Source organism: Notamacropus eugenii, chromosome 2 (genome assembly GCF_028372415.1).
Source record: "Notamacropus eugenii isolate mMacEug1 chromosome 2, mMacEug1.pri_v2, whole genome shotgun sequence".
In the NCBI taxonomy this organism is placed as follows: domain Eukaryota; kingdom Metazoa; phylum Chordata; class Mammalia; order Diprotodontia; family Macropodidae; genus Notamacropus; species Notamacropus eugenii.
The window spans coordinates 489755726-489827814 of record NC_092873.1 but is presented as its reverse complement, the minus strand read 5'-3'; the positions used below and the strand labels follow the sequence as shown (position 1 = coordinate 489827814).

The 72089-nt window shown below is 39.5% G+C and overlaps 1 long non-coding RNA gene across 6 annotated transcripts; it reads left to right on the top strand.

The window, feature by feature from the left end:
* The first annotated feature begins 29214 nt into the window (after positions 1–29214).
* Positions 29215–51089, top strand: LOC140529865 (uncharacterized). 6 transcript variants are annotated; one of them, XR_011975709.1, is made up of 6 exons: positions 29215–29901; positions 31257–31351; positions 39600–39752; positions 43417–43546; positions 46220–46334; positions 50884–51089. It is a non-coding gene; the product is annotated as an uncharacterized lncRNA (long non-coding RNA). The 6 variants fall into 6 exon arrangements; XR_011975710.1 differs by lacking the exon at positions 43417–43546 and adding an exon at positions 42989–43034 and having other exon boundaries at positions 29217–29901; XR_011975706.1 differs by lacking the exon at positions 43417–43546 and adding an exon at positions 38518–38618 and having other exon boundaries at positions 29218–29901; positions 39603–39752.
* The last annotated feature ends 21000 nt before the right edge of the window (positions 51090–72089 follow it).

The following is a 72089-nucleotide window of genomic DNA, read 5'->3' as shown; positions in this document are numbered from 1 at the left end:
ACCCTGAAAAAGAGAGAAGGAAATGTACCACCCTCCTCTTCTTTGTAGAGAGAGGAGACTATGGGTGGGGAAGGCTGCATGCATGGGGAGACTAGGCTGGAGTTTGGCCAAGTTTTGTTAAACTTTGTTTCCTCTGTTTAAGTTTTTGTTACTAGGGTTGGTCCTCTGTGAAGAGAAATGGAATATACTTGAAAGTGAAAATGATATATTTTTAAAACCTGTAATTTTTTAAAAAGTTGAATAGTACTATACCATTTGATTTGTCTCTTTTGATCATGACTTGTTATTTCATTTGTGTAGGGAGCCCCCAGTGTAGAAACTCCCTCTATCAATGAAGATCTGCATTTTACTTAGACCTTATGTTGTCTTAGGGAGTTGCTGGGGGTCCCTGAGGTGATTTATGTGTGGTCACACAACTAAAAAATCTTAAGGACAGGACATGTACTCAGATCTTCCTAGCTCTAAGATCTTCAAACCAAGCTGTGTCTCAGTATTGGTTATCTCATCTTTAAAATGGGTATAATAATGGCACCTCATAGGTTTGGGAGATTCAAAGAGATTCTATGTAAAACACTTTGCGAATCTTAAATCACCATATAAAGGCTATCTCTCTATATGTCTGTCCATCTATCTATGTATCTATGTATCTATGTATCTATGTATCTATGTATCTATGTATCTATCTATCTATCTATCTATCTATCTATCTATCATCATCATCACTTGATAAAGGAGACAAAAGAGTACTACCAAATTATTTTTGAGTTACTATAACATCTTCATTCTATTTTGCAAATCTGTGGAGAGACAAAAAGAAAAGGTAGTAGAGGAAGGGAGAAAAGGGCCAGATAAACAAAGAGGAAGCAGAGAGGGGATGGGAGGCTATGGGGCAACCCCCTGCTATCTGGTCTCCAAGGCTTACCCATATCCCAGTAAACTACTACAAATCTATGCTGGGGTCTCATGTATCTCCAGGCCCCCACGGTGAAACCTCACTCACATTCTTCCCCAGGTTTTCCTTCCGCTGTATCTTTGACTTCTGTTATGGAAAAATACTGGTGGACAGCTAATCTGTGATCAAGGGTAGATGGGTGGGAGCCATAAAATGAGGTCCCCATGTCCCTCTCCTACCTGGGCCCTTCTCTCCTCTCCCAAATAATGAATGTTTATTTTAATAGTAGCTTTCTAGAGATAGAACTCCACCTTTGTTGTTTAACCCAGATTCATTTGGGGCCCAGTAGGAAGGAGGACAGTGTGATGAAACAGGGCCAGCAGTAGCCCCAAAGAGACATTTCAGAGTATTTCTACCACCTGGGAAACTTTGTGCTGTTGTATCTGGAATCAGGAAGATGCGAGTTTAAATCTGGCCTCAGAGGCTTATTAGATGGGAGACCCTGGACAAGTAACTTAACTTATTTACCTTAGTTTCCTCTTATTTTTTTTCAAACGAGGCTACTAATAGCACCCACTCCCCAAGGTTGTTGTGAGGACAGAGATCATATTTGTAAAATGCTTTGTAAACCTTAAAAAGTAACATACAAATGCTACTGATGATGGTGATGGTGAAGAAGAAATTCTGTAGCCTAAACCTTTTCCCTTTCTTCTTCTGTTGTGTCCCTGTCCTGCACCATCTTCTCTAGTATAGCTGTCTGGAGCATAAAACCGACTTTATTACCACATACAGAGATCCCAGAATACAATGTTCTCTATTTAGGTGGATAATCGCAGGCCCAGGCTTGTTACTCCAATTAGCTTGGCTCATCCAGCAGTTCCATTTCCTAGTTCCACTCACAGGACAATGAGGGAGCTGGTCCCCTTAAAAACCTTAGTCACTGAGGAAATCCAGTTTCTCATCTGCCTCAGTTCCAGGTCCACCCCTTGGCTCCAGTCAACATGACTCTCCTTACAGACAGCTGAACCCTGACTCAGTAGTTTCTCCGATTCTGCCCGGTGAATTTCTCCCCTATGTCTCCGTCTCAGGCACAACAGGTTCCCTGAGTCAGGTGTCGAGTACTTTCTGGTTTGGAGCCTCTCATAATTGCGTTCTTGTACTCTCCTTCTTCTAAAACGGAATGCTGTCTGACCTCAGTTTCTCTAGCAGTCTTAACGAGCCAAACAGCTCTGGAGGGGTTCTCATTTCCTCTTTTTCTCCCTATCCCTCACTTAGTTGACCTAAAGGAAAGGATAGGAACTGGACCCTTGATTTCATTGGTACAGGGAGTTCCAGGGTGAGGAAATTCTCTGAAATTTATAGTCTTTGAAAGAGTTTAAGTGACTTATCTGTGATCACATAGACAGTGTGTATTAAAGGCAAGATTTGAACCCAGGTTTTTCTGTCTCTGAGGCTAGTTCTGTATTGACTTCTGTATACTGTCTCTGCTTAACCTCTTGAAAAGAGTCAGGTTTATACATTTTGGGGCATAGTTGTATGGAATTTTTTTTTATAACGATGCTGAATTGTTAGAATAATTTTTCCTTTTTTCTTTTCCTTGTTGGCTGTGGGGGAGAAGGAGGTGGAAGCGGGAAGCAGAAAAAAAAAATGCTTCATAATAAAAAAAATTCAAGAAAAGATATGGATGTTGGATCTCTAACTTGGGGCAGCTAGGTGGCACAGTAGATAGTGTACCAGCTGTGGAGCCAGGAGGACCTGAGTTCAAATTCAACCTCAGACACTTACTAGCTGTGTGACCCTGGGCAAGTTACTTAACCCCAACTGCGTCCAAAAAAAGAAAAGATTCCTAACTTGATAGAATCATAGATAGGAAATTGGAAGCCACTATGTTCAAACTCCTTATTTGACAGAGGAATAAACTGAAGCTCCAAAAAGTGACTTTCTCAAGGAAATATAGGTAGAAACTATCCGAAGTAGGATCTGAGCCTAGTTCCTCCTGGTTCCAAGTTCAGGACTCCATCTCCTACACCATGTTGTCTCTCACCAAGGTGCCTTTTATGTAGTAACATAAATTCTGGTCAACTGTATCATCTCAGTAGCAATAGTCACATATATATCACCTCCCATTTACACTATATATCTGTGTGGAGTTGATTACATGTTGTCTCTCCCAATAGAATGTGAGGGTAGGGGCTGAGCTGTTGCCTTTCTTTGTATCCACAGCATTTAGCACAATGTCTGGTACGTAGTAAATGCGTAATTAAATGTTTGTTGACTATTGGCTTATGTAAAATCCAATCGTGTTTTGAATCTTATAATCACAGAGAGATTTGGAGTATTATAATCAATCCTTCCACAAGTATTTTATCAAGTGCCTACTATGTGCCAAGCACTGTGTCAGACTATGAGAATCTAAAGACATGCACAAAAAAAAAATCATTCTCTCATATTCTAATGGAGGAACAACATGTACATATATAAAACTAGACAGCTTCAATAGAAAATGAATTCAAGGGAGAGAAGGGACCAGAAAGTGGAGGGAGAGAATGGGTCAGAAGTGTCCTATATCAAAGGGAGTGATTAAGCTTCACCTTGAAGGAAGAGGAGAATTCTACCAGGAGGCATGGGGGCTAGCCAGTTCAAATGAAGAGAGATGGGAGATGGACTATGTTGTGAGAGGAACAGATTTTATTATGGGGAATAAGGATGAGTTCTGTTCATTTTAATTTTTTTGGTTTTGTGGCAGTCTTATGCGGAAGTTAAAATTGGACTTACCATGCACTTCAAGCCAGAAATTACTGCCTTTTCTTTCCTAATGAGCATCATAGAACACTTGAATATATTGTGAAGAAGATTGATGTGTCATAATGTCCCAGGTTTCCTCATTTCCCTTTGCCAATTTTTGGTGTGGAGGGTGGAGGTGGTTGTTACTATGGTGAAGTGAAGAGGGAGCATGACTAGGGTGTTTGTGTATGTGTTCACTCTTGGTTTCTGTCTCTCTCTCTCTTTCTATCTATTGCTGTCTCTCTGTATGCAGATATACATATTTTGACTATTAGTGTGTCGAAAGTTGAAGATGTGGATTGGTACATGTCTTAGGGAGAGGGAGAAATGCACTTAGTGTGACCTAGGAACTTCCTAAGGGCTTCATGAACTAAAAGTGGGTGGGCAGCTGACCTCATCGTATTGTAAGATCCCAGTATCCATATAGGTCATCAGTCCAAACTTATTCCTTGAGGGAGGATTTTATCCAAAGTATCCAAGATAGATGGTACTCTTGCTTGTTCCAAAAGACAGATATGAGAGGATGACTGTCTTTTCTCCCTCTCTCATTCCGGTTTGGAAAACCTGGTTGGGGTAGGCTGACACACAGTTCTCATGGATTACTTCTGCTCTAGGTTCAAGCCTAAGGCCAGAGACATTACCCTTTCTCTTGCAAAATAATAGGGATGGGGAAATTCCAGAGAACAGCGAAGCCCCTAAGAAAGAAAAGGCCTAAAGGCTATTGAACCAGGACTCTTCAAAGTTAACTTTCACCTCAAGGTCAACCCAATTGTACAGGATCGCAGGAGGAATGGAAATTCTATCCATTCCTAAATATAGATAGTAGGGGAAGAAGCCAAAAAAAAAAAAAAAAGAAAAGATGGCAAGGATAAAAAAAACAACAGGATATGTGGCTGGATCAGTTGAAGGATGCTAAGCCTCATAGTTTAGCAACTTTGGATAGATTCTTCTCTTTCCCTTCACAGATTCTAATCTTTCCCTACACTTTTCAGTTCAGCTTCAGAGGCTGGAGCTAGGAGCAATGAAGGCTGGTAGTTCAAAGGCAAGTATCATTTGGAGAGACCCAGAAATGGAATGAATATCCATGGAAATTAAAGGGTTCCCCCTCAATTGAGATATTTAAGTGAAGGCCTGAGGAATACTTGGTAGTTAGTTATATTTTAGAGGGGAGTCTTATTCAAAATCATCTGGCTTCTGAGGTCCTCCTGATTCTGAAGTTCTGACATGCTGACATTGTTTCTAAAGAAATTACAACAAGACCTAGCATTTATGTGAAGTCTTAAGGTTTGTCAAGCAATTTATAAATGTCATTTCATTTTATCCTTACTGCAACCTTGGAAGATAGGTGCTATTATTATCTGTAATTTATAGATGAGGAAACTGAAGTGAAGTACTTTCCCAGGATCATAAAGCCAGAAAGTTTCTGAGACTGGATGTGAATTCCAGAATTCCAGACTCTAGATCCAGTACTAGGTGTCACAGTGGATAGAGGAATGGGACCTGGAGTTAGAAAGATTGAGTTCAGATGTGATCACAGACACTCACTAGTTATGTGACCCTGGAAAAGTCACTTAACTTTTTCTGTTTCCTGATTTGTGAAATTAAGATAATGATAGCACCCAGATACCAAGGTTGTTGTAAGGATCAAATGAGAATATTTGTAAAACTCTTAGCATAGAGCCTAACACATTTGTGATTGTTATTCAGTCAGTTGTGCCCAACTTTTCATGACGTGTGGACCATAGCATGCCAGTGCTGTCCATGGGTCTTACTTGACAAAGATACCTGGAGTGGTTTGCCATTCCTTTCTCCAGTGGAATAAAGAAAACACAAGTTAAGGGACTTGCCCAGGGTCATACAGCTTGTAAGTGTTTGAAACCAAATTAGAACTCAGGTCTTACTGACTCTAGACCCAGTGCTCTATCCATTGAGCACCTCAGGTGCTGCCATCTGATACACAGCAGGTAATATTTAAATGTACCTAAAATAAATGAACACAGTAGGTACTATATACATGCTATTATTAATGGTAGTAGTAATAATAAAAATGATCAGTTCATTATTAAATTGATAATTTAAAAAAATTAATTCCAGAAAAGACATGGATTATACACCTCTAAACTGGTAGAATCATAGACAGGAACTTGGAAGTCATTGAGTCCAACTTTCTCATGATTTCAAGGCAAAATGATCAGCTCATGGCAGTAAGTATCTGAGACAGGATTTGAACACAGCTCTCTCTCCACTGTGCTACCTAGCTTCCTGTGAGATTTGCCAGATAATTCTTCATATGGTACAACTCTTGTCATCTCATTTCTCTACTGAAAAAATCCCAGTAGTTTCCTTATGCCTAATAGATAAAATCCAAACTCTTTAGCCTAGAATTAAAGGACTTCAAAGATCTGGTCTTTACTTTCCCTTCCAATTTTTTCTTCTACTTCTCTCCTGTTCATAAGCTACATTCCAAATGTGACTATTGATCATTTGTGCAGCAGGAAGATTGTTAGGTTTAGCATCAGAGAATTTAGGTTCAAATCTCACTTGTGTGACAACAAGTAAGTTAGATCATTTCTGTGGCGCTTACTTATCTATAAGGACTTATCTAGCATCCTTTCCATGACCTTGGCGAAGTGGTAGATGGTGGGAGTTGTAGTTCACATGAGATGGAAGGAGATGATACTTTGGCTGGGGTTGACCTCTGCTGAAGTCAGACATAAAACAATCTCAGCACCTTTTAGAATTAGGTGCTTTCTAAAATCAATCAATGGAGTTTAATCTTTCTCCTGAAGCTTCTAGCACTTAACCTGTGTTGGATGTATAATCCTTGACTTGACAGGCAGTTAGTCAATTCAACTGTGACAATGCCTTTGCTTACACACAGACGTAGTATAATTTTAAGTTGTCTGACTGTTGTTTTGCCCATTAGGAAAAAATGACCACTTGGGATAATTACATGAAATGTCAACTATAAATATCCAGGAACAAATGAACATAGTTGGTTGTTACTAATTTCAAATACTTGTAAATCAATTCTATGGCTATGTTTATTGTATCCTTAATAATATTTTTTTAAAAAAATTCTGCACATTTGATCTTAATCAAGAAAAGAATAAGGTATGCTACTGAAGAAAACGACATACTTCTGCTGGATGCATATTATTTTTAAAAAAGCAGAACCCTCTGAAATGTGTTTGCTAACTATGGTATAATACAAATTAGCCTGTGGGCACCAAGAGCCGCCATAGCCTGTCTGCTTGCCAGCCTTGCTTAGTCCCCAAGTATTAATGAGTAAGTACAAGGATTTGAACAATCAGCATTTCAGCATTTGCATGCAAACTCTCATGCTGTGTAATTATGCTCAGCGCTGGCACTCAAATTAATTAAAGCTGATTTCTCTGTGACTGCAAACTGGTCATATCCCCAGTTTCTTCTTCATATGAAGTCATCACTCTATATTCAACATGACACTTGTGTCCCTCGAATTCTTAGTAATGCTAATAGGCAACAATCAGAAATCAGGCCCTATTTAGAGAGCAGAAAGAAATGGAAGGGGGCTCTGTTTCCCCTACTCAACACTTGTATGTATCCCTCTCTCCCTTTGGCACAAAGGTCAAGACATGCATTCTCTCTCTCTTTCTCTTTTTCTTCCTCTCCTTTTCTTTCTCTCTTTTTAGTGAATGTGTTCTTGTGCTGTAATTATTGAGAATAAGAGAAATAAATCATTTATGTTGTTTCAGTGAATACCCTTCCCTTAGCTCTGTCTGACTAGGGATTACAGAAAATTTGTCAACCTAAAAAACTGTATTTGACACTAACATAAAATCTGAAGTGAGTTAGGTACAGGCAGGGGTGTATTCAGCAAGAGTCAATGATTAAATTTGTAGCATGAGGATCCACATCCCAGAAATCAACAAATGCTAGCTGCAAATGAGGGGGCCATTTATTGCTTTGTTCATTGTCTAGACTTGAGAATATGATCTTAATAATGCAGATTGAACTTAAAAGTGTGTCATTCATACATTCCCTCTCCCCCAAAGAGCCTGTTGTTAAACCTTGACAACACTGCCCCCCAAAGAGCCTACTGTTAAATGTTTACTAACTTACCACTGCTTGTCAGAAAAAGAGGGCTAGATTTGGAGTCAGAGGCCCTATGTCAAAATCTTGGCTCTATCACTTAAGTGTGTGACCTTGGGCAAGTCAGTGCAGTTCTATGGACCTCTGAGGATTATAGGATTATCATTTTAGAGCCAGAAGGTATCTGGTTCAATACACTTCATTTTATACATGTGGAAACTGAGGCCCATAGAGGTGAAGAGAGTTGCCCAAGGTCACACATATAGTAACAATGGAGTCTGGATTCTAATCCACTTTCTAGGATTCTAAATCTAGTGTTCTTTTCAGGCCACCATACTGCCTCAGTCTCCTCATTTATAAAATGAAGAGGTTGCATTAGATAATTCCTAAGCCCCATCGAGCTCTATATCTATCATCTTATAGTTACAGTGTTAATTTAAACAAAAAAGAATTTCACAGGTAAATTTTTTTTAAAACAAAGTGTTCACAATCAAAGAGCAGGGAGGGAAGGAAGGCAAGATGAGAAGACTGTGAGATTTGATTAAGACTTTTGGAATCCTCATCAAACAGGACTGAATTGAAATAGAGACACTTATTTGCCAGAGAGATACATAAACATTAACTTCTGCACGAGGAGCTTTTCCCTGGGTCTTTGTAAAGCCTTCTCCTCGGGTTTTTCAGTGCCTCTGACAGCTCCTTTGTAAAGTGATCCTCAGAGAAATTAAGATAGTGTAATTATTCTTTTCTCATGAACCTCCATCTCTGTGCCTAGGTGTCCCCCACAAACAAGATCAATGCCAAACCTGGGAGGTTTCCTGATCCAGAAATACTTGGTTGTCATTTATTCAGCCACAGCGTAAGCACCTATCTTCCAATTTTGCTTGTAACTTTGGCCATGTACTGAACCAAAGCAATTAGGGGTGGGTGTTATGGTCTTTGCATCATGGGATCACAGATTTAGAACTCAAAAAGAAGACAGGAGTGACCTAATCCAAACCTGGTCACACAGGCAGTAAATGGGTTTTCTTAAGTCTAGGGTCAAACAGGTCAGTTTCTCAAGTTCAATATCCTGGTAGACATCCGATACTTCAAAGAAAATTTAAGTCCTACCTCACCCCATAAGAGTTTGGGGCTGCAGTGATAAAAAGGAAAAAGGAGACTATTCCTTTGAACCTCCCTGGGCTGATGGAACCAAGAGTCAATCAGTAGCCCTTACCTTGGCAATAATGACTCTGGGTCCTCAAAGAACAGCAATCCTTCCCCTTTTTGGCTTCAGACCTTCTTTCAAGGTTCAAATGGTGAATCCAAGTGAGAAGAATGCCAGAGCACCAAGCCTCTGTACTAGGCTCCAAGGCAGATCATCAACCGAGACACACACACACACACACACACACACACACAATACAGTATCATTACACAGGGGCCTTCCCCAATGTCCTGTCATGAATTTCCCAAGAAGACAGGTGATTTTGGAATCAATCTAATTGCGAGATTTCTTTTTTTAAAGATAGGTGTGGCTATCTAATCAGCCAGTTCCACCTGTCCCTAAACCCACACAGCTTCCATTGCCTTCAGTATTTAGCTCAGGTGTCCAGTGACTTCATACGTTCATTACGCACACACAGGCACCTAAGAACTGGGCTGGCTGTGGGAACAGTATGGAACTAAGCAGTTCAGTCACCCTACTACACAATGCCTTTAGCTGCTAGCAAATACCTGTTTGCTGAATCAGGGATGGAGTGCCCTGAGCAGTTCCACCACTTTTATGTTTTCTTTTCTTCATTTTTTTAAGTCCTCCTTTCTTTTCCTTTCCATACCTGCCACCCTTCTACTTATGAAGACATTTTTTCTTGATCTTCTTAATAGTTAAAAATTAATGCTTGGAGGGCTCCTACATATCTATCAAGAATTCACTCACCCATTCATCCATCTACAACTGAAGACCAACTAGTTCAACCCCTTTATTTCACAGATGGGAAAAGTGAGACCCAGAGAGCATTAGGAATCAGAGTTTGAACTTGGGTCCCCTAATTTTAGAAATGGTATTCTTTCTACTATATTATGCAACCAAAGAAGTTTTTTTTAATGCATAGTTACTGAACTATTTAGGACAAATAGTCTCATGTCTTGGTTTCATATTTGGGTCCCACCACTTACTGCTCAGTATGACCTGAAACAAGTCACATCCCTTTTCTGGACCTCATTTTTTTCATCTGTAAAATAAGGGGGTTAACCAGACAGTTTCTAGAGTTATTCCAGCTCTAAATCTATGACTAGGCATGTTCATCATTTTGTGCCTGTAGTCCCTCACAATTTTATCAAAAGGAAAGAGGTATGATTCTTTAACCATTTTCTAGGACCAAGATTGGTCGGTATAGTTACTCAGAATTTGGTTTCATTCCCATGTTCTTTTTAGTTAGATTACTATAGCGATTGTGAAAATTATTTTCTTGATTCTTATTACTTACTCCTTGATCAGATCATATAAGTCTTCCTTTGTTTTTATTTCTTATATTTGTCACTTCTTATAGCATTAAATATTTGGATACATTCATATACCACAAGTCGTTTCACCACTTCCTGGTGGAAGGACACCTGTTTTGTTTTCAATTTTTTGCATCCATAAACACAGTTGTTATGAATGTTTTGGTATACATGGTACCTTTGGGTCACAGAATCAAAGTCTAGTGGGGAAGAGAAAGAGCAAGAAAGGACCCTGGATGGGCCCAAGTTCAACCCCCTCCTTTTAACTAATGAGGACATTTAGGCCCAGAGGGGCTTATTTATTATTATTTCTTTTTCATTTGGTTTTATTATTAGTGGAGCCTAAAAACTAGTGACTAGTCCAAAGTATAGAAATAAGGAATTAAATAACAAAATCAGAAATTTAAATCTCTGTCCTCTAGCACCAAACATAGGATTCTTTCTTCTGAATCAAATTGTCTTTGACTTCCTTGGGATACATTCCCAGTGGGCCAAAGCTTATTTATGTTTCAATTTCTTTCCAAAAGTCTGGAGAATAATAAGAGATTGTTTTGTAGGTCCTCAAGGTAAAGGGCTTTTTTTTCATCACCCACAATGCCAGAAGAAAGCTAAGTACCCAACAGTCGCTCAATAAAAGTTTGTTGTTGTTGCATGAAGTGACTGAGTGTATATCTGCTAGCATGTATCTGAGGGAATGGCATGTGGATAATCCGATTCAATCCCACAATTGTATATTAATGTGCCAGACATTGTGCTAGGAACTGGGGATAAAATGACAAAAATGAAACAGTTCCTGCTCTCAGGGAGTTTTCATTCACCTGGTGGGATTCAGTACACACATGTCAGTGAAAACAAGTATATGGTCATAGGATCATAGATTTGGGGATGGAAGAAACCTTAGAGAACAACGAGTCCAACTCTTACCTGTATAAGGAAGAAACAGGCCCTGAGAGGTTAAGTGACTTGCCCAGTTAAATGTTTCTAAGGCCAATTTAAGCCCAAGTCTTCCTGACTCCAAGTCCAACAGCCTATTCACTATGCCATACCACCTTTCAGAAGAGAGAGAGAGAGAGAGAGAGAGAGAGAGAGAGAGAGAGAGAGAGACAGAGACAGAGACAGAGAGAGACAGAGACAGAGACAGAGAGAGAGAGAGAGAGAGAGAGAGAGACAGAGAGAGACAGAGAGAGAGAGAGAGAGAGAGAAAGAGAGAGAGACAGAGAGAGAGAGAGAAAGAGACAGACAGATAGACAGAGAGAGAGAGAGAGAGAGACAGAGAGAGAGAGAGAGAGACAGAGAGAGAAAGAGAGAGAGAGACAGAGACAGAGACAGAGAAAGAGACAGAGGGCATGAACAACTAGGGGTGGGTGAATTAGGAAAGACTTCCTTTCTATAATGTGGTGCTAAAGCCTTGCTGCATTTTAAAGGAAGCTGTTGTTCAGTCGTTTTAGTTATGTCCAACTCTTTGTGACCCCCTCTATTTGGGGTTTTCTTGGTAGAGATATTGGAGTGGTCTGCCATTTCCTTCTCCATCTCATTTGACAGATGAGGAAACTGAGGCAAACAGGTTTAGTGACTTGTCCAGGGGCATAAAGCTAGTAAGTGTCTGAGGCCAAATTTGAACTCCGGTGCTCCTGACTTTCAGGTCAGGCACTCTATCCACTGCAGCACCAGACTGTATAAACCTTAGATTTTGAACTTCTTGAGGGCAGGGGCTATCTTTGTTATTTTAGGTATCCCTACCACTTAGCCCGGTGACTGACATATCCCAGGTTAATAATAAATTGATTGATTGATTATAAAGTGGAGTTGAATTGAGAGGTTCATTCCTTGCCTGGAAGACCACCAGTGTGAAGGAGTGGAGATGGGTGTACAAACAACAGTCAGCAAACCAGTCTGACAGGAACAAGGAGTGTGTGAAGGGGAGCAACATGTGATAAGTAAAACAAGATCCTGGAAACTGCAAAAACCACATGCATTATTATGGTCCAGCACAGGTTTACCTTGGCTAAAACATAGATTTGACAAACACGGGAAAATGACTGACATTTATATTGTGTTTTAAAGCTAGAAAATACTCTCTACCTACACAGTACCTGAGAAAAGCTTTTCAATCAGGTGACTGCCTGACAATCCTCCCCCTCCCCCTCACAAGAGTGGCTCTGTAGGTATTATGTTCTTAACTTTACACATGGGATCTCAGGGAGGTTGACTTCCTTAGTTGATTTCCTTATGGTCACACAGATGTCAAGGGTCACAGGCAAGGTGTGAACGCAGGTTCTGGCTGGCTTTAAGACCATCATTCTGTCTCACAGACAACCCCAGCTGTGTTGGCAGAATGAATAGTGTGCCAGCCTTGAAGTCAGGAAGACTTTAAAGATCAAATGAGATGATGCCTGTGACATTCTTTGTTAACATTAAGGTACTATTTTAATTGACAGCTATTGTCGTTATTGTTATTTCTTAAGTATCATTAGTAATCATCATTTTTGTTGTTGTTGTTCAGTTTTCAGTCATGCCCAACTCTTCATGACCCTGTTTGGGGATTTCTTGGCAAAGATACTGGAGCGGTTTGCCATTTTCTTCTCCAGCTCATTTTACAGATGAGGAAACTGAGGCAAAAAGGGTTAAGTGACTTGCCCAGGGTCACACGAGTGTGTGAGACCAGATTTGAACTCAGATCTCCTTGATTCCAGGTGAGGCACTTTATCCACTGCACCATCTAGCTGTCTAATAATCATCATTATTATATAATATACAACAGTATATATTATGTACTATATAATATTATATGATATAAAAACATAAAATGGTCATTACTAATATTTCTTCCTGCTTGTATAGATTCACTTAGCCACTTATTGAAGGAATGCTAAATTCTAAGGAAAAGATATTTATTTTCAGTAGTAATTACTTTTCCTATAGTCATGTGAGTCAACCAGATCAGTTAACAAACAGGTCTTTGAAAGTATCACAGAAACTGCGAGCTAAAAGGGTCAACTAGTTTCACTTCTTACCCAATGGAGGGACATTCCTGACAGATGATCATCCAGTGTCTTCTTGCACACTTCCAGTGAAGAGAAGGTCCCACCTCCAGAAGAGTCTGCCTCACTTTTACACAAAGCTAAGTTGTTGGAAAGTACACTTGGATAATAAGCTGAATTCAGCTTTCCTGAGATTTTTACCCGCTAGTCTTAGGTCTGTTCTCCAGAATTGAAGGACAGTTAGAATTTCTTTTCCATGTGGCCATCTTTCTAGACTTTTGAAGACTACTTTTTTCAACAGTTTTTTTTTTAAAATTACACCCATCAGGTCTTTCAGTAACACAAGATGCCATTCATTTGGGCATGGAGATTTTATCTCATTTGAAGTATCTAGGTTTTTCTTATCTCCTTGCTGATCTGGAGATTTATTTTCGTTTTTAAACATTTTTTTCTTTTGCCTTTCTCATTTGGAGATCTTTTTCCTTAATAGAGAAAATGGAAGCAAAATGAAAGTCAAGTCATCTTAATGAATTACAATACATTATTATCCCAGAGAACTGATACTATAACACATGCCCCTTTTTGGGGGAGTTAGGGAGAGGACTACAGATGGAGAATGGTGTACACTGTCAGATGCCCTAGAACCCTTAATAGCGTCCTAAATAACATCCATAGCCACTCAAAAATTCAGAGAAATCATCCACACAGGAAACAACAAGTGGATTAAGAATGCCTGTTGTCTAGACGATGATGAGCAAGTGGCAAGATAGATTTTTAGATAGAATGAAATAGATATTGCAGGGCAAAGATGTCTAAGTTTTTTGACATATGGATACAGAAGACAAAAGCAACACTATTTCAATCATTCTCAGATAATTCAGTATCCCTAAAATTGAAGTTCATTACAAAACATTTCTATCTTATTTTTTCAGAGGTTTTGTTTTTTATTAAATTGAGTACAACTACTTGGCAATTTATTAGGCAATTCCCCATTTAAATTATTGTATGTACTGCACAGTCACAAAGCTATATTTCTTTAGAAATATTCTCTAGTTCTGGCTTTACTAATTCCAATTAGCCCCCTCTCCCTGGCTCCCACCCCTGGAATTTGGATTTGTGAGACTTTATTGTACTACATTTAGCTTTGAAGGCTTACATTCAAGGTTATGTCTAGCATAGAGTAGGAGTTTAATAAATGTTCATTGAATGAGTGAATAGTACAGTTTCCCAAAACAGAAAAGAAAGGATATTACCCTAGGAGGGAAGCACAGAAGAGTGGAAAGTATAAGGAATTGTCAATAGAACTTGTAGTTCTAAATCTGCCAACAACTGGAGATAAGACCTTCAAAAGTGCATTTAATTCCATGTATGAAAAGGTGATGTTAATATTCACTCCATGCTAACATGCCAGAAGTATCCCGAGGGGAAAAGAAGAGTGAAGGGTATGGGAATTACTTTGAGAATGTTGAATGAAGTGTACAACTTATGTATGTCTGTGCTGTTATTTTCATTATTAATAAGGTATGCTTATCATGAGTCAAGTATTTATTGCAATATTATACCATTCCAAAAGTCATTATACAAGAGTTCACGTGTATAGGTTGCTTGTGTTTTGAGAGAGATGCATGTACATTTCAAAACATTATATAGGTTTTAAAAATTCATATTTTTCTATCAGTTTCAATGAAAGCAAATTAGTTCTATTTCTCCTTGGTGTTATGCAGTGTTTGAAGCATAAACACAGTAGTTTTATGCTAATGCAGGAGAACAGGAAGATGAATCTCATTTAAAAATTCAAGAAAGCTAATGCTGAGTAGTGAGTTATGTGAGGGCAGTGAGGAGGAGACCCAGTCTACTTTTATTATTTAAGATGAGTATTTTTAAAAGGCAAAATATAAATGATGCTTTGAGGGGAAAAAAAAAGTCATTTTGAGAAGTTCTTTCAGTTTTAATTAACTATGTTACTATAAATAGATGCTTTAACCGAACATGTGATCCCATTCTTGACATTAACCATTTCAAAGAAAAGGGTGATAAGAAGCCAGCAAGCATTCTTTAAATCACACCTTGTCCTCTGTCTTGGCAGAACATTTAGCTGTAGAAGCTAGGTTTAGGAAATGAAAATTTTTTGTGACTCCTAGTCACTGTGATGCTGTTGGATTTTGAACCATAGGGTAAATAGAACCATCTCTACAGTCAAGGCATATTTTCTCACAGAAATTCAGCCAGGCTCAAAACCTTGAAGTCATCTTTAACTTGTCTTTCCCCTTGGTCTTTCCTGCCCTACCCTCTTCAGTCGACTGACAAATCAGGTTGATTCTACCATTGTAGCATCTCTAGGCTCCATTGTCCTCCCTCATAACCTACTAGAGATAATTCCACCCATCTCAATCAATTGACAAGCATCTGCTATTTTGTATGTAGCTTGTATTTACTTATTTATGTGCATATGCCCTCCCCAAATGGAATATAAGATCTTTGAGGGCAGAAATTGCTTCTTTTTGGTCCTTGTGTCCTTAGTGCCTTGAATATAAGAAACATTTAATACATGTATTTACACTCTTATCAGAATTGTTACAAAGAGGGAAGAACATATACACACATTCAGCTGAGTATAGAAATCTACCTTACCCAACTGAGGAAATAAAAGGGAAAAAGGATAAGAGATATGTTGTGGGGGGGATTGATAAAAAGGAGGGTGGATTACGGAAGGTGGTGGTCAGAAGCAAAACAGACTTTTGAGAAGAAACAGGATAAAAAGAGAGATAGAAACATAAATAGAAGAAAATAGGATGGAGGCAAATACACAGTAAGCATAGTTGTCAATGTGAATGGGAAGATTCACCCATAAAATGCAAGTGGGTAGCAGAATGGATTAGAAACCAGAATCCAACAACACGACACATTTGACAACAACGAGAGATACAGAATGGCACACACAGACTTAAAATAAAGGGTTAGAGTAGAATCAATTATGTTTCAAATGAATTAATAAAGCTGGAAATAACAATCATGATCTCCAGACAGAACAAAAGCAAAAAGGCACCTAATTAAATGAGATAATCAGAGAAACTACATTTTGCTAAAAGGTACCATAGATGATAAAGTAGTATAAAAAAATACATCAAATTTCTCTGATAAAAGGCCTTATTTCTCATGTATATAGGGAATTGAGTCAAATTTAAAAAATAAGAGCCATTCTCCAATTAATAAAGGGTCAAAGGATATGAGCAGGCAATTTTCAGAAGAATAAATAAAAGCTATTAACATATGAAAAGATTAGAGAAATGCAAATTAACACAGCTATGAGGGACCACCTCACACCTATCAGAATTGAAAAATGCTAGAGGGTTTGAGGAAAAATAGGTGCACTATTGAACTATTTGTGGAGTAGTGAACTGGTCCAACCATTTTATAGAGCAATTTGGAACTATGTCCAAAGGACTATAGAATTGTGCATACTCTTTGATCCGGAAATATCAGTTTTATGTCTGAACCCCAGAGATATCAAAGAAAATGGAAAAGGACCTATACATACAAAAATATGGCACCTCTCTTTGTGTTGTCAAAGAACTTGAAATCAAGGCATGTTCATCACTTGGGTAATTGATTGTAATTAAGTACTATTGTTCTATAAGAAATGACAAGAGCGTGGTTTCAGAAAAAAAAAAAAAACAACAACAACAAATGACAAGACCTATAGGAACTGATACAAAGCAAAGTAAGAAGAACCAGGAGATCATTGTGCACAATGGCAGCAATATTGTAATGATCACTCTGATCAATGCAATGATCTGAGAAAATTCCAGAGGACTCGTGATGAAAAACTGTTATTCACCACCAGATAAAAAACTGTTGAACTTTGAATACAAATTGAAGTATAATTCATTCTCTCTTTTTCTCTCTCTTTGCTTTTTTTGTCATATAGCTTTGTGGAAATATGCTTTGCATGATTTCACATGTATAATTAATTGATTTTTTTTTTGCATGCCATCTCAATGATTCAGGAAGGGGTAGGAAGGAAAGAGAGAATTTGGAACTCAAAATTTAAAAAGAAAAGAATGTTTAAAATAAATAAATAACAAATTTTTAAAAACTGACATCTTCATGGAAGTATTAAAAAGTGCTTTTGCATGCATTCATTCATTCATTCATTCATTCATTCATTCATTCATTCATTCATTCATTTGTTCGTTCATAGCAGCTTTTCCCCAAATCTGACATTTCATCTTTATTAAAATAAAGGCAAGGACACTCCTTGAGATAACGCACTGTTTTTGTCTTTCTTTGTATCCCACAGTACTTAGCAGGCTGCCTGACACATAGTAGGTAGGGAAAGGAAAGGAGGAAGGCAAAAGCCATTCATATAATACCTAACATGTGCCAGGAGTGGGGCTAAGTGCTTTTTACAAATATTAACTTATTTGCTCCTCCCAACAATCCTGAAAGTTGAGTGCTGTTATTATCTTTACTTCACGGTTGAGGAAACTGAGGCAAACAAAATTTAAGTGACTTGCCCACGGTCATATAACTAGTGAGTTTCAGAACTGGATTTGAACTCAGGTCTTTCAGACTCCAGGCACAGGACTATCTGTTGTGCCACCTGTCTGTCTTAAGTACTCAATAAATGCTTATTGATTTGACTTAATTTCAACTCTTTTAGCAAAACCTCTCCCACTTGCATGGAATATAATTTTTTCATCATTATTAATTTTCAGGTCTTTCTCTCCTGTCAAGCTTCAGCTCAGGTGAACTATTTCTACCACCTCTAGACTTCTCCTCCTCATCCCCTCCAAAGTATTTTCTCCAAACTCCAACTTTCGTTGAGCACTTTGGACCTCTCTTTAATCTAATTGCATATTTTCTATGTTATTTTTGACTATTTGTACCTCTCCCCAACAGTAGAAAGTAAGCTTCCTGAAGTCAGGTATTATTCATTTTTTTCTTCTAATTTTAGATCTCTAGCATGGTTCTTTTCATAAAATAAGAACTTAATGAATGTTGGTTGTATTGGGTTAAACAGGAATTGCAATAGAGTCATAAAGTAGCCATTCCTCAGATTGTCAATAAACATTGGTTAATCTACTATATGTGTCAGGCAAAGTGTTAAGCACTTGGGATACAAAAAAAAGGTCAAAAGACAAATCCCTGCTCTCAAAGAACTCTTACTCTAGTGGGGAGCTCATTACCAGTGGAAGGATTTTCATTTATATATATGGCTTTGTAAGTACTCCTTAATCTGTTTCAGTGGTCAGTATTGGGTATTACTAGTTAAATTGTAAACTCGTGGATAGAAACTGAAGTGTCTTTTTTAAAATTTTTATTATATCTTCATTTCTCCCCTATTAGAATAAAAGGGACAATTTCACTTTTTGCCTTGGATGTCTTGAGCTTAGGCTAGTCACTAACTGCTACAAATCTCTCTCTATCCCTGTCTTTTCTCCATTCAGCCAATAAAGTGATTTTCCTTAATATGCTAGTCTGACCATGTTGCCCCTCTCCTCAATAAACTTCAATGACTCCCTATCAACCTCCAGAATCAAATACAAAATCCTTTATTGGACATTCAAAGCCCTTCACAAACTAGACTTTCTCCATTTTCCAGTTTTCTTACAACTTGCACATCCTCCCTTTCCTTATACTGTGCAATCCAGTGACACTGGCTCTTTTGTCCTTCACACAGGACACTCCTGCCTCAGGGCATTTTCTCTGGCTATCTATCCTCCATGTGTGGAATGCTTTCTCTCTCTCCTTATCTCTGTTTCCTGGTTTCCCTGGCTTGCTTCAAGTCCTAGCTTCTACAGGAAGCCTTTCCTAGGTGCCTTCCTTTTGTTAATTATTATCCTACATATGGAGAACTCATATAGGGCAAGCACTGACATGGTGGTCAGAAAAAGCGATACAAGGACACTCTCAAGGTCTCTCTTAAGGACTTTCGAATTGATTGTGTGAGATGGGAGACGCTGGCAAAGGATCACCTAGCATGGTGTGCCCTCATCAGAGAAAGTGCTGCGCTCCATGAGCAAAGATGTGCACAAATTTACAGAATACACTCCAAATGTTCATGTGGACTATTTGTGCCAACCTGTGTTAGAGCATTCTGGCTCATATCCGTCTGATCAGCCACAGTCAGACACACTATAAGTTGACTCTAACAGAGTGATGTCATTTTGGTCCTCTTTGAGGATGAAGGACAGCCAAACCCAAACCAATTCTGTTTATAGTTTATTTGCATGTGGGTATTCTCTCCACCATTAGACTATGAGTTCCTTGAGGACTGGGACTTTCTTTGCCTGTTTTTGTAACCCTAGCACTTAACACAGTGCTTGGCACATAGTAGGTGCTTAATAAATGTTTATTGGTTGATTATTTTTCAAAAATTATTTCTCTCATTTTGCATCCATCCTTGGGGATATTGTGATATAAAGTCATGAAATTTTTTCCTAGTAGAATGTAAGCATTTTGGGGGGCAAAAACTATTTCCTTTCTGTTCTAGTGCTCAGTACTGTGTCTGGTACTTATGTTTAATAAATACTTGTTGGTTGATCAATTGATAAGAGTTACTTGGTGTTTTGGATTGTTTCCAAAATTCATGCCACCTTGATTTCAAGAATAAGTTCTGTGCTATACCTAGTTTTCCTTTAGGGCAAATAATGCATATTCTTAAGTGGTTTGCATGTATTCAAATGTAAAATATAGTAACTGATTCCAACCCAAAGGAAATATGCAACATAAATTCAAATAATGGGACTAATCCGTCAGTTAATAAACATTTATTGTCTACCACTACGTGCCAGACACTGTGATAAACAAGCAATGGGGATACAAAGAAAGGTAAAAGATGGTCCCTGTTCCCGTAAGTCAATGCAGGGAGACAACATTCAAACAACTGCACACATACAAGCTATATTTACAGGATAATTTGGAAATAATCCACAAGAGATTCATTATGCACACAAATTAGAACCTAGCTATAATACATTTCCATCATAGGATCATAGACTTAGAACTGGAAGCCATCTTAGAAGTCATCTTCTCCATTCCTCTCAAACTTTAGGGAAATAATGATAAGTAAACTGAGGTCTAGAGAGATTTGCCAAGGTCAAACAGATATTCAACAGCAAAGCCAGGATTTGAATCCAGATTCTCTAAATTCAAATCAAGGACACTTTTCATCACACCACACCAAAGCAGGCAACATGCTATGGTGAAAATAGCAATGAATTTGGAGTCCAACAAGACCTGTGTTTAGATCCAGGCTCGCTATTTACTGCATGTATGACCTTGGCCAAGTCATTGGCCGCTCTGGGCTTTGGTCTCTTCATCTGTTAAATCTCATGCAACTAGTACCATGTTGGACTAGTTGATCTTTTAACTTCTTTTTCAGATTTAGATCTATGATCCACCATGGCATAATAGATTGGGTGCTGGGCATAGAGAAAGGAAAAGATGGGTTCTAATACTGCCCCTGACCCTCATCAACTGTGTGACCCTGGGCAAACTGCTCAACTTCTTAGAATCTGAGACTTCTCATCTCCAAAGTGTAAAGTGTGAACTAGATGACCTTGAAGGTCCCTTACAACTCTTATGTAATCCTATTTCATTGCATATTCTTTACTATGACTTAAAATTTCTTCGCCTGTTCCCATAGTTCAAGGTACTGATTTTGATTCTGCTGCAATCAGTCATTCAGTCAATGAGAAGTTAATCAAGCAGCTACTCCAGATTTTAATTTAACTCCTTTTTTTGAGTACAAAATTTTAATAGTTAGAAAAAGAACAGTCATTTCCTTTGCTAATTGAAATGGGTAGGGGATATTTTTCCTTATACATCCATAGTGAGAATTCCTTTTGCATATGGGTTGGACCATGTGTCCCCTGAGATCCTTCCTAGTAATCAAATTCTTAGATTCTAGAATTTTTATTTTTAAAAAAAGGTACTGGATCTATGAGGTCTAGAATTGTGCTACCCTAGAGAGAATTTGGACAAAAATTTTCTCCACCACTATGATCCATTGCTAATTCCCAGAAGTGCTTGGAGTCTCCCCAAGACTAAACCAGTGGTGACAACTGAAATACAACCAATTAAAGGTATTCATTATTTGCCCTATAAGAGTACCTAGGTGTACTAGAGAACTTATTCTTGAAATCAAGCTAGCATGGACACTGGAAGCAGTCCAAAAGGTACAGAATGCTAAGTAACTCACATCAAATAGAAAATGACCCATGTTTCTTTGCCATTTCCCAGAAGTTCTTGGAGTCACCCCCAAGAGTCTTGCCCAAGGCTAAACCAGTGGTGTTGAATTTGAATAGAAATGGATCCCTGAAGGGCATTGACTTAGGAAACCAAAAATTAACATTAGCTATAAGTGTTGTATTTTTATTTATTTTTGTCAAGCATTTCCCAATTACATTTTAATCTGGTTCCTTTGATTGGTTTCTATGAATGATCAAATGAAATCATATTTGTAGCATTTAGCACAGTGCCCAGAATGTGGTAGGGGCTTGATAAATACTAATCCCTTTCCTTTTTCCCCTTCTCTCTATGAAGAAAGGGAATTGGAAGAATTAGTGGTGGAAAGAAGATTGTTCAGGTCTCGTCCACCCACCCAGTGCAGGAGGGAGAAATCCGAAGGGCTATAATCCCACATCACCCAGTCTGGGGGCCCTACAGAAGAATACAAAGACGTTGGAATAAACGCCAAGATGAAGGACCAGCTCTGTTGTTTTTAAACTACGTGCCTTTACCCTCCTCATTTAGCCTTTTTATGTCTCAGCTTCCCATCCTGTTAAGTCTGGACAATACTTGCCCCTATGAAACTCAAAGGGTTGTTGTGAGGAATAAATGAGGTCATGGTTGTCCGTCTACCTACAGAAGTATAATGGATTACATGGGTGATTTTTATGATGGTGAGCACTGCCAAGTACTCACTCTCCTTGTTGGGCCTCAGAACTTTTCCTGTTTTGCCACTTTGTTCACCCTTTGCCCTTTTTCTACACTAACACTGGTCTAGGTACAAAGAGTTCAAAGAATGCTGAGGTCTGATATCTTGGGAACTGATCTTACCTGTAGGGGAAAGGGAACTTAGCCAGGTAGAATCACCAAGGGTTTAATCTGTTTGAAGAATTTTTTCCCTTTCTTTTTAAACAATCAAAAGTTTATATGACCATTTAAAAATATTATAACCGATTTTTTTTAATGGGGGTGGTGGGGGACAGGGGACAGGGAGTCCATAAGCTATAAAACTTTTTCTGTATAATTAAAAGTCTGAAAACCATGATTTGGTGTGTCGCGATATTTCTGTGAAAAATTGTGTTTACCGTAAAAGTCTCATCCATTTCACTCAGCTTCTTATTTTGGACATCTTCATAAGCATCATTAGGACTACTGACTTTTCATCCCTGGTGTAGAAGAAACTGAGCAGAATTTGAAGTCAGAGGTTACGAGTTGGAATCCTGAGTCAGTCAGTTATTTGCTAGTTCTCCAACTTTGGACAAGTCATTTCACCTCCTTGTTATTGAGTTGTTTCCAGCCATGCTTGACTCTTCTTGACCCCTTTGGGGTTTTCTTGGCAAAGATGCAAAGTATTGCCATGTCCTTCTCTAGCCCATTTTACAGATAAGAAACTGAGACAAACAGGATTAAGTGACTTGTCCAGGGTCACGCAGCTAATAAGTATCTGAGGCTGGATTTGTACTCAGGTTTTCCTGATTGCAGGCCTAGCACTCTATCCACTGCATCACCTTGTTGGCTTCATTTCATCTCCATGGAATTGCTATGCCTGGCTGTCCCATAAGCCTCTCCATCTTCAGGTTGGTTCATTTTCACTGGCTGCTTCCCATGCCTGGAATGCTTTTCCCTCCTTGTCTCTGCCTACCATCTTCCTTCAAGTTTCAACTAGAATCTCATTTTTTTGCAAAAAGCCTTTCTCAATCCCTTTCAATGCTGGCACCTTCCCTCTCAGACAAACACCAGTGTGTGCTGTATGTATCGTGTCTGGACACGGTCATTTGCATGTTGTCTCTTCCTCTGGAATGTGAGCTCCCTGAAGGAAGGAACCAGTTCTTCCCTTTCTTTCTGTCCTCAACTCTTCAGACAGGGCCTGGCACAGACTAACTGCTTAGTCAATGCTTGTTTACTGCCTGACTGCCAGCTGCCCACTTTGTGCAGGGCACTGTTCTGGGTCCTGGAGGAGAGTCACCAGGAGGACAGGACAACTGGGGCTTTGTTCCTAGATGCCAAAATGTAGAGGGCAATGACAGGATTCAGAAGCATAGGGAAAAAGCCCCCAAAACTTATGTAGTGTAGAAACAGCTAGGCCTAGTGCCCCATTATCACGAATAATACTTAAATAAATAGTTAAACTAGGTAGCTAACATGACACTTCTTTTCCCCCTCTGCCATGGCCATCCCCAAGTGAGGGCCTCTCAAGCACATTCAGTTCCACTGAGCCTCCTGCTCTGTTCAGTAACAGCCTCCCCATCAGAGGTCTTGTGCTATCTTAGAGATCACCATTTCTCCCCATAAAGGGCAAAGTTTCCTCACTTCCATCAGTTGAATTGTCCTGGGCATCCAAAGTGCTGAATATGGTGGGGTGAGAGAGACACACAGAAAGACAGAAAGAGACACACACAGAGATGGAGAGATGGAGAGAGAGGGGGTGGGGAGAAAAAAAAATACAGAGAGAAAGAAAGAAAGGAAAGAAAGACAGAAAGAAAGAAAAGGAGAGGGAGGGAGGGAGGAAAGAAAGAAGGAAGAAAGGAAAGAAGAGAAAAAGAAAGGAGCAAATCTGTGCATTCAAGGGACTTACTTTCTAATAGAAAGGCTATAACATTGACACAGAGAGATACAGAGTCTATACAAAAACGAATTATATCTTAGATACACAAAGGCAGAACCCAGGGCTGATGATCACAGGCAGATATTCAGGGAGCTTGTGCATCTTGGTCTCTTCAAGCCCTTGATCAGGAAAAATGCTCAGCTTTCTGGGGTGGCTTTGCCATGGTCTTACCAATCAATGATTTCTCCAGGGCCTCAAGGTCTCTGTGATTCTTTCTGTATTTTGGGCTGTGCTGGCACCTGAGAATGTCATCGCTAAGAAATGTACTTAGCTCTTCAGAGGCTTGTGCAACATTCTAAGAAACCGCAATATATCACAGAAATCTCATCTATGTCACTCAACTGCTTATCTGGAACATCTTCAGAAGCATCATCAGGGCTTTTGACTTTCCTTTCCTAGTGTAGAAAAAATTGGGCTAAATTTGTAGTCAGAAGACCTGGGTTTGAATCCTGGCTCAGTCATTTCTATGCTAGCTATATGACCTTGGGCAAGTCATTGCCTTGGATTCAGTTTCACCCTCTGCAAAATGAGGCGTTGGCCTGGATAAGCTCTAAGGTTGATTGAGATAATCAAGTGAGATAGTATTTGTAAAGTACTTAGCACAGTGCCTGGCTCTTGACAAAAGAGGTCATTCTTTGCCTCATTTCTTACCTAGCCTTAATCACTGAATGGGCATTGCCTCAGTTAAACTGAGTCCTAGGAAAGATCTTAGCTTAAAAAGGTATCCTGGGCCATCTCCACTTATCCTGACCTGTATCTTGCCATTGGATCCAGATGGCTGCAGAAGAGAAGGTGAGGCTGCTGACTTTGCACAGCCCTCACTCACTTAAATCCAATCCACTTCCAAGTCAAGACATCACCTTCCTGATGTCATGGTCCTCTTTGAGAATGAAGGACGAATGACAACAGCAGAAGCAAGTGCTTTGTAAATGATTATTCCTTTGCCCTTTCTAGCTTTAAACCTCTATTTCTGTGATTCCAGATTTGGCTGCCAGCAGGGGTCAAGAGATAGGGGCCCTTTTAGAGTCCTGGGAGAGCATCCCAGGCTTCCCTGTGTTGTTTCTCTGTGCACATCAAACCTAATTTGGTCTCGTTGCAACTTGCTCCCAGAGCTCCCAGTAGGGTAGACCCTCAAGGCCCAAGTAACAAAAGTCTTCTTCCTCTCCCCAGAGGAGAGTCCTCTAAATACTTGGACACAACTATTATGTTTACTCACCACACCCCTCATCACTATTTTTTGTTCAGGCTACCCTTCTCCATTCCTCTGATAGCTTCTCAAAGGGCATGATCTTGAGGGCCTTCACTCTTAAGGCTATCTTCCATTAGGAAGTCACTGTTCCTTGCTTCCTCCTTCTTAAATATAGTGCCCAGAACCAAATACCTTCCTCCAAATGAGGTCTGGCCAGGGCACAGTGCCATGGAGCAATCATCTCTCTTGTCCTGGACACAACCTCTCTGAAAGTCTCTTCTGATCACTCACGTTGACTTGCATTGAGTTTATAATCCACTACCCTCAAGTCAATAACACCGGGCAAGAACCTAAAAAACAGTTGTTTCTTTCAAGCCCTTGAAAGAACTTCCTTCACCTCCCCCATTCCATTCGTGGGAGCTATCGGACACTGTTAGATTACTTCATCTCCACCACCCACACAACCCATCTCCTTCATTCTCTGCAGGTGGGTGGGAGGAGAGTACAGAACAGGTTTAGGTGTGGTCTGGATTTCCTATGACAGTCAAAGGGTCACTGTCATTTTCTTTTAAATTTAGATTCTAGATCTGGATATGGATGGATTTAAATTTTCTCCTACAAAGCTTATTTTTAAATTTATTTCACTACCTTTGGTTTTTCCTAAACACACACATATACACATACATTCAGAGACATCCACTGATTTATGGATTATTTATTTTACAGCAAGGGAGATGAGAGGCCACCCCAGAGAACCTTATAACCTGTAACCTCTCCACTCTTATACTCTTCCTTTGCCTTTCACACTCTTTCCTCAAATCCTTTTGTGAAACAGTTGGGGTATAAGTCATAAATAAATATACTCCCGAGGTACAGCTTTGCTTTAGGGGTAGAATTCTGTTGTCCTAGGGGAAAAAGTTGAGGGGTTCACTGTGGATAGAGGGTTCCTTGGAACGAGTTTTTCAGAGCAAAATTTTCTAAAATTTACTATCAATCACTGGAAAGGTGAGAATGGTATAAATAAGGAACTCACCAGAAAGAAAGATGTCAATTGGGTAGAAATATGAACAATGAACCAGAAATTAAAACATTGTGAGTTTGAATTCTGACTCCAACCTCTTCCAACTCAGTGACCTTGGGCAATGACCTCTTGTCTCCTAGTCTATAAACCATGAGGTTGGACTAGACGAAGATGATAACTGAAGTTTAGTGGCTTAATTATATTCATGACCTCATTTGAGCTTTACAAGAACTGAGTGAGGGAGGTGCCACAGGTAGGATCATGGATTTAGAGACAGGAGGGACCTTAGAGATCAGTCAGTCAGTCAACATACATTTACCAAGCAATGTCAGACACTGTGTTAAATGCTAAGGTCATCTGCCTATAATCCCTTCATTTTGCAAATGAACAAACTGAGACCTAGATAGGATAGGTCATTTGAATAAGATCATAGGTAGTAAAGGGCAGAACCAGAATTTGAACCCAGGTTCTCTGACTCCAGCATTTTTTCTACTGTACAATCTTTCTACGATCCTCTCATTATCCCTATTTTTAGCCTTCTAGTTGGTCTTCCTGCCACAAGTCTTTCTCCACTCCATTCATCTATCGAAGAGAGCTTCCCAAAGCATAGGTCTCACCATGTGAACCCTTTCTCTTATCCTCTCCCCACAGTTGTATTCAATAAACATCAATAACTCCTTATTATTTCCAGAGCCAAACAGAAAATTCTGTTTGGTTTTTAAAGTCTTCCGTAACCTGGCCCCTTCCTATCATGCTCTCTTTCTCCCCTTGCCTCTCTCCACATGCTCCATGATCCAATGGCACTGGCCTTGGTGATCCTCCCATAAGACAGTCCATTTCCCAACTCCATGAATTTTCCCTGGTGGTCCTCTATGCCCACAATACTCTCCTTCCTTGTCTTTACCTACTGGCTTCTCTGATTTTCTTCCAGTCTCCCTGAACATCTCACCTTATGCAACAACCTTTTCTCCTTACTACTTGTGCCTTTCCTTTGAGATCACCTCCAATTTACTATCTATCTATCTGTCTTTCTATCTGCCTCTCTCTCTCCCCCTCCTTCCCTCTCCCTCTTTCCCTCTCTTTACCTGCCTATCTATCCTGTTTGTACAGAGCTGCCTACACAGCGTCTCCCCCATTACAATGTGAGCTTCTGTTTTTACCTGTCTTTGTTTCCTCAGTGCATAGTACAATGCTTGGCACATTTTGGGTTATGAACCTTGTGACCTTGGGCAAATGACTTAAATTCTCTCAGCCTCAATTTCCTCATCTGTAAAATGGGGATAATAATTGCACCTATCTTGCTTGAGATGAATATAAAGCACTGTGAAAAACTTAAAACCTATAGAAATCTTATCTATTTTTAAAGATTTGCTTGGAGGCAAGGGGAGAGTTAGTGCCTGGCTCAGGGAGAGTCAGTCAACTAGCCTTCTTTGTGCCAGGCAGTGTGCTAAGAAGTCACATTGCCAGTGAGTGTCAGAAATGGGACTTGATTTCAGGCATTCCTGACTTAGATACTTGGTTTCCACTACAATACGCTGTTTCTCTATCCTCATTTTACAGATAATAATATTAGCTACCATTTAAATAGCACTTTACACAAGGTCTCATTTGGTCCCCACGACCACCTTATAAAGTAGGAGTCTGACATTATTCCCATTTTACAGATGAGGGAGCTGAGACTGAGAAAGATGACTTGCCCAAAATCGCCCAACTGCATGCCTGGAACAGGACTGGTTTTTCCGATTCCAAGCCTATTACACTATCCACTGATCCACCTGAGGAAATGCTATTGGACAGATCAAATGATTTGGTTTCAAAGTTAAACGACAGAGGTAGGATTTGAACCCATTATCTTGCGGACCACTCTTTATTCTCTAAGGTAATGTTTAAATTTGCTCTTCTATAATCGGTGTAGACTATAGGAATACCTTGGGGAAATGTATCTATATGGAGAACTTACAAGAAAATGGCAAGACTACCAATTGTGACCTCCCCACCCACCTACTCCCATCCGTCAAAACAAGATCTCTTTTAAAGGTTTAAAAGAGAAGAAACTAATCCTCTACGCAAGGAATTCCTTCCATTCCAAGGGGTTGCTTTCAAAGGAAGCCATGCTTTGGAGTTTTCTCCTCTCGGTCGAGGTGATATAATTGTTTTACACACCCCACCGGGTCAAAGAATCCCAAAATAGTCAATGGAAGTATTCAGGCCAGAAAGAAGCGCCCTTTCTCTTCACCCTCTTATCCAAATACTTAGAATAGGTATGTAAACGGTAGTAAAATTTCCTTTTACATTTCAAGGTTCACCAGTGTATGTCTTTGTAGCCCAAGGTACAGTTTGAGCTCTTTCCTAAACAAATTAAAAGAGAAATTATAGGTCATTAATCTTTCAGTGATGATCATTTTTCCTTCAGCAGGCCTAAAATCGAAATTGATTAGTAGTCAGTCCCGGAAATTCACAGCCCTGAATTTCAATTTCAACAATGGGAGGAACAAGGAAGAGACAATAGCCTCATTTTCAATTGTCTGGAGTGACCCCCTCCTCACCTTCTCCACTCCCACTTCCCTCCCCTAATAATTTCCTCCTTTCAATGACTTTAGATAAAAAAAAACAAAAATACTCCAAGTTCCATCTGTGCCAACTTCAGAAACCCAAACGAGAGGGCTGGAGCCCCCACTTTCTGAAATGCTTTTGTAGCCAACCCAGATGTATTTCTAAATTTTCCTTCCCCTTCATTCACTGGTTCCTACTCCACTCTATTTAGGATTCCACGCTCGTTCGCTTATTATTTGCCATTCCTGGGCTTTCTGTTTCACATTTGAGTAGCAGTAGGTCAAATGTACTCCAGACTCTTCTGTTAAAGACATGTTAAAATCAAATAGCAACTGTATGATTAACGATATGAATCATCTGTGTTATTTTTTTTTTTTTGAAACAGGAAAGTAAACAAGTGCTTCTCTCAACTCCACCTGCCTTACTGCTGTTTTGGTGCTGAGCATCTCAGAAGGCAAACAATTCCCCCTTCTCAAGGCTGAACTAAAATTAGGCTCCACCTGCAAGACGTTAATGAACTCTTACACAGCTGCATTCCAGAAACAAGTTCCCCAGATTGCTTTTTCAAAGATCTGTGACAGAAGCAAACTTGTCAGTTTCTTTCTTTTTTTTTTTTTGCCCAATTCTAAAAAATGTATTATTAATTTTAATGGTAATTATTAGCAACAATAACCAACTGATAAGTCATTTCAAAAATAGATCTAATATCAGCAAATGGGAAATCAGCGGTAATTTCATGCCCGCATCCTGCTTAGTTTTAACTACTTACTCACACTGGGCAATGCATGTTTCCTGTCTCTCTTTGGCACGGGAATTTCAAACGGAAGATGGAAGAGTGTGTGAGATCATTGGTCTCAGACCTCATCAAGGCCCAGTTCACACTGGGGCATTCCCCACACCCCCCTTAATTTGGTGGAAACTGATATGAAAAACATCTGCTTATTTGCACAACCTCCTCCCTTCCCCCTAAATGCACGCACGCACACACGCACGCACTCCCTTTGAAAAGTTTTCAAACTTTCTCTGGAACTGAAGCTTCAAAACTGAACCAAACTTCCACATTCTTTGGGAAATCCAGGTGCAGTAAGTAGCAGTTACTAATTCTTGCTTGGCTGATCTCAAAACCCCTAGTTAGTCCTTTGCCCAGACTTTCAGTTTAGGCTTCAGTCAGATTTTCCTGGCTTGAGAGGTAGTGGTGGTAAAGAGAAGGGATGTGGGGGTAATGTGATAATGGATGTGAAGAAATGGGGTTGTAGTGGTGGTAGTGATGGGGGTGGTGGAGGGGGGGAAGTGGGTTTGGAGGTGATGGAGATGAGGGTGGAGATGGAGGTGGTAAGTAGGTTGGTAGTGATGGTGATGGTTGGGGGTAAGGATGGAAGTAGGTTGATGGGGATGGTGGTGGGTACTCCTTGAACATACCTCAATGCCCTCCCAGGCTACATCACAACACTTTCGTTGAGGAGGGATGGAATGGGAGAGTACATGATTAAATCTAAACTATATTCGTTGAAAAAAAAATTCCCCGCCTGCCATTTTATGATGACTTTTTTTTTATTCCACCTTTCTTTATACCCTTCTTCATTCACAGTCAGTCCTCTCCTTTATCAAGGAAAGTTAGCCAGGATAAGGAAATGCTTGGAGTTCTTTGGATTATATTCATGCTGTTTACGTTGAATGTATGATGTGTTTGGAGATTTTGAACATTTAGAGAATCACTTTTTTTTCACACTCCAAAAGGATCTCTGAAGCAATTAAGAACATTATTTTAAACTGCTTATAAGTAAATAGGATAAATTAAGATTAAAGCACATACAACATTTAATTTGAGTCCTGAGCAATAGATCAGCATGTGACAGATATTAAACAATTGAGAAAATGCTGGTGATAACAAGGGGATTTCTGACTTTTGTTTTCTTGCATGGATTCATTATTTTTGCCTTCACATAGTAGGCATGGAATCAGCATTTGGTAAGAGTCTAGTACATACCAGGCGGTTTGGGGTAGTGGGTGGAGAGCTGGCCTCCAAGTCAGGAAGAATGGGGTGGAAGTTCTGCTGGTGCCACAAGCTGGCTGGGATTTCGGTCAAGTTACTTAACCTCCCATCGCCTCAGGCAACACTGGAAAATTATAAATTGCAGAGAAGGTTCAGATTTGCATTGGTAGAGGAAGTTTCTCAAAGGGAGTTCTCTACACTCATGCAATCTAAGGTCCACTTAAAAAAAACAACACAAGCACTATTCTAGGGGCCTGGCATGCAGAGACAAAATCAAGTCAGTAGTAGCAGTGATGGGTTTATTTGTTTATCTGCAGGGTTGTTCAACCACTCCTTTTTTGTTCCTCCCTTGCCCTATTACTGACTCACTGCCCATTTGATTTCCCAGTATAAACATTCTTTCTTTGCTTTGGGAGGTAATACCAATTCTTGTTCTGTTTTTCAGCTCTGAGCCCCCCGCCCGAGATGGGCAAAACAACTCAGTAGTGCTTGCATGTATCTCTTCTCAAAGAATGATTTCCTCTCTACTGCTGTATCCCAGTAAGTACAATCCATCTAGCAGATGCTGATGCTTAGCATTGTTTATAAAGACAGGATAAATATTATAAATAAAGGCAAGTATACTTTACTATGCCTAGAGGGAAAGGCTTTGAGTTCCTTTGAAGGACTCTAAGGGGAGAATGGACAGCTGGGGGAGTAGGAAAGGCTTTCTGGAATGCAGAAAGCAGCTCAACTGAGCTTTGAAGGAAGGAGAAGATTCTCAGAGGCAGAGTTAAAAAAGAGAACTTGATGAATGAAGGAGAGAGGGCTCTCTCATTTTACAAATGGTGAAACTAAACCTCAAGTGACGTGTTCAAAGACACACAGGTGTAAAGCATTAGAGGTAGATTTTGAACTCAGTTCCTCTGACTCCAGAGTTAATGCTTTCCCTTCCTGTCCCATGCAGGTTCTAGACATGCAATCAGATGACTTAATGGAGTTGTTCCTGAAATTCGTCACCCAGAACCAAACACAAGACTCAAAATATCATCCGATCCTAGATTCAGAATGGAAAGGGAACCTCAAGGCCATTCAACCCAAACTTTTTATTTTACAGGAAAGGAAACTGAGGCACAGAGAGTAGCAATTTGGCCCAAGTCTCATAAGCAGTGATAGAGGCAGTCCAGGTGCTCCCTTTCCAAATCCAAAGCTCGTTCCACCTTCCTGGCAGAAGTTTCTTCTGATTCACACGGATGAATCATGGATTTAATGAAATCATCCATTTAAGCCAGCTAGTCCAATAATCTGTACACAGAGAGCACAGTCCAGTCAGTCCTACTCTCAGCTACTGCCTTAAGGCCTCTCTTCATTCCATTTCAGGCCAGGTCTACCTGTCAATAAAGGTATTGCAGTAGACTTCCAACTAGCATTGGCCAAGTAAATATTTTGTTTACTACCCAGCCCTGAATGCTCTTGTCAACAAAGACAAGTAAAAAGAGATTTAGGTTCCCAGTTCCTGGAGAGCAGAGCTCTTGTGAGTTTCCACTGTGCAGGCCATTAAGGGCTGGGGGTGGCCTCCAGAGATGGAGCCTTGAAGCATTAGCAAGAACACAGGGTTGAGGAGTTGGCAGGCTAGGGCTCCTCTCTCAGATAAGTTTCATTCACAGGCTCAGCCCAGGGGAGCAACATGCATCAAGGCAGCTGTGGAGCCATAGTTCATGGTATAACTTTACACTATTTTCTCTTCTAAGTCACTACTAATCCCAGGGGTTTACATGTTTTTTGGGGGCTGCTTCAGAGAAAGGCAGTGTGAAATTGCCCGGAAGCCTCCTTATAAATAAGACTTATGACACAGACCAACTCTATTGATGAAAGATTGAAAGAAATGCCCCCGAGGATCCTTGGGACCATTTTTTACAAGGTTCCCACTATAATTTTTTTTTTTGGTCTACTTCTGACTAAGAAAAATCAAGTCCTAACTAGGTTAAAACCTCAGTGACCCAATTTCCTTCAGTTGGAAAGCAACCTGGGTTTCAGCATTAATCAATCTCCTAATCTCCATATTTACTAATAAATGTTACCTCTCTAAAGCCTTGTTTGAAAGGGACCCTTCCCAGGCAGGAAAAATGCATTCCATTACTTTAAGTGAGAAAAATTAACCAATCAGGAGGAGACAGTGTCAGTTCCTGGGTACCAAGCAGGGGAGATCTCTGTGATATTCCATTGCAATAAGAGAACTTAAAGATCTTCCCTGCCCCTAATAGGCCTAGGTGACCGTCTTTGAGCTTTGGCTCAGCCCACACCCTTAGTCACATGAAGCCCATGGTGGGAGGAGGTTGCTGAATGGTTGGAGCAGGAAGAGAGAATGAGGTGGAGCAGAGAAAGAGAGAGGAGGCAGAGGAGAGCAGAGCAGCTAGCCAGGGTGAGAGAGGGAGTGATTTTGTTTGTGGGGAAGTGAGTGGGATGATGAGAGGGAAGGCTTGGGGATGGCAGTCCTCCTTCTATTGGTAATGTGTACAAACTTCCTTGTTATTATGGTGGAATTGGCTTTCCAGTATCTGAATAAATATCTTGGTTCTGTCTTTGAGGAAGAGAATGTATATTTTGTGAATTTACTCTGGAAATATGCCTGCATATCCATAGTGACGGCTGTGGGTATCACATTGGTGCTACACCCAGCGAAGTCCCTCAGCTAGAGGTCTATTGGTTCAAGTCCAGCTTCTTGAGAGGTATCTCTACCCTGTAATCTCATAAATAAATGGGGACTGATGTAAGACATCAGGGCCTCTCTTGATGACCCCCAATACTACAAAAGATAGGGAGAATCCAAGCAGCAAGTTAAGTGCCTACTACGTTCCAGGAAGGCTGTGTGCTGGAGCTGGCTCGACTTGAGCCAATTATTAAATGTTTAATGTGAGCATTTACTCTTTGGAAATCAGCAGATGCTACAAATCAGGACTTGATTTATTGTTTTGCTTGTTGTCTAGATTTACGCCACAGAGAAAATGTTCATAATACAGATTTAACTTCAAATGTATATCCTGTACATATGTGGGTATTTTTTTTTGAGACCTGGGTGTTAAATGTTTACTAGAACATCCTTTGTGCCAGGCTTGGTGGTAGGTACTGGAGATATAAGCAGGCACACACACACACACATGCACACGCACACACACACACACACACACACACAATGAAGGGATCTCTACTCACAAAACAAGGGAGAGAACAAGCATATGTAAGCATATATACAACAGAAACACAAAATTAATAAATTCATGCAAATGATTTAAAGTAGCTTGAGAGAGAGGGCCCTAGCACTTGAAGGAATCAGGAAAGGCTTCTTGCAAAAGATGTAGAGAGACTTTAGAGTCTCCATGCATCACTCCTTTCATTTTACAAAGACACAAAATTTAAGTGATTTGCACAGGGTCACAATGCTACTAAGAGGATGGAGGATTTAAACCCAAGTCTACCTAATTTCAAGTCTAATGCCCTATCTGCCATGTTTTGCTGTCTATAGTTAGAGGTCATCTAAAATCAGAAGATTTCTTAGTATTCCGATCCCATTTTGGCCAGTCAACCACGGTTACTGGTAGAATCTGAGGGGAAAAGCATGAGATTAAGTACCATTTAAAATTTTTCTTTGTTGTATGGATTGAAATGGTCAGAGTGCATCTAGTGGCCAAACCTACTGTCCTTCAAAACTGAGTTCCAATTCCTTCTCTTTCAGGAAGTTTTCTGATCCCCTCAGTCTGTATTAGTTCCCTCTCTACTATTATCCCCCTTACCCCCTTGTACTTCTCATAAAACTTTTCTTGTATCTTATGTAATATATATGTATACACACATGCTATATGTACACACGTGTGTTATATATGTGACATATGTGCACACAGTACACGCGGTATATGTGCAGTGCACATATATGTAGTGTATATGTTATATACACCACACACCACACACATGCATATATACCACATATATGTAACACATATGCATGTGTAACACCATACCACATATGTATGTGTGATATGTATATGGTATAGTGTATGTATCATATGTGACAGGTTATATCTATTCTGCATATGTCATATCCCCCTACTAGAATGTAGGCTCTAGGAGGGCAGGTATTGACCTTTTTTCATCTAAACTTTGAATGTGCCCCAGTGCTTCAGTGCTTTTCACAAGCATTGGTGCTCAACAAATGAATTTAATTAATCTCAACTAGTACTCAGAACCCTTTACATGAGGAGGAGAAAGGGTTCATAGCAGTGAATATGCAAGAAGGAAGCTTGAGGAAAACATCTGTTGCTTTTCAGATTACTCCCTGTCAAAAAAAAAAAAATCTCCCCTGCTTTTTTTCATTCTTTTCCACTTTTACCAGTCAACCTTCATTTCTACAGCCAGTTCATCCGGTTGCATGTCTATCTTCCTAATGATTCCTTCTCACCACTCCTTCCTTTTCTCCATTTTCTGACTCATCTTTCAATCTATTTACTCTCCAAATATTCTATGGTCAAGCGATAAACCCTCAGTCATTTGAGGAGAAGGGGAAAAGAAGGAAAAAATACTTTTGTGGATCCTAATATTCTGTGTATCTGTCTTTCCTTATTTAGACCATAGGGACTATGAGGTTTCCACATGTCATATTTCTGCCTCATGCATTGTGATTCTCTAATACATGCTGAATAATAGTTACATTATAGCCATGTTGAACCAGAAACACAGGTTGCTAGGTTATTGTTTCATCACTCCCAAGTGACATTTATTAAATGCTAGCACTGTACCATATTAGGTACCGTTGTGAGTCCCATAAATCTGTAAAATAGGTTAGAGAGGTAACATTCTTATAGTTGTACAAAAATACATCTCTAATTTTTTTTTTATTTCTCATTTCCTAAAAAAAAAAAAAAAAAAGTCACTGGATTTCACTCCTCAGAACATCCTGAAAAAATCGAAGCCAGCATTGTTATATGGATGGAGATATTCTAGCACAGAATGGAAAGTACCTTTAATGTGGGAAAATCCCCCATGGAAGTCAACTTCCTGTCTAGTAGGTCAGGTTGGCTACTCTTCGTCTCTTTCTTACCTTTGCTGCAACTCATCACAAGGGATGCTTTATAAAATCTGTTTTGTTTAGGAAAAAGAGCCAGGGTGGTATAATAGATAGAGAGGCTGCCTCAAAGTCACAAAAATCTCAGTTTAAGCCCTGCCTCTGACACATACTGGAGATATGATCATAGGCAAGTTCTTGGAGCTCTCTCTTCTAGACAACTCTAATACTCTAGGTTGCAGAGAGAGTACTGACCTACATTAGTAAAGGGAGTTTCTTGGAAGTGACCAGTATGACCAAAATCACGTCTAGACCCTAACTCTGTTTTTTTAAGAATATTGCAGCTGAATTTGAGAGAAGTGGATAGTGCAGTGGATAGAATGCTAGACCTGGAATCATAGAAGACGAGTTCAAAATCCCAGACATTGGCCAAGTCATTTAATCGCTGTTTGTTCAGTTTCCTCAACTGAAAAAATGGGGATTATAATAGCACCTGCCTCCCAGGGTTGTTGTGAAGGCAAAATGTGATAATATTTGTAAAGTACTTTTCAAACCTTAAAGTATTATAAATATCATCTATTAGTATTATACAATGACCTCACAAATTGATTAAACTGTACACCTATGGCATTTCATCTGATAATCAAGTTAAAAATATAGAGACAATTGAAAGTCTCTTTTGACAGGTTCTAACATAGCTTCTTCCATTCTCTATTAATGCTGGTGCACGTAAAGACGTGTGACTGCTTGATAAAAAATTAATGAACCACAGCACAATCAGCAAGGTGATTTTATGAATATTAATGAATGATCTAATCAATTGTACAGTGATCAATCTTTAATTATATTTTTAGGGGATAAAAGCCATAAATTGACCTCCAAGTGATCATTTTGTTGGCCAACAATTTATCTATCAGTCATCATGTTCTGTTGACTAAAAATCTATCTTGGAGTTGAGGGTTTTTTTCCTTTATTTTAAAATTTATTTATTTATTTGCTGCTCTATGTATTCCCAGTGTTTCTTACAGGGCCTGACATCTGTAGTGTTTAAAAAGTACTTGTTACCTACCTTACCACATATATCCATCACCAGTTTTAGTCATCACCTCTATGTACCTATATCCTAACCTTATAGCTGAATCTTGTTTTTCCTCATAAATCTGACTGGGTTTCTACTCATCTCCCATTAATGTAATCAGAGACATCTTCACAGAGTCAATCAAAGTATAATCTAAATGTACTTTAGCACTTTGAAAGATTGAAGTGGTTGGACCATTGGACTAAGGCAAATGACCAGAGAGAAGCATGTCTTATTTCTGGCTGACTTGAAAATGTCTATGAATCTATTATAAATAACGCAGTTCAGTGGTGGTGAGAGAATTCCAGGTTGGAGGACATCAGTTTGAGAGTTCAAACCTTGAAAGGCAATTTTCCTTCCAGAGGAGTCCTTCCTTCCTTCCTTCCTTCCTTCCTTCCTTCCTTCCTTCCTTCCTTCCTTCCTTCCTTCCTTCCTTCCTTCCTTCCTTCCTTCCTTCCTCCCTCCCTTCCTCCCTTCCCTTCCCTTCCCTTCCCTTCCCTTCCCTTCCCTTCCCTTCCCTTCCCTTCCCTTCCCTTCCCTTTCCCTTTCTCTCTCTCTCTCTCTCTCTCTCTCTCTCTCTCTCTCTCTCTCTCTCTCTCTCTCTCTCTCTCTCCGTCCCTCCCTCTCCCTCTTTCTTTCCCTCCCTCCCTCCCTCCCTCCTTTTGCACCTAGGTGATGCAGAGGATAGAGCACTGGGCCTGGAGTTAGGAAGACTCATCTTCATGAGTTCAAATCTGACTTCAGACACTAGCTTGTGTGAGCCATGGTAAGTAACCTTGTTTGCCCCAGTTCCTCATCTATAAAATGGGCTGGAAAAGGAAATGGAAAACCACTTTTCCCAAGAAAACCCCAAATGGAATCTTAAAGAGTTAGATATAACTAGAAGGACTGAACAACAAAATGCAGAGAAGTCCCAAATCCATTGCCAACCTCTCCACAAAGTTCTAGTTCTATATTTCCTACTTTCTGTTGGATATCTCCACCTCCATTGCCATTCTCTCCAACTCAGCATGTTAAATATTTCAATACTGAACTTCTCATCTTTTCTCCCAAATCTGCCTCTTCATTTTCCAATTTCTGTTGCTTGTATCACCATCCTTTCTGTCTCTGAACTCATCACACCAGAGTCCTCTTCTATTCTTCTCACTCTTCCAATCATCACAAACAATCAGTTGTCATGTCCTGTTGAAGTTGAGGTCTTAAATGAAGTGGAGGAAGTTTGAAACAGTACCATGGGGAATACTCTTAGACACGTGTCAATTTCTCAAGTATCTTTCCACTTTGGTCTTTGTATTTTCATGCTTGTAGGCTGATTGAGTGATTGGTAAGGCTGGAATGGACTTAGTGGTCATCTACATAGTTCCCTCATCTTGTAGATAAGCAAACTGAAGCCCAGAGAGATTAATTTATTTGTCTAAGGCCATATAGGTAGTAAACTTGAGAGGTAAGATTGGAATCCAATTCCTCTTACTCAAGAGCCAGTGGGAGGTCTTTCTGCCAAAAGACTTTGTCTCTCAATTCAACACAATAAAAGGCAGAATGAAAGAAGACAATTGGAGAGCATTTATAAGTAATAATCTTTAATTTCTTTAGGAAATTTCAGAAACAGGAGCTCCCTCTGAGGGCAGAGACTGCCTTTTGCTCATCTTTGTGATCCTAGCAGTGACTTGCACATAGTAGGTGCTCAGCAAAAGGCAAGTTAAATGAAGGAAAGTTCGTATAGATTGTAACAGCACTGTCCACAACCATCTGTTAGCACTAATGAAAATCTCCTTGTTAGAATTACTTTTGAGCCAAAGTAAAACATTTGTAAATTGGATGGATATCTGTTATGACAAGTTTAAAGCTCTTAGACTGGGTTGAAGCATTTTTCCTAATGATATTTATCGGCTCCAGTTAAATACCCTGACAAATCTATTTGCTGTTGAATGGCATAAAATGAGCTATCGTATTTGTCTAAAACTTGTGCTAACTAGTTTGTAAGAAGAAGGTTAAAAAGTCTTAGCCAAGGTGAATCTTTGCCAAGGATGAGTCTTTGCCAAGAATGAGTCCTCATACATCAGGAGGAAAGGATTGCTTAAATATCCAGCCTATCTGAATCCCCTTATTGGGCATTTGATTTTGTACTTTTCAGCCCAAAGGATTCCAACAGATGGGAAAATAGATCCTATTAAACAGGATACTGAAGTCAGTTTAGAAAGGCTTCCTATTCTCTCCATATAAATACTAGCTATTATGATGATGATTAATATTTCATTTGTTTTGCTCTTTATGGAATCTCTGCAAGGTACCCTCCCCTCCCCTACACCTTAAATAACTTAAATAACTTATGGTTATGGTTTGAAATCTGTGGGTGAGAACAGGATAGAAATAGGGATATGCAGGTGCCCCTTTCTCCCTCCACCTCTAAATTCCCCCCCCCCCCCCCCCCCCCCCCCGCCAAGCCCCCAAATTAAACATTTTCTGGAAAGCAGTTCCTATACACAGTGGGAATTGACTTTAATATGTAGATGAAGGAGGGTGGTCAATCCCTTATAGGCCTCCCTTTTCAAACATTCCACTCATTCCTTAATGACAGGCAGCCTTGATTTTCTTTGTGTTACATAAGGGTAGGGAGGTGGGGTTGTTTTTGGATTTATTTTGTAACTGTATCTATTTCCTTTTTGCTTTACAAGTAGGCTGCCCATCTTGAGTCTTCAGGAGACCTGCTTTAGGGATGGTGTGCCTTTAGGATGTGTCAACTGAGTCTCCTCTGACATCAAGGGTTATCACTTTCTACAAATTGGCAGGACCATTTGGCTAGGAGAGAATGCAAAGAAAAGTTACTGGTGGGTCTCTGTTTTCTTTCCTCTCCATGCAGCTGATGGAATACAAGGCTGGGGGCTGATTTGCTGAGTACTTTTACAAGTCTTCTCAGATGACAAGAATGGAAAAGCAGACATAAATGAAATAGCATGGGCCCAGTCAAGCATTTATCTTGCCCCTATTATGCATCTGGCACTTGGCTAGGTCTCAGGATATAAAGACAAAACAAAATAAGCCCTGTCCCAAAGGAGTTTCCATTATATAATAATAATAATAGCTAGCATTTGTATAGTGTTGTTGTGCAGTTGTGTCTGACTCTTCATGACCCCGTTTGAAGTTTTCTGGGCAAAGATACTGGAGTGGTTCTCCATATCCTACTCCAGCTCATTTTACAGATGAGGAAAGTGAAGCAAACAAGGTGAAGTGACTTTTCCAGGGTCACACAACTAGTAAGTATTTGAGGTCAGATTTGATGACTAGGAAGATGACTCATTCTGACTCCAGGCCTAGCACTCTATCCATTGTCCCAAGTAGCTGCCCTCATTTATTTTAAGGTTTACCAAGGGCTACATACACACATACACACACACACACACACACACACACACAAACTCATAGTAAACCATAGTAAACCTAAATAAGAGTAAATATATTATATATATACATAAATGTAGTGTATACATATATAGTTTATAAATATATATATACATACACACGTGTGTACTTTGCATACCTTTAAGAGCTATGGAAATGCTAGCTGTAATTGTTATTACGACTTCAATTATTGTTCTTTATCCCAACAGTTTCCTTTGCCCCTGGTACAATGTCTGCAAAGTACTCTTCTCTTCCCCCCACCCATTAAATATATGTAACACACACATGCATATATATACATACATACATGTGTATATATAAAAACTTATATATACACACACGTATACATACATACACATATATGGGTGTATTAATGAAAGTTTTTTGGAGGTGACATCATAGCTTTACAGCTAAAAGTTTGCCCAGAGTTCAATTGCTGAGCCCCCTCCCATCTTTCTATCCACCCAAGTTGATAACGTTTGTGTCATCCTCGCTGCTCAGACTTACTTCTCCTACATATCGACCTACAAATCTCATCTGTCCATTTCCCAGACTATTTCGGTCATGTGTTTGTCCCCTTCTCTCCATTCACACAGACACAAACTAGTACACGATGATCACCGTACTTCAAGTTTCCCCTCATTCTGATCTATCTTTCACATAACAACTAAAGTGATTTCCTAAAATGACATGTCTGACAACGTTAACTTTCCTCCTTGAATGAACTCTGGTGGCTCCCTGTTACCTGTAGGATCAAATATGAGCTCTTCTATTTGGCATTTAAATCTTTCCACAACCTGCCTTCAGTCTACTCTGATGTTCATCTTCCAGATTCTTCTTCTTCAAGGGCTCTTACAGTCTGGCCCCTTCCTTACACATGCCAGTCAGTCTGTCAGTCTCCAACATTGATTAAGAGCCTATTATGTGCCAGACACAGTGCTAAGCATTGGGGATACCAAGTAAGACAAAAGACTATTCCTTCTTTCAAGGGCTTCACAGTTTAAGGGACAGACAACATGCAACCAGCTGTGTACAAGCAGGGTCTACATACATAGTAAACTGGAGATAATCTCAGAGGGAAGGCCAGAAGATTAAGGAAGATTGGGAAAAGCTTCTTATGGAAAAGGGGACTTAGTTGAGATTTGAAGTTAGCTGGGGAAGCTGAGAGGTGGAGGAGGAGAGGGAGAGAGTTCCAGGCATGGGGGACAGCCAGGGAAAGTGCTTAGGGTCAGGAGTGCCTAGAGTGGGGAATGAATGGTAAGGAGGTCAGTGGTATTGGTTCACACAGTATGCAAGAGGAAAAAGATCTAAGCAGACTGGAAAGGCAGGAAGGAGTCAGGTTCTGAGAGCCTTTTTTAAAGGACAGGCAAAGGATTTTATATTCAGTCCTGGAGGTCATAGGAAGTTATTGAGGTTGATTAAATGAGGGTGGTGATAAAACTTATGCTTTAAGATTAATTTGACAGTTGAGTGACAGATAGACTTAGAATGGGGAGACTCTTGAGACAGGGTGACCAACCAAAGTCCTATGGCTTTAGTCCAAGCAAAAGGTACTGAGGGCCTGAACCACAGTGGTATATGTAGAACTGATAGGATTTAGCCACTGATCATCTAGGAGTAGGGGAGTTGGGGCTGACAACTAAGGGGTGAGCCTGGGTGAGCAGGGTGATAATGGCGCCCTTGACAGTCAAAGGGAAGTTTGGAAAAAAGGAGTATTTGGAGGGAAATGCAGTTGTCTCAGTTCTAAATGTGTTGGGTTTAGAATGCCTACAGAACATTTAGTTCAAGACGTGCAACACAGACTTGGAGATGGGAGCCTACAGGTTTGGGAAGAGACTAGACTAGAGAAGTAGATTGGAGTATCTTCAGCATAGAGAGATGTAGTGAAATAAATGCATTAAAGCTTCTGAGAGCATGGGGTGAAATAGCACAGAGGGAGAGGAAAAGAGGGTCAAGTGAGGGGGAAGGGAGAATAGGATGGAATAAGGATATGTGTAGGTATATGTGTATACATACACACATATACATGCATGTGCATATGTGTGTGCATATGTATATATATATATATATATATATATATAAATCTTTTCCTGAGAAAATCTGTGCATATAGTAAGCACACACTCTCTATAGTACTCATACACACATAGCACTTACATATAATATGTATATGTGTGTTATACATCCATGCATAGAAAGGAGAGCAAGAGCACATGCACATGAGCTCTGTGCTAAACTTTTTGCAAATGTTTTCTGAAGAGAAAATTTATGTATATATACATACATACACATGCACACATATGTATATATCCATACACACATATATGACTCACATATACAGAAAACATTTGCAAAAAGAGCTTGGCACAGGTCTCATAGTAAGTGTGCATACTCTATTTCTCTATGTGTAGATATATATATGTATATATGTGTGTATATCCACACATATATGCATGCTATATATGTAAGTGACACATGCATATATGTGTGTATATATATATATGTATATATATGGACAGAGAGGGAGAGGAAGGGAGGGAGGGAGGAAGGGAGGGAGGAAGGGAGGGAGGGAGGGAGGGAGAGGGAGGGAGAGAGAGAGAGAGAGAGAGAGGTGAGTTTACTATGTGTACTGTGCTAAGCAATTTTTACAAATATTTTCTTATTAGGGGAGAGACTTGGTTTTGACCTGAATGAAGATCCATCAAAAGAGAGGTAGGAAGAGAATCAGTAGATTGTAGTGTCATGAAAACCCAGAGAAAAAAGACTATTCAGGACAAGAGTGTGATGGATGGTGTCAAAGGCTGCAAAGAGGTTGAGTCAAAAAAGATAAGGATTGAGAAAAAGCCATTGGATTTGGCAGTTAGGTGATCACTGGGAAATTTGGAGGGAGCAGTTTCATTTGACTGATGAGGTGGGAAACCAGAATGCAGAGATGATAGTGAAAGGAAAGAGGGTAGAAGCACCAGCTGCATATGGTCTTTCTAGAAGCTTATAATGCCACAAAAGAGAGAAATGGTATTTGAACTTAGATCCTCTGATTCCAGATTTGGTGCTTTTACCATTCTTAACAATGTCTCATTCTTTTCAACTATAGGTTATGTCATAGGATATGAGATTTAGAGCCAGAAAAGATCTCAGGGGCCAGTTAGTCAGAGTCCTTCATTCCACATAGCAGGAAACAGAGGCTGAAAGAGTAAAGTGACATGTCCAACATCACAGATACAGTAAGTATATGGATTCAAATGCAGATCTTCACCATTGAACTGATCACATTACACTATCTTCCAAAGGTTCAGTAAGTCAGACTTAATGATTAGAGAAATTTGCAGAAATAAATCATATGAGAGCCTTAGCTAGATTACAATTAATTTCTATATAAAACATATATAAGGAAACATGCCAACATTATGTTGGATATACATATGCCGTGTCTGTGGAACAATGACAAAAAGTATCTTATTAACTTAGTATAACATGGGTTTGAACCCAACATATGTGGATGATTTTCAAGAAAATTTAGGGATGTCTGGGGCTGTATCTTGAGCCCATGCCTCTGAGAAGAAACTGGGCTTCGGTTTCTCAGCCTGTAAAATGGGGATAATAATATTTTATGTTCTATCTCACAGGGTCGTTACAAAGAAAACACATAGCTGACATGAAAACACCATATAAATGTCAGTTGTTATTATCCTGGAGGGCAACCTTTATGGCCAATGACAAAATGCTCCTTGGGAACATTCATTTGGCTGAACCAATGGGGCATTTCCTTATGCTCTAATACCCGCCATGATATTCTTCTCTACCACCTGTAGAGATATACAACTGTATTAAAAAAAAAAAAATTGTATGTTTGGAAAGGTTCCTAAAGACACCTGCTGGGGTGAGAGAGAAAAGAGAAAAGGCACATTTATGATAATTTATTCGACTGCCAAGAAATGAAAAATCAGAAATTTGGCCCAAGGATAAGCATTATTGAATACTGAGTCTATCTTTTTCAGCCTCTTTTCAGATTTCTTACAGTAGGGATTCTGACGCTGAAACAGACTATGGGGCATTATTATGTTTATCTATTGGTCAATTATTAAGGTATTTTGAAGAAGGGTAACACTGATTTGGATACAAGTGAAAGATATTTTGATGTAACAGAAACCTTATCCTGGTGGTCAAGTGTGAGAGATTTAGGCAAAGCCAGTTCATCCCCAAGCAGTTTAATAACTCCTACCGTATGCTGGATACTGTGCTAAGGGCTGAAGATACAAAGAAAGACACAAACAAGGTCCCTGCCTTCAAGGTTCACATTTGAATGGGAGAAAACAAAGGAATGACTATCTATATAGAAGATACAGAAAGGGTTGATGGAAGGCAGTCTCAGAGGGGAAGGCATTAGTAGTGGGAAGGAACTGGGGAAATTGAGCTGAATTTTAAAGGAAGGCAGAATGCAAAAGTAAGGAAGGAGAGCATCTGGAGCATGAAAGACAGTCAGAGGAAAGGCTCAGACTAGGCATGGAGTACTCTGTGTGGGGAACAGCAGGAAGGCCAGCATGGCTGGATTATACAGTATGTTTTGGACATTTTAAGCCTGAGAGGTCCAAAAAGCAATTAGTTGATAATGTAGAGACTGAAGCCCAGAAGAGAAGTTAAGACTTGATCTATAGCTCTGGAAATCATCAGCATCGAGCTAATAATTGAACTTAGGGAATTTAATGAGACCACCAAGAGAAACATCATGGAGGGAGAAGGGAAGAAAGTCTAGGTCTGAGTCTTGGGGATACCCCTGGTGAGTGGGCATGACCTGGGTGAAGTCTTAGCAAAGTAGACTGAGAAGAAGCAATTAGATAGGAGGAGAGACCAAGGCTCATGATAACATAGATACATTGAGTTTGAATCATGGCTGCGTTTACTGCTTGTGCGGATTTGGACAAGTGCCTTACTCCTCTGGCCCTCTGACCGTTCTTCATCTGTATGATGTTAGAGTACAGACCTTCAGAGGGCTCTGGCTCTCAACTTATGATATTATGATCCATTTCAACATGAAATAAAAGAAAAATTTTGCTTCTATAGAAGACACAGGATAAGTAAATATTATAAATTTTACAAATCAGGAGAATGATTAAAAATGGAAAAAAAAATTCAAGTTTCAGATATGGATTGATCTATTTAATATAGCCTAATTCGTATTTTCTTTTTGTTCATTGCTGAGACTAGGGATTGTTTCATTTTTTGACTTTGTATCCCTAATACCTATCATACTGTATGGTACATAATAGGTACTTCATAAATGCTTACTTGATTAGGAGCCAGAGATAAAATGCTTTTAAAAATGCAAAATGATTACACTTAAAAATCAAAGAAAAATGGCCAATCTATTATATTTAAGTGTTGTGTGTGTGTGTGTGTGTGTGTGTATGTATACTTTTTTCAAATGGTATATTGATTTCAAAAGACTTGAAAGAGTTACTTTGGGATTTGACATTTTTGCTGGTCAATCTAATGATCATTTTTGTGAGCTAAGTAATCTAAATTGATCACCATACTCTCACAAAGTCACAGAATCAGAGAAATTCTGAGTAGGAAGTGACCTCAGTGGTCATACTGTTTATCCTATACTCCAAAAAGAATTTCCTCTATAGTATACCCAACAAGCGGTCATCTAGTTGTTTCTTTAAAACCTTCAATAAGGAGAAATCCATTATTTCTTAAGGAAGTTCCTTTCACACTTAGATATCTCTTATTAGAAAGCTTTTCCTTAAATGAAGCCGACAGTCTTCTCTTTACCACTAACCCAAGATGACTGATGACTGAAGACATCATCCAGAAGTATGAGACTTGTGCTCATTGTATACAAAGAAAAGCGCTATCAACTTGTGCTGCACATTTTCTATCTTTTCAACCTATAGGCTTTTGAACTGCGTGATGATGCCACTAACCTTCATATTCTTGAGATGGTCTCTGTGGTCATCCATCACAGATGAAGGAATTTTCCTAGATTGTATCTGGAACATTTGAGAATCGGTGAGCTATAATCTTGTAACTTGCTCTCACATTCTGTTTGTGCAAAGAGAACACACCTGTCTTCTTGCTGTGCCTTCTATTCTTTTACTACTGGGGAATTTCCAAATTCAAATTTCCCTAGATCCACTTTAGAAGTCAAAGAACCAGTGCTCTTGAGATTTATGGCTATCCTCCTGTCTGCCTATATGGCAAAAGCCATAGAGATAAAGTACACAGGTATTGGGCTGGATAATTTTCACATTCTGCTAATATATGGAATACACCGGAATTGGTTCCAATTAGGGCCGACACTCCATTGACATATGTTAGGTCTGGACATAAGAGAGTTAGGGAGTTTAATGTCTTGTTGACCCCAATAATTTCTTTGGGAAATTCCAAGGATACATCAGTCTATCACGGGTATGGTTAATTTTTGTCATTTTGTCTTCTAAAACCAAACTTTTCTAGAGTATAGAAAATCATTTTCTTCAAATACCTCTAATAAAATCGTTGGTACACACTTGTCTTCCAGGGTTTGGGTCAGCATGACATATAATTCATATTTTCAGTCCTTATTTAGAAGCAGTTATGCAGCACAATGGATAGAATGCTGAGCTCAGAGACGACCAGAGTTCATATCTGGCCTCAGACACTATAGAGTTGTGTGACCTTCGGCAAATCATTTAACCTATTTGCCTCATCTGTAAAATGGGGATAATAATGGTTCCTACCTTCCAGAGTTGTTGGAAGGATCAAATGAGATAATATTTGTAAAGCACTTAGCACAACGCCTTGCACATTAGTAAATGTTCCCTTTCTCTTTCTTATTATCTCTGAACGATGGGGATAGGTAGAAAAGATGTGTTGGGAACTGCTGATGAGATCTTGCTTGTTGCTTGTGGGAACTAAGGTACCCTCCTTGCTGGTCCCCATCTCCTTTTCCCAAAATTGGTTTTGTCACTCTTAGCTTCTTACCATCAGAGCAATATTTCTAAGGCACAATCCCTGCAATTTATAGTCTTAGAGGTTTTCTGAGACTATTGAAAAGTTAAGTGACTTGTCCAGCATTGCACAATCAGTGTATATCAGAGGCAAAACTTGAACCCAATCCTTCTTGGCTCCAAGGCTAGACCCTTATTCACCATGGCTATTAATGAAAAGGCTTCACATGCATTTGCAAAATTGTGTGTGTGCATGTACATGTGCATGCATGTGTGTGTACATATATGGGTGTATGTACAATAGATTGACTGCAATGAAATCTAGTACCTAATGGTACAAAAGGAAAACAACAAAACAATTTAATAACATGGGTTGCATGCAGCCTGCACAGATATTCTTACTCACACAAGTATGATCGAACACAAGTATGCCTCAGAACTGAGCCCCTTTGGGGATGATGAACTTCATGACTGCTTCTGGCTATGTGGCAGCTTGGAACTGAAAGGAGTTATCTCTTTGGTGCTAAGCAAAAAGGGTGGTGTCTTTGTTCTCCCTTACTCTTTGACAGAGGCAGAGGGGTGGGGTGGGGTAGGGAATGCCATCAGCTTAAAAGAAATGACAGATATTGGTCCCTCTCTTGCTTTGATTCCATCATGTAACAAGTGATGTTTTCTAAATATTCTCTGAGGATCTGGAGAGATGAGTGGTACTCTTTTTGACCTGTTCCACTGCTCATGTGGAGAAGCAACTCAATACCATGAGCTTATAAATGTATTCCTGGCTGTCTTTCTGCTAGATCTTTCCCTTCCTTCCTTCTTCCCTCCTTTTTTCTCTTCCATCCATCTATCCTTCTTTGGAGGCATTTGGGGTTAAGACTTGCCCAGGGTCACATCACTAGTAAGTTTGTCTGAGGTCAAATTTGAACACAGGTCCCTCTGACTCGAGAGCTGGTGTTATGCCACTTAGCTGCCCCACTGCTAGGTGTTTCATTGTTGTTGTGTTAGTCCTTTATTACCAAAGATGACCCAGGATAGGGCAATTGGAGTTAAGTGACTTGCCCAAGGTCACACAGCTAGTGAGTGTCAAGTGTCTAAGGTGAGATTTGAACTGAGGTCCTCCTGACTCCTGCACTGGTGCTCTATCCACTGCCCCAGGTGTTTCATAACGTCATTCTCGAGGATATGTCCAGGCTTGGAGGTAATCCTTTGAGTTTAAGAGGTACAGAAAGCAGAGCTCCCTGGTAGCAAGAGAAATTTGTATGTCAGAGAAAACAATCAGGAGAAGAGGAGGAGCCCAATCTGGTTTGCTAGATTATATAGACTTTGAGGAAGACAGTACAGAGTTGAGGTGAAATATAAAATACCTAGTCAATTGTCTTGCAAATATCTGTGCAAGTTGCAAGTCAATTGTCTTGCTTCATATCCTGATGAGGTTTACATATGTCTTTGAAAACTTGTAGCGGAGCAACAGATTGTTAGGGAATCCTGCTTTAAATCAAGATGGCTGGTTTTTGTGTTTTTTAGTATTTTGTGTGTAGGAAACAAACTACCTGCTCCATATAATCATAAATACATTGAGAACCAACCCTTTATTATTCCCTTCTTTGGAGAGACCCTACATATGAGCCCAAACCCAAGTTTTAAATATTTTTACCCATGAAGCTCTGGGGTGGAGTACAGGGAAATTAATGAGCTGAAGACTATGAGCAAAAAAGAGAATGCTTTCTAGGTGGTCTAGGACTGAATGTATTTGGGCTGCATACCTGGATCCAGAGCAGAGGAGCCCCTTAGCTAGAAGGAGTGGGTGTAGAGTCATAGCTCGTTAGGCCCAACAGTCAGTCATTCCTTATTGTTAAGGTGACCTGTGACCATTCTGATTTTTTTCATAGTATGGTAAATAGTTTGGTAAATAGATATCTGCATGCCTTTTGCCTTATTTTAAGTAAAAATATACATATAAAACATGTACTGAAGAATGACCTAAACGTAGGATTTCTTAATGCCAAAAACTCGATTTTTTCCCCCTTCCTCTCATTAGGAAACAAAAATGGCATGGACTTCAGGAAAATCATTTAAAAAAATAATAGAGTAACTTGGAGCAAGTGAATGTTTTTGTAGAGGCTCAACATTCTCCAACTCCTTCAGGCCAGTTGGAACAAGTATTACTTGTAGACGCAATTCCTTCAGCTCAGGGTGGCCAGTAAATGGGGTGCCTGCAAGAAACTGCCTGATTTACTTTCCCAGGTTTAGAGACATTTCTAAATCCCTTTGATCATGGCTAATAAGAAAGATTCCCTGTCAGCCAAAATCATCTATGGATTCTCTGGGAAAGGCTTGGGATAATGCCCAAGAGAAGAGTTTCATCATTTAACTTCAGAAGAGAAGAAAGAGTTTGGCATGTAAAAGCTACCAATTTTACTTTGTGATACCAATGAAAATTTCGCTTAAAAAAATCCCTATTGCATTTACTTCAAATATTGGGGAATTCATTTCTCCAGAATAAAGTTGTATAGGAAACCATGCTTTGTCTTGTAATTTGCCCCGCAAAAATGGAAAGTTATTCATTTTTCTGGAAGCTATCAAAAGCCAGGCAACCTACAGCAACCCTGTGATTGTTCCCGAAGTTGAATTTTGCTTCCTCAAATGAAAAGAGCCTAATATTGGTGAAGACACTTGAGTGGGATTTTGCTCTTCTGGCCCATGAAGATGTGTTCAAGTGTGTGTCAGTTCCATGCCAGGGTACACAGTTAGCGTGAGTCATTAGGAAAGGAGCCTTATCATGCATCCAAGGAAGCAAGGGATGAAAAGCTTGTTGGCAGCGGAAAATGATTTAGAGAGGAAAATTTAAGAGATGACAGCTGTTTAAATCTAATCAAAAAGCCCATTTGACACTAGGAGACATTCACCCATCCAGAAGCTCTAATATGTATCTTAGCAATCTGTAGGGTTTTTTAGAAGGCTGCTAAAGCAAGCCATGAGAGCCCAATTCAAAGATAAGACATGGCAATATCACTGATAACAGATTAATATGGAGATAGAATAGGTATAAAAGGCACTTGTCTGGGAATATCATCTGAGGAGTGATTTCTTTAAACGTTGATAAACCCCAAAGCTACATCTTTGTAATGCACATTTCCTTAAGCCATTTACAGACAATATCGTGAGGTTTTGTCCAAGACTTTTAAAGTAACAGGATGTGTACATGCTTTTGAGTAGGGACATAAATGCAGAATGGTGTTTGTTGGGCTGAGAGTGGCGAAGATAAGTTTGAATTCTTACTACCTGTGTGACCTTGGGCAAGTCATTTAACCATCATGTTCCTTTATCTTTGAAATGAATTTCATTGTTTCCTTTGAGGTCCCTTCCAGCTCTGAATCTGTTATCCTGTGATCAATGATTTGCTTGTGCTCTGATCCAAAGATGCCCTCAGGGAGTCTTGAGTTGTGTACTTGAGAATATTTTCAGCACTTACCTCACAGGGTTTTAAGGCTCCACTAAGATCATGTATTTTTAAAAAGAATTTTGTGAACTTTAATGAACTTTGTAAATCCCTGTTATCTTTCAGCAACATTAATGACGAATAAAACAATGTCTCCTTCACAACTCCATTTTTGTCTAAAATGCTTTAGAATGTCCCTTCTAACATGAATGGAAATAGAAATGTGCAAGAAGATGACAGAGAAGAAAGGTAATGAACAGAAGGTGGAAGAAGGAGGAGCAGGAGGAAAAAGAGAAGGAAGAGAAGAAGAGAAAAGAAGACAAAAAAAGCAATTAGAAGGCAGGACCAAAAAAGGAAAAACTAAGAAAACTGATTAAAATAGATAAAAATACATCATTTTTGCTGTCTAGTCATTTCATTTATCTGACTCTTGGGGACCCCATTTGGGTTTTCTTGGCAAAGATCCTGGAGTGGTTTACCATTTCCCTCTCCAGCTCATCATACAGATGAGGAAATTGAGGCAAACAAGGTTAAATGACTTACCCAGGGTCACACAGCTAGTAATTATCTGAGGCCAAATTTGAACTCAGGAAGAGGAATCTTCTTGACTCCAGACCCAGAACTCTTCCATTGTGCCACCTGGCTACCCAATAAAATATCAGAATCTTAGATAGCAAAGGACAAGACAATATAATATTGTGGACATTAAAAAGAATGTCCTTGCTATGTAATGGAAGGACATTTTTTATTGTTTGAAAATTAGTTGGAGATTGTAAAGTCTGTCATTATTTAAAATTTTAATGAAAGAGAAAAATTATTTTGAGAAACAGGAAGTCGATGTCTTATAAAACATCTATTACAAATCTTCCCATTTCCCCCAGTTGTGTGTGAGTTGGAATTTAACAGGCTGGATGCAGACAGGGTGCTAAGACCAGATGCCACATTCTCCCTTTTCCCCTACTCTCCTCTTTCCCTGTTCATTCTCCTGCTAGTACGGCTTGGTTTCCTTAGAGATCTAGATACACACTTCAGTTTCTCGGCTTGGAGCCAAAGGAGGCTGACAATGACGTGGAGGGCACTGTACCTTCCTAGACAGACAAGCTGGGCTCCTCCTGCCATCCGCATTGAGAGCTCTGTAGTCAGATGAAGGCCAGGGAACAGCCTGGAATCTGAAATTTGTCCTTAGGAGAAGTCAGATGCTTCTCAAGAAATGCCAGAGCTTTGCTAAAAACCATCTCCTTCTTGCTCCTACAAACCTCCTCATATGAAGAAAATAAAAATAAATTTAAGAGAACAATGAGAACTATGAAGTAAATATTTCAGCCAAGCAAATTTTAAAAGTTTCTCCCATCAACTATGATTCAGTCCAACTCTTCTCGAAAGCAATTTGGAATTCTGCAAAGAAATGCATTACAATGTCCATACCCTTTGACCTAGAGACCCCAATGCTAGGCATAAAACCAAAGAGATGAAAGACAGATAAAGGTCCCCTATATACTAAAATATTCATAGCAAGACTTTCTTTTAGAAGTAGCAAAGAATGGGAAATTCAGATAGATGCCCATTGACTGGGGAATAGCTTAACAAGTTGTGGTGCATTAATGGAGTGGAATATTATAATGCTGAAATACCAAGAATTCAGAGAAATAAGTACGGGAAGACATATGAACTGATTCAAAGTGTATGTAGCAAATTCAGGGAAAAGACTCTATAACCAATGAATTATACAATGCATACGGAAAGCAATGTAACAGCATATTAAAGTAAATTGAATCCTTGTACAATTATAATGACCAATGTTTTCTGAAAAACAAGATGTTAAAAGGCATCACTCCCCATTCTATGTGCAGGTGGAGAACTACTGGTATGGAATACTATATATGTCTGCTTTGGATAATGTGTTGGTTATTTTTCCTGAAGCGTTTGTTTTAATATCATTTTTCTTTCTTTGTTATAAGGGATGTGATAGAGAAGAGAAAAATGTAGGTGATTTAAAACCCAAACCCCAAAACATCAATAACAAAAAAAAAAATCCTTCCCCAAACAGTGTAAAGGGAATAGATTAGTTATCTATGGATCATTTATCCATCGGCTTGTTAGGTGAATTTTAACTGATACCCAGAAAGTCAGCAAAACACACTTCTAGGCAGGCTGCGTCTGTGTAACTAAACGAATGCAATTACTTAAAGGAAGGCCCTGAGGCCTTTGTACTGAGTCTATTTACTCTTTAGACATAGTTATAATAAGCTTCATGTTTTGGTTTTCCAGCACATAGGTTATTAGCAGCAACAACTGAGAAAGGAGTTGGGGGGGGGTGGGGTGTTGAGGGAGTTCTTTTAGAAGTAGGGACATTTATAGTAAGAAGGGACAAATGAAGCCTGATAGAAAGGCAGAGCAAGAAAATTCGAAAAGGGAAGAAGGGAGAACTAAAATTTACTGAGGCTATATATAGTAGAGGCGAACAGCCCCTAGCAACTCAGGAGACCTTAAGGGCATTACTGGATTACAGCACAGTCTAACCATTAATGTTCATAAGTATCACCCTGAGTCATTAAGAAAAAAAATTAAATTATGTTCAATATACAATGTTCAAAGATGCATGGTCGTGTATAATCTATTTCAGAAAAAGTTTCATCATACAAGAAATAAAATAAAAGAAGTTTGGACATTTAAAGGGCCAGGTTTGAATTATCCGGGCAATTCATATTGTTGAATATCCCTTTCCTCAATGTTGGGTAATAAAAGAAGAGTTCGTGAGATCAAAAGAAACAGAAAGAAAGGGACATTAGACAGCATTTAGTCTGTCCCCAACAAAAGCAAAGCCTTAGTATTCCCTTCAGAAATTTTCAGATTCTCTGCTTCATTCAAAATATCCATGTTGGGTTTATGCTAGGTATCTATATTTAACACCATTTACAGAAACTCACCAATTCAGAAGCATAAATACAGTAAGCTAGCCATGTAAATATGCAGTAGATACATGCTAGATTATTTATGATCTTTTAAAGCAGATGTGTCATGGACATTACCTTATAATATGCATTCATTATTTTTCCCTGCCATACTTTGACAGCACATTTTAGGTTGATGCTGACTTTCAAGTAAAACAACCCAAAAGCAAAACTCCTCCTAAAACCAAAAACCGCAAATGAGACCAAGAAACCACATCGACCCTAAGGTATACTACTTAGAGAAGAGAGAATTTTTTTTTAAAGCAACCATCTGTGGCATTCAGAAATATGCATTTAATTTTGCAAAATGAGAGAACAGTGGGTCCCTCACAGAAAGGACTACGTGTGAAATCATTTGGGTCCTATGATAAGCACAACTTGTTGATGGACAAGAGACAGTCCTAGGAAAATTGTTTTCCCAGGGGTAGCTGTTACACAGCAGTAGGGAACAGCTTTTATAGACAGCGTTCACTCGATGCTTCCTTGTTCAGGAGATCAAAAATTAAATAGATGTAGGAATATAATTAGGGGATTAATGACCAGCCCTGTTCCACAAAAGGAGACAGTTTTAGAAAAATAAAACCATGTTATAAGTAAGTTTTTTTTTTCCCCTCTTCTTAAGTGATTAGGCTTTAGAAAACAAACCTAAATAATTAACACAATGGTTGTCCTGCATGGGAAAGGTCACACACATGAAGCAATTTTTCTGTGGTTTTATTGACACAGCACCATGGACTCAGCCAGGGCAGGTTGGGCCTCTTTGCCTTGCCAGTGCTGTGATTAAGGTAAGGTCCTTATGCTGCAATAATGAATGTGTCTTTGCCTTAACTGGTCATGCAGAGGAAAAGTCCAATGACTCCGAGAGGTTGGGGTAAAGAGCTGAGTAGGTATTTCGGCCCTTGGAAGTTCAGTGTGGGCCTGTGAGCCTGTTCGACGTAACTAATGTGGCTGCTTCCTGGCCCCTCTCCCTGGTTATCTGGACTCATCTTTCCCAGTGCAAATGCGTCAACATTTCCTTTGTTTCCAAAGATACAGTATATACCTTCTGAAAGGGGAGACTTACTTTTCTTTTCATTCCAAACAGACCCGTCATTCACCATCCAATCCCCAGCATTAGAGCCTTTTTAATAAGCTATTATAAAGTAGCTGTCAGCTGGGACAATAGTTCACCACACCCCTCATGAGTTTGTCTGGGCAGAGAATAAAATATGAGGCCTCTGGGATTAACAGCGGTGGGGCTGTCCGGGTGCTTCCAAACATTCTCTCTGGTGAGAGATAGTGAGCTCTTCAGCTCAAACTGTGTTGTCATATGTTTTATTCATAGGCCATCATAGGAGCCGCCAAATAGATTATCATGTTTACATCAGGCCTCCTTGGAGAGGGAAATTCTTTAATAGTTGAACTGGCAGGGTCAGTTGAGTACAGAGATGCCCGCCAGGCAACCAAATAGAAATAAAAAAATAAAAGAAGAGGAGAAGAAATGGAATCCAACGTGGAGAGTTTAATGATGTCCTTCAGCCTTCACCAATCAATACGCTTTATCTCTTGCTGCAAAGGTGGTATTAAGTTCTATAATTTTTAGCAGCATCTTCCTCTTTTTCGTCTTCTTTTTTATTCTTTTTTTTCTGAGTGAGTAATTGCAGAAATGCATGGGGAAAGAAAGGGATAGCAACAAGCTGAAACAGCTTCATTGGTGCTGACAGACCCTTACAAATGCCTCTTTAGAGCGGTGTTATCTCTTTAGCAGCTGTAGCATCTTAGGTAACCCAAGTGTCAGGTTGCATTCTGTTAGTGCTTTTGCTGGAAATAAATGCACTTCAGCAAATTCGATGACTTTGGGCAGTGTTTCATTTCAAAACAGACTCAGGATATACAGTGGTTTACCTTTTGCAAATCACTCAGTATACCTCTTTTGAGCTATGTACAACAACCCTGTGATGTAGGTGCTAATATTATTATCCCCATTTTATAGCAAAGGAAACTGAGGCTCAACGAGGTTAAGTGACTTACACAGTTCATACAACTAGTTTCTGGAGTGGGATCTGAACCCTGGTCTACTTGATTCCAAGCCCAGATCTATGCAGCTTGTCAAGCTGTTACAGAAGAAGGAAACCTCAAATGTGAATGGAATTCTACATTCATACCTTTGCATCTCTGCCTTTCGCTTCACTGGACTTTTCTCAATCTTTGCCCCACTTAGCCACCTTATATATATTTTTTTCTTGCTACCCTATTCTAAAAAGGAAAGTTTGCTTTTGGTCTTGTGGTATAGTAGGGTTTGAATCTTGGCTTTCATTGGTATATTGAGCTCCCTGGATGAAGAATATTCCTTTACTGACACAGGTTGGCACAATTTCTGAAATTTGTAGTCTTAAAGTATTGTCTGGTGCACTTAGAAGGTAAGTGACTTGCCCAGGGGTTTCTAGCCATTATGTATCAGAAGTAAGATCTAAGCGTAGGCTTGCCTCATTCTGAGGATAGCATAAACTCAGTGCAACTTTCAAAAAATGGGATACTATGATATAGAAGACAGAGTGCTAACACTGAGTTAGGAAGAACTTGTTCAAATCTCAGTTCTTACACTTCCTATTCAGTTAGTACTAATCAAGGTCTTCAATTTCTATGTAATTTAAGCAACTTTCTAAAACTCATCTACTAATCCACGGAAGGGTTGAGATCTGAATGTTGCTGAAGGGAGCTCCTAGCATAGGAAGAACCTATACTGATGAATTTGTATACCTTTTATATGTTCTCAACTGTCTCAAATACTGTACCAGGAGTTTAGGACAGGGATTTTTGTGAGAACTGTACTAGGGACAGAGAGATTTTAGCTAAGTAGCCAATCATGGTGCTTGAACATACCACATTATAAAAAAGAATAACTCTAATACATGATTCGCAGAAAAAGAGAGATTTGGTTGCTGGGAATTTACAAGGCAAAGTTCTATAGTTCTACTAGCTTTGCCCAGGCAATTTTTCAGTCTTGCTTCTGATATGATTTCTGTGGACCAGAAGAATGATAAAGAATTGAAAGGAAGCTTCTTTATGCAGGTCTACCTTAGCTCCTTTGCATTTTCGCTATGGGAAATTCCTGAGATTTTTTTTTTTTTTTTGGATTCAGGTTATCAATTAGGAGTGTTGTAGGGCTTAAAGGAAATTTTCTAACCATACTCCAAATGAGCATTTACACTGAGAAAGTCTGAATGGTAGTGGAAATGTTTAGTTCAAAAGACAGACTCAAGTACCTAACAGTTTCTCAAACTGGGTGGCTGGGTTCTGCTGGCTGGGGTCTATATCATAAAAGAGTTAAAATAGTCCCTAGAGCTACAAGATAAAAGAGATTATATAGCAACTGAAGACCAGCAGATGGTAGCAGAGAGCAAGTCTTCCTGACTCCAGGGTTGACCCTCCATTATGCCACCCTGCCTCTTAGGAGAAGCATATGAACATTGCTATGCCATAGTTCATGCCTTCAACAAGTATCTAAGTTGCCACTATGCAATAAGAATTGTACTAGGTGCTAGGGAGTCAAAGAAAAAACAAAAATAGTCCTTGCTAGTCAGGAGTTTACCTTCTAGTGGCAGAGACAGGATATATTTAGGTATAAGCAGGATACATAGGGAATAAATAAAAACTTTTCTATTTCTGTTGAGGGCACCACTATTATTCTAGCCACCCATATTTGCAAATTTGATGTCATCCACAACTTCTCACTCTCTCTCACCTCACATCTTCAATCAACTGAAAACCTCTCTGATTCTCCTTATACATCTCTCACAAAAAAATCTGCTTTCTCCTCACCCTGTCACCATTCTACTTAAGGTCATTTCCGCCTCTCATCTAGACTATTGAAACAGTCTTCTAATTGGTCTTTCTGCCAAGTCTCTCTCCTCTCCAATCCAGTGTCTACATATCCCCCAAAGTGAGGTTATTAAAATACATTTATGACCATGTTCCTCCCCCCACTCCACACCCACACCATGCAAATAGCTCTAGTGGTTCCTTATCATCTTTAGGATCAACTATAAAGTTAAATTTAAAAATCCTATTTTTGGAGTTCAAAGCTCTTTACAACCTGCATCATTTTTTACCTTTCCAATTCCTAGAGCTATGTTTCTATGGTCACTCTATGGTCAGCTACACAGCTCTGCTTTCTCTTCCTCACAAATCACACTCCACCTCCCATCATTGTGCTTTGATGTTGCCTGGCCCTCACATCTGGAAATTCTCCTCCCATTCATCTCTTGGAGTTTCTTCAAGACTCAGCTCAAGTGTCTCTTTTTTTGCAGGAGGCCATTCCCAGTCTCTGTAGATGCTAATTTCTTCTCATGCAAGGTCATGTTGTGTCTGCTTTGTGTCTTGCTTATACATAGGTACACACATGTATACATACATATATGCATATTTGTACACACATGTTGTATGTATGTCCCATTAGAAAATAAGCTCCTTGAGGGCAGCGACTGTATTTCCAGTACTTAGTACTTAGTATGTGGCACATATTAAGTGCCCCTATACAGTAAGTGCTTAATAAATACATGTTGATTGGTTGAACCAGTTTACAAGATCTTGGGGCTAGAAAAGATTTATGTATTACTTTCCTTGGGTATTTTCATTGGCTTTTGGAGAAGGGTTCATTTATCATAAATGCTTCATGTAAAAAATCAATTTACTTTTACAAGAATTTATCAAGGGTTCACTATATGTCAGGATCTGGGCTAGGGGAAGAGAGATACAGACAAAAGTGAAAAGTCCTTGCTCTCAAGGAACTTACATTCTATTAGAATACCAGATCATATTCAAGGTGTTTCTGTTATAAGTTAGAGGAATGATTTGCCTTATTAGGCCATGACATTTATTGGTATCCACAAACATCCCTCAAAGTGCTAAGCAAAGTATCTGTCCTTTAACAGTGGAAAAGATATTAGTCTAGAATGGTTGAAGATGCCTTAGGAGTAGTGGGTTCCCCTCTTTGGAAGTCTTTAAGCAAAGTTAGGATGACCACTTCTCATTACATTGTAGAGTCACTTATGGATTATTTATGAGTTACATTAGATTGTTTTTAATGCCCTTTCCCATTTTGATGACTCTGTGATGTAATTATATCGAAGGATCATAAATGGATAATAGGTGGGAGGGACCTTAGAAGGGGACCTTTAAGTACAATCCGCTCATTTCATAAGTGAGGAAACAAAGGCCCAGAGTGATGGAGTGACTTATCCAATGCTCCATGATGTCCCATGATACAGAGATTTAGGATCTTCTCTAGCTTTGTGACTGTGGCAATCTATAGGGAGGATGGCAATCATTCCCGTAAAACAACACATGTTCTATAGGTAATTTTGTGGCTACCATGTTTTTTTTCCTTATAATCTGCAAATCCTATACAATATATAAGACTACATGGGCTCAGATGTATTAGATGAAAGCCTGGTGCTTTCATATAAGGAAGGGTCTTCCTGTCATGCTTGAAATCCTGGGATATAGTCATTTGCATTATGTTACATAAGAAATGTATGGATTCTGCAAATGAGACATTTAACAGCAAGACCAAATGGTCACTCTGTGTACCACCTGTTCCTGCCCTTCTACAATTAATCATGCCTAATAAACTTAGAAAAATGGGCAAAAGGCAGTGGTAGTTCATGACACACAGGGACATATTGTAAAGTAGAGTTCTCAAATGACACTCACAGAAGCTTTTGGAATCTCCCCTCATCTTCTGGTTTGGGGCTAGGTGAATTTCTGGGCATCTCTGTTCCCCTTAACTCCATGATGCCTGTGAATAGTTATGCATGACTTTGAGTTAAGATCAGATAAAGATGCCATGAAGAGAAGGAAATGGGAAGAGAGAGCTTGGCTGGGGGGGAAATGAAAGCTGTCCTCAAGTATAAGAAGAACTGTCACATGTCAGATGATTGGTCCCAGAACAAGGAATAATGGGTGAAAATTTCAGGCTCAAATTTAGGCTTCCTCACAATTAAAACTATCCAAGAGCAGAAGGAGATGCCTTAAGAGGTAACGGGTTTTTCCTCATTGAAGTTCTTCAAACAAAGACTTTGTGATCACTTGTTAGGTATCTTTTAAAAGAGTTTCATTGAGAATAGCTTGGAGTAGATGACTCTGAGGTCCTTTTTAACCCCCAAAGTCTGTGGTTCTGATCAAAAGACTCCAGCCATATTTAAAATCCTTGTCAGAGAGAGACAAGACAAAGCTGACAAGGGTGCAAATTCTGAAGTCTTTATCACAGAACTTTCTGGAAGATTGCAGGCTGGAGTGCATGGAGAGTGCTAGACCTGGAGTCAGGAAGACTGGGGTTCAGATCAAATGTTGGACATTTACCAGGTGTGTGACAGTGGGTAAGGCACTTAACTTTGAGCCCCAAGCGACTCATTGGACTGATCTAACAGACTCAAATTCTTAAATGCCTCTGATATAATGAATTGTAACATTCCCTCCAAAGACTTTGACTATGACCCATCCATGCCTACCTCACCTATGGCCTCTTGCTTATATCCTACTGTACATTTGCCATAGGGGTTTTGTTCATTATTTTTTACATTGCCAGGGTACCAGTAGGGGCACAGGGGCTATCCATTAACTGTTATTTGTTCTCCCCACATGGTCATTCTTTATCACACATTTCTTTGATGGCATCCTTTACTGACTTGGTGGGTGTTGCTCATAACTACCATGTGGCTCTCCACTATTCTCTGAGTACCAAAATAAGACATTGCTTCATCCAAAGGGGCCCAGGTTCCCTCTGTGCCAATTTTGGCAGGAAGTTTCATTAGTGAAACCCAGTTTGGAGGGTTCCCAACCACACACAGGCTGATAGAGATGAACCCAAGGCAGTAGGTTAGCCACACCCTTAGCCTCTGTTTTAAGAAGGTGCATTGCCTTCCCTTTGGAAGCAGTGCTGGTGAGTCAGAGTTCCTTGCTTCTTTCATTAGCATGCCACCTGGTCAGGGTAAAGAAGTTTTCATAGAGATGCTTTCCCCAGGGTAGGGCTCAGAAAGTTTCACCTCTGTGGCTCCTACATCTGGTTAAGAGGGAAGAGACTTCTGCAAATACAGTTCCCTTATGATATTAAAAGCCCTGCACTAATTAAGGAGCAAGAGACAAAGAGGCTAACCTGGGCTCTAATTCTGGCTTTTCCACTGCTGCTTAACGTGTGGCCCAGAAAACAGTGCCTGGACTTCTTTATTAAGCCTTTGGTTTTTCATGGGATAACGTATCAAGTTCATTATATTTGAAGCCTAGGTTCAAATCCTTCCTCAAATTATTTTACCTTTCTATGGCTCAGTTGCTTTTTTTTTTTTTTTGGTCTGTCAAAGGGGGATGATAATAAATAATTCCTACCTGCTTCCTTGTGTTGGTGGAAGAATTAAATGGGATAGTGTATATAACACATTTCACAAACTATAAGGCACAGCAGAAATATGAGTTGCTATGAGACTGTAGAGGTTTTCTAGTCCAATCTCCTTATTTGACATAAGAGGAAACTGAGACTTGGACAGGTAGAAGTGATTTGCTTCTAAATCATCCAGGTAGCTTCAGAGCTGGGATTTGAACCTAGGTCGTCTGACTCCTTATACCCCAACCTCTTCTCTAGTCACAATTGTAATGCTAATTATGCTAATGAGAGCTAAAGATCTTTCCCACCCATTAATGGGCCTGCCCATTAAGGAAAGCTTGATTAGGGGAGATTTGTTCTGTAGGAAGGCCCACACCTTTTGTTAATTTCTAATGAGGCACTAGTTCTCAAGGGCTGTGATGCCCTCTGCCTCTGAAAAGCGTATAAATACTCCGAAGTGAGGTTTTACTTTGGGGGATTACTCATAGGAAGCGTTTGTTTGGCCAGATGAGACTCTGGGTAGCCACTAAGGGTCCTCTCACTTTGAAAACCCAGATGTAGGTTCTTCTTTCCCTGGTAACTATGGATGTATGTAATGGTTGGACAGTTGGATCTGTCTGTTGATCTTTGTTTCTATTCTCTCTGAAATTCAAGGTGCTGACTTTTCTCTCTGAAATTCAAGGTGCTGACTTTTCCCCCTGAACTGAGTGAATGATATATGTATTTGGTTCAAGTAGATTGTTGACCCCTCAAAAGTTGCCTTCCTTTTAGAAAGAAGATGTAAGGACCTGTACAGCAGGCCCTCCTTGCTGTTCCAACTGTTTATACCACTTGGCTCTTATAGGGAGGGATTAAAGGAAGCCAGTATGGCACAGAGAATGCTGGATTTAAAGGCAGAATACTTGGGTTTGAACCCTGACTATCACTTAGTAGCCAAATCATTTAAAAAGGCATCTTGGTGCTGAAGTGGATACAGCACTGGACCTGGAATCAGGAAGACTTGAATTCAAATCCAATTTCAGACACTTACTAGCTGTGTGACCTTGGGCAAGTCACTTAACTTCTATCTGCCTCAGTTTCCTCCTCTGTGAAACAGGGATAATAGTAGCAGCACCCACCTTCCAGGGTTGTTGTGTTCCAGGTTTACAATATTTGTAAAGCTTGGCTTAGCACATAATAGGTATTTAATAAATGTTTATTTCCTTCCTATTTAGAGAGGTAGCATGGCATAGTTGATAAGAGTTCTGAGATTGGAATCAGAAAGATCTGTATTCCAGTCTCACTTCTGACCTTTATTAGATATGATCATGGTCATATCCCTTAGCTTCTCTGAAACTCAGTTTCCTTGTCTGCAAAATGAGATTAATAATAAATGTAGTTCCTTACAAGATAATTACAGGGCAAGAGTTAATTGTTAGTTGGTATTATTTCTGAACATCTATGAGCCTTGGTTTCTTTATCTGTAAAATAGGGATGATAATGCCCAAGATGCCATGGGGGAAGGGCTTTGTAAATGCTAAGGCACTATGGAAATATGAATTATTATACTGAGAACAATGCAAAACTCTTCAGACATTTCCAGGTGTACATTTAACCCCTTCATTTCTAAAAGCATCCAAGAGGATAAAGGGAATGGAATAAAGAGATGGGTGGAAAATTGCATCAAAATGGTTCTGAGAGTGCATTGAGAGAATGAAATCAACAAACTGGGGAGTCAATCTCTCTCAAATACACAAATCCTATAATCATGTGTTTTTCTTTTCATCGCATTCCATTTTTCTTTGGAGTCTGAGACTTGGCCAGTTCCTAGCTGTATTGTATTTAAACCCTAGTAGGAGGTAGCTTAGAAGAAAACCACTAGGTGCTTAGTGAGGTTCCCCCATGCAACAGGTGCCCCCGCCCCATGCCTAGAAACAAAAAACAGAACCAGATTTTGCCAGTAGCTTCCTAATGAGTGCCTGTGACTGCAGCCTTTCTGCTTTTCAGTCCACCTTCTATGTAACTGCCAAGCCAACATTCTCCAAACACCAATCTGACCATGTTACTCCTGTTCAAGAAGTCCCAAAGATCCCTTATTGCCTTCGGAATAAAATAGAAATTCCACAATTTGACATCTAAAGCAACCTGCTTCTCATCTTCCTTTCAAGGTATGTTAATAATAGTTGGCATTAGAAGTTTGTGAAGTACTTTGCCCATGTTTATCTCCTTTGATTCCCCAAATAACTCCATTTTGTAGGTAGGTGAGGAAACTAAGGCTGAGCCTCAGGGTCACATTATTAATAGTATCTGAGGCAGGATATGAATTCAGTTCTTTCTAACTCCAGGTCTAGCATTCTATCCACTGTGTGGCTAGATATCACAGTGGCTAGAGCCCTGAGCCTGGACTTAGGAAGATGCCAATTCAATTCTGCCTTCAAGACAATTACCAGTTGTACAATTTTGAACAAGTCACTTAACCACTGTCTGCCTCAGTTTCCTCATCTGTAAAACAGGGAAAATAATAGAACCTATCTCCTAGGGGTATTGTGTGGGTCAAAGGAGCTAATATTGGTAAAATGCTTTGCAAATCTTAATGATACATGAATGTTACTGAGGATGAAGATGAAGATGCTGCTTCCACTTGCCTTATAATGTAAACAAACTACTGCTGACTCTCCCTCACAGGTTGCTACCAAACTGGACTTCTTTTTAACATTCCTCCCACAGGATACACCACCTTCAGCCTCTGCCTCATAAAAAACTATTTCTTATACGCAAAATGTGCTCCCTCCTCACTTCTGCCTTTTAAAATCCCACTTTCCTTCAAAGCGTAGCTTGTGCTTTTTCCTATAGGAGGCTATCCTGATCCCTCAAATTGGTGATGTCTTCCCCCCAAAATATTTTGTATTAATCATATATGCTGTCACCCCCCAGGAAATGAACATTTTTGAGGGAAGGGACTGTTTCAGTTTGGTCTCTCTATTCCCAGTGCCTAACACAAGTAGGTGCTCAATAAGTGGTTGCTGAAACTTCTTTTGTGGTGGAAGAGAATTGGAAATTGAAGAGATGCCCATCACCTGGGGAATGGCTAAACAAGTTATGATATAAGATTGTGATGGGATATTATTGTGCTACAAGAAATGATGAGCAGGAAGGCTTCAGAAATACCTGGGAAGACTTACATGAACTGATGCAAAGTGAATTGAGCAGAACTTAGAGAAGTGTGTACACAGTAACAACAATGTCATATACTGATCAACTGTGAATGACTTATCTAGTCTCAGTAATACAATGAGCCAAGACAATTTCAAAGGACTTGTGATGAAAAATATGATCTAGCTCCACAGAAAGAACTGATGGAGTCTAAATGCAGATCAAAATAGACCTTTTTTTAAAAAAACTTTATTTTTTTTTGTCTCTTTTGTGCTCTCTTTTGCAACATGGCTAATGTGGAAATGTATTTTGCATGATTACACATGCATAATCTGTATCAGAGTCTTTGCTTTCTCAAGGAGGAAGGAGATGGAGGGAATTTGGAAATTAAAAATTATAAAATATAAAATGTTTGCATGTGTAAGTTGAGACAAAAATGAACTAAAAACACTCCAAAGGTAAAAAAAAAAAAATTGTTTGCTGAATGAAGATATGAAAGAATGAATGAATGAACTGGTCACAGTACATAGCCAGATGTGGTTCACTGCTTCATATTCTGAAATAATAATTAAGTTGGTTAGAATATGGGACTAATAAAATCAAGGTTCTAGGTTCCATTTGTTTAAAGGGGAAAAAAATCTATTCCAGATTTTTTCTGTATTCCATGTCTGGGTAGGTCTCATTGATCAAGGATACGATAGAACATGACTACTTTGTCTAGTGTTAGAACAAAACGATCCTTCAAACAGTTACACAATGACTGAATGTCATGAAATTTAGCCCTGTGAACCAGGTTTAGTGACCTTGGTACAGTGCCAGCCTTGGAGCCAGGAAAACTTGGTTTCTATTCCTGCCTCTGATATGTTCTAGTTATGTGAACCTACACAAGTCATTTAACTTCCCAGTTTTCTAAAACAATAAATTTAGAAGGTGCTGACCTATATTAGTAGAGGAAATTTCTTCCTTTGCAAATTCCCTATACCAATGAAACCACAAGTTCATCCCCTATCTCCATCAAAATGGCCAAGCTTAGAGTAAGACTGTACAGAAAAACATTGTTAGTTATCAACAAATTCAATAACTTAAACCTTTGGGAAGCAGATAAAACTAGGCATATAATTTTGATACTAGGCTTCAGTAAAAGCAGAAATCGATCTGGAAATCATTGGGAGTAATCACATTGGGCATTTGCATAGTGTTAGCTTCAGAAAATATACGTGTATTGAAATACTGTTTCTCTTTGGAGAAATGTGCTTACCCACTCACAAATAGCATCCCCTTACATGTGCTGCTTCTATTTTCCCAATAAACATCAATTCATGGATCACTACCTAGCTTAATGCCAGAGAAAGCAAGTTATTATATCTATATATCCACATATACTTGTATATATATATGTATGTATACATATATATACATAGTGCATACATACATTTTGTTATATTAAATTCAGCCATATGGCATCTGATTAGCATGTGGCAAATGGTGATGGATACAGTGAAGGAAAACATGGTAAAGAATGAAATGGGAAAATGCTATCTACAAGTCAATAAATAATCATCAAAAGATACTTTTTCCCTTCTGCACACAGCTATGATCTAGTGACTTAGAGACTGCAAGTGACAAACTGAAGTTAGCCCCCTCTAGCAGCATTGTCTTCTTTGGCAATCTGGCAAAAGGAAACCTGTTTAGAATTGGCTAATTATGTAGAGGATAGATATGTGTATGTATATGTGTATGTGTGTATAATGTATGTAAATATATATTATATGCAATGCGTATCTGCACATACACATACACACAAATCTATATAGCTATCAATATACAGATCAGAATACTGAGGATCAGACCTTACCCAAGTGACACAGTGACTAAGGTCATTTAGGATTTGACCTAGTTATTTTCACTTGTGTTTCAGGTCATCTTTCTACTTTCTGTTTTCATCTCTGCCTGTCTCTCTTTCTGTCTATCCATCTGTCTCCATCTCTCTAAGTTTTTCTATTTGGTTCTGTCTCTATCTATCTATCTATCTATCTATCTATCTATCTATCTATCTATCTATCTGTCTGTCTGTCTGTCTGTCTGTCTGTCTATCTATCTATCTACCTATCTATCTATCTGTCTATCATCTATGTATCCAACCATCCATCCATCCATCCATCCATCCATCCATCCATCCATCCATCCATCTATCCATCCATCTATTTATCCATTCATCGGTTTCTGTTTATATCTGTCTTTCTATTTGTCTCCATTTATCTCTCCCTATTTGTCTTTCTCTGTATCTATTTGTCTGTCTCTCTTTTTGTTTCCATTTATGTCCATCTATCCATTTATGTCATGTTCCTGCAAGTAATTCAGCAATACTTGAATGAATTGTACAATGAATCAACTGAGATGATGAAAAAAGCCTCCAGGCCTCATGAGGTAAGGAAATTGCAAGGAGGGCAGTTTTACTACTTAAGAGTCACTTTTTCTAATCTATCCTATTCCTTTCCAGGACACACACACAGACCACAGTGTACACTTCTTTTCCCTTTGGTTGAGGTTATTCTTTCAGAACTGGCACCATAGAATTTTGTTGCTTATCATTGCTCTTAAAAAAGAAATCAGCTCCTGAACCTTGCCCAAAATAAGATCTACTCTGTTTTGGATGACTGTTTTAGAGTTAGAGGAGATTGTAGATCTCATCTATTTCTACTTCTTGAGTAGAGAGTAGTGAAGGTGACTTGCTTGAAGGCCATGAAGTGAAGACATGACAGAGCTGAGCCATGAGCTCAGGCCTCTTTAGATCAGAAGTTCATAGCATAACACAGGGCATAATGATTCAAAGACATTGGGATGTAGAAAGATCATTGGGTCTCATCCCTGCTCTGCCTCTTATTCCCAGAGTGACTGTGAACAGGTCATTTCCGGTCTCAGTTAACTCATCTATACTATACAATGAAGGAGTTGCTAAAAATTCTATAAACCTGTGTCAAGACAGGAAGAAATACACTGTGTAACATATAAAGACAAGAAGATCCAGCATTTTGAAGATAAGGGGCTTGTTCATTCAATTGCTAAGATGTTTTACGATTCACTCTTGGCTTTTAAGATCCCTCTAGCCCTAGGTCTCTGATCCTGTGATGTTCCCTCTGTTTATGTTTCATCAGATATGTACCTATCCTGACAGTGATGTGATGAAGACAAAGTATAGAAGTGAAATTCCACTGAGTGAATCACAATGTAGTTTGATTAATTATATTTTGTCTCGGTTGAAATGGTAAGCCTTTTCAGAGGAGATCCACATCCAGCTTATGAACTATGCTAAAATTTCCTGGGGACTCTCTGAGCATGGATTTGCCCACCCACTCAGGAAAGTAGTAACAAAACTGAAGCATTATATCAAGGTTTCTCATGTATATACTCAGAATATAAATGGACTATTTTCTCTAGGCAATGTTATTAGCAATAACAAAGCCTATTCTCCCAGATGGCTTTGTTCCTTTTGGTCAGAAGGAGTGAGTCAGGTAGGAGCCTGAGGGTTCCATGAAGGTAGCAGAAGGCCACTTTTCTAGGATATGCCTATTTTAATCTACTTAGGGGAGCAAATTTAGTAGAGCCAATAAACTGGTCCGTCCCTATGATACTTCCTTACTTTGAAATGCAACTTGGTATGCTATAGGACTCCAGCTGTGTGTATGTGCACACACATATGTGTATATGTAGGTGTCTATATACCTACACATTTATATATAAAATAAAGTGTGTGTGTGTATAATACACCTATACATACATACACATGTACATATATAATACTCATATGTGTGTACATATACATGTATCTATATACATATGCACATAGATGGATAGATACCTCATATTTTACAACTACAAGTCATGGGGATACCTTAGTCTCCAAAGAACTGAATTTCACCATTGCCCAAAGGGTAATGGAGAGGTACATTGAGGGAACGAGCAGGGTACAATACATTACAAACAAGGAATTATGGATGAGTAACATTGAGAATGCAATGAAAGGAAAGTATAAGTATAAATGGCCTGGTCATAGAGCGAGAGAAAGAAATCACAGTTGGAGAGTTCTTTGTGTACTCCGTTGGTATCCTTGAGATGTCAGAAGAAAGACAGGAAGGCCCTCAGTATATTGGGTGGACCCTTATGGTAAAGTTACAGGGAGCTCATGGAAATGAGTTATATATGATGAAATCAGTGTTTCAGTATAATGAGACCTCCCTAGGCCACCCACAGTACAAAATTCAAATTGATCTCTGAAAATGGACAGAGTATGTTCCCATATTGGCTATTTTTTTTCTGGGGGGGTGGGGAGCATGGAATCCAGAAACAGATTTAGAATTGAAAGGGACCTTAGAAGCTGCCTGGCCCAATCCCCTCCTTTGCAGTTGAGGACAAGAGGTGAAATAAAAGGCCAAAGCTATTAAGAGCAGAGGCAAGATTTGAATCCTAGCCTGATTTTGAATCAAAGACACCTTCCATTTCCTCACACCATGTATCCCCTTCCGGATGGTACAAGGATCAGGTTACAGGCCCTATCTTGAAATTCTTCCTCAGAGTTGTGAAAGATGCTGACATTTTGATAACCAGGAGGACTGATACAACTTCCCTTTTCTTCCCTCCTTGCTCCCCCCATCATTGCAACCCCCTCTCCAGGGTTACAAAATGCCATTTTCCCAGTTGGCTTGCAAGAGAGAAAAGGTCTGAAATCATCACATGGAATAAGCCTAAAGATAGCGCGTCTTCAGCTAAACCAGGGACTGATAGCATGGGTTCTCAGGACTATTTTAACAAGGATCCAAATGCATGGACAGAACTGAAATTCAGAGTTAGAATTCTAAGAATGTGGAGACTGCCAAAAAGTTAGGGGTACAGAATTGCCGATTTTGTGTCAAAAATTATGGAAAATGTAATGTAGTTGGAGAACTGGTGAAAGCAGGAGAGTCTGTATTCTGGCAGACCTTCCTGTAATGAGTGACAGAATATTCCTCTTAATTTTCTGTGATACAACTAATAGCCAAAGATTTATCTGGACCAGTGAGATTCTTCGTGTCGAAAATCCCCAGTGTGGAAATTCCCTTCACCTATAGGGATTGTCAACTTCTCTTTATCTCAGAGTATTTGAGAGTTTCCTGGGAGTGTTGAGAGCTTAAGTGGATTTTCCAGGGCCATGCCATTAATACGCGTCAGAGACAGAAGTTGACCATAGGTCTTTCTGACTCCAGGGACGGTCTTCTGATAGCTATGCTAACTAGAAAGAAAGCATTATTATTTTATTGTCCTTATTAGGTTAATTTTAGGATATCACAGCAACGTCCACAAGAGTCAAGGTCATTAAAATCATTAAGTTTTGAGATGACTATCTCCTGGCCATGTGACAGAGCTTCAGTGGCTCTCTATTATGAACTGAATTCCCAGAGCCCTCAGATGTTTTAGCCAGTGGAACCCAAACAGTTGCTGAGATAACTGACGCTGCTTTGATGTCCCTCGATCTCCACATTGGTCTCAGTTCTTTTTCCAGCAGCACATATTTATTTGTTTTCTCCACATATGTTCTCCAGTATTTTTGCTTAGTGGAACGCAGATGTAAATAAGCACCACTGTTTTATTAAGTTTATCAAACAGCAGAATAGTTGGTCTGTTGGCCAGAATTTGTTGATCTGTTATCCTGACTGGGTCCTAAGCCATCTCTGCAATGGCTGTTTTCCAACACATTCCAGGGATCTGACTTAGATGTTAAAAGATCATAGGAAGTGAATACTTTTATTACCGTCCCTCTCCTCTTCCACCCCCACCCCTAATTTCGACAACTGGGAGAGGAATCACAACTGAAATGAAGAAAGAGAAACTCATTGAGTGTCTTTCCTTCTCCACGACCAACAATTTCAAAGCTATTTTGCAAATATAGGACATCTGCTTTATTGAGCTAAAAAAACACTACAAGATGTAACGATGGCACTTTGGACTCGATTCTGATCTCACTTAAACTCCACACAGCTTGGATTTTTCTGTAATTTTAATGAAAATGTGGTATGGCACGTCTCTCATTTAAATTATGCACTGTCAGTATTTTCCCCCTTTGCAACTGAAGCACATTTTGGGAAACATGCCAGGTATGTAAGGGGTGGGTGAAAGGCAACAAACAGAGAATGGAGATGGGGGAGGGACCGGACCAAAGAAACAGACTGTCTGAACAGCCTTCCCCATCCTTAAAGTCCCACATATCTTTGGGAGTGGGGTGGACTAGTTTGAGTTGCTTCCAGGCAGTTTGAACAAGCTCAGATGGGACCACCCACCGGGTCATTATAAGTCTATCAGGAAACTATTAGTTGAGTTCTATGGGTTGGTTCAACACTGATAGAAAAGCACATTCCTTTCAACTACTATGAGGATCATACTGGTCCCACTTTGGAGTTTGGCCATGGTCTAGGTGCACACACATGCCAGGAGGGTTTGGTCCCAAGATGTCAAGTCCTCTTGCCTGTCTTATTTTCCCTGATTCTGGGATCAGAAGCTATCAACTCATCCACGAGTTCATCTTTCTGACTCATTTCTGTACAGACAAAGAACAAAACCCAGAGAAGAGAGAGGAGCAGATGCAAGGAAGGCACCAAATATGTTATGACTGGGAAAGAGCAAAGCAAGAATAACATTGGTGGGTTAACATTCTTGGAGTGATTTTAAAAAAATCGAGATGAGCAATACACTGGAACGAACACTGGATTTGGCTTGAAGGAACTAGGCTTCAAGTCTCTCCTCCATTGAACAAGTCACTGGACCTTTCGGACCTCTGTCTCCTCATCTGTGAACCAAGGAGGTTGAACAGGATGATCCATGAGGTTCTCTTAACCTCTAGATACAGGATTCTATGATACTGTAACTTACTTCCAGGGTGACCTGTAGGGCCTCTGTGAGCCTCAGTTTCTGTATATATAAAATGAGGAAGTTAAACTGGTCTACATAGTCTCTTCCAACTTGAAATGTATAGCTCTATGAAGGAAAGGAAAAGGAAGAAGCATTTAAAAAATATATTATCTCATTTTATCCTCAGCAACAACTCAGGAAGGTTCTATTATTACCTCCATTTTACAGGTGAGGAAACTGAGGCAAATAGGGTTACGTGACTTTCCCTGGGTCATATAACTAGTGTCAGAAGCCAGATTTGAACTCGGGGAGATGAATCTTCCTGAATCCCTTTTTTAGGGGTAGCTAGGTGGCACAAGTAGATAGAGCCCCAGTTCTGGAGTCAGGAAGATCTGAGTTCAGATGTGGTCTCAGGTACTTATTAGACGTGTGACCCTGGGCAAATCACTTATCCCTGTTTGCCTCACAGTTTCCTTATCTATAAAATGGGCTGGAGAAGGAAATTGCAAGTCACTCCAGTATCTTTACCAAGAAAACCTCAAATGGGGTCACAATGAGTTGGTCATGACTGAAAAGACTTTTTGCATGACTCTACAACTTAAAAATATCTCCTGTGCATAGTCTACAAATGAGAGATTCACTTGAGTCAGCCCATTTCTCAATTAAAATTATAAAGACACTTAGGAGAGGATTAAGTCAATCAGTCATTCACACTTTATTATAAATTATTTTAATCAGATAACCTCATGCTAACCAGCAGAAATCAGGGACACTATGGGATGTTAGTAGGAGGGCAGAGAAGACAGTTCAGAAATCTGAGACATTTCAGGGGAAAATGAGTCTGTTCTACAGTGGGGGGGCTTTGAGGGACAGCAGGTGATAGCTGATGAGACAGGGGCCATGAAAGGGAAGTGGAAGGTCTCCCAATATAAACTTCACCAGCTTTGCAATTTTACTGAGGTTCAATCAGCAGTCCTGCAGTTACCACTGAAAATATGCGGTAATATGTGATCACATCGAAGCACTACAGGTTTCTGCGTATTCTGGAGATCATGCACACAGACAAACGTTTTACCC